The following is a 59,218-nucleotide window of genomic DNA, read 5'->3' as shown; positions in this document are numbered from 1 at the left end:
AGGGAAATTCAGTGCAGTGTCCATTAGGGAATTTGTAAGGAGGTAGAATTGCAAATCGCTTATGTTTCTATTTTTCAATTTTTTTATATTAATTCAAATATAACTGGTTTAATTCCATTTGTGTTGTTTTTATTTTTATTTATTTCTAGGTTTCATTACATCTTAGACAGTAATGTCTTCTGTAGCCTTTTCGCACTGAAACACATTAAGCGATTATTTTTTTACTACCTCATCATAAGCTTCTTTAAATGGAAAGGCACATGTCAGGCATTTGGATGTAATGGGGAGAAAAGATACTGAGGAAAAAAAGGGAAGCCCTCTAAGTGTCACTTCGATGGTGCAGGTGTCATGCTAGGCCATATCACAGGTGGATGAGGGGACATCATCACGTCCCCCCTCCAGCCCTGTGTCATCAGACCTCCTGCTCCTCACAGGCCAGGGGTGGGACTCGGGCTTTTCCTCCTGCACTCTGGAGCCAGTTATGCCAGTATATCATTGTTAAGCTGGATACAAATTCCAGCTTTGAGTTATTTTGAAATGCAGAATTGTGGCATATTATATCTCAATTTTGCACCTTATCCACAAAACACAACGAGAAAAATGGCTCAATTGCCAAATCTTCCTCTTGATACAATTTTAAGAATTTCTGTAATACCCTCATTTGTTCAGAAATTATACGTTATTTTTGTAAATTTATGTGTGGGAATAATTACCTTAAGATCTGCATTTTAGGCTAGAAGTTCAAAATACCAGGCCAGAAGAAACCATTAAACAGCAAGCAGCCCAAATTCACAATCTTCCGAGCAACTTAAGGACAAGTTTAGTCAGTCTCTTGATGTCTGTCCTACTGAAAAGGAATCCTTATTTCAATAGTTGTAGTACATAAGAATGTTTTCGATCATATGGAAAGTCTCACTGATCAAAATATTAGGTTGATCTTGTTCCTACTTGCTACTAGCGATAGAATTCTTCTATAGAGATGAAGTTGATTGAATTCATAATGATATTTATAGTGAGATTTTCATAAAAACATTGTGAGAGTCTAAAGAAAAGCAACATTTTATATATAGCACAGTGAGCGTTTGGTTTAGTCCACCTTTTGGCTACTGTTAATAATGCTGCTGGGAACGTTGGCATACAGATGTGTGAGTCCCTGCTAATATTTTTCAGCATGTTTCAAACTTTTTCATCTTGAATTCTGACTCTCTTGTAGTCTCAACCCTTCAGTGAGAGTTTAAGAATGGATTATGTTGATGATTAGTTGTAATTTGTAATTACAAGTTTGCAATTTATTGTCTTCATCAAGAATGACTAGCAGGTTGTTAACGCAAACGTCCTTCTCAAAGGAATGGACTTTTCTCTTTGTTGAATTTGTAAAGGAAAAGAAATGCCAGTGAAAAAGTAGAAATGGCTGCTCAGTCAGGGCCTTACCTAGTAACATAGTGCTCCTACCATTGCAAGTTCAGAAACTCATTTTCTTTTTCCACTCACTTAAGTTAATCAGCCTTTCAGAGATTTCACAATTCAATCTCAGAAAAGACTAATGTGCCATTCAAGATTCTAATTTATTGGTATGTAGTGAAACCCCAACTGTTTCCAAGCAGAACAGTTAATGTCATCCCACTCTCATCCTCCTTTGTAGGATTCACATTGTAAATCCTAACTGGGAGCAATGAGGTAAATACACTGACCAACCCGTTTCTGTCAGTCACACAAGCTATATAATATACATGCAAGTTTCATTAGACAGCTATACCTGTCAGGGGAATTGGAACATTCTGTTGACTGGTCCTTTTTGTGGCTGAAGAGACATTGAAAATTATATTCTTTTCTAGACCTCTTATAAATGAGTCACATTGTATTAGGGAACTTTTCATGCAAGTAACATGACACTCTGTTGATCAGTCTTCTATGAATGAGAGTGCGAGGCGTTGTCCTGCTACTGTGTCCTAAAGAAATCTTTAAGGTCTCAAAAACTAAAATTTGTAAGAATATCCAAAACTGATGAAGCCTAGTAAAGAATAATGAGGGATTTTCTGTAGATCCCTATAGAAGGGAATTAGGGTTATGGCATGAAATTAGCTGCCCCTTTAAGGTCTTCCCTGTGAAACAAAAACTTAGATAGCTTTCAGCCAACTCAGTCCATAGCTCTGACTTCTCTAGAAGGTCCTTATCTCCTGAGCCCCCAAACCAGAGGCTTCCTGGGCTGAGAAATTTTTTGGTGGGGTGGGGGCTTTATTCTTTTTGTTGTATCTTTAGTTTTTATTTTTTAAAATTTGCATCCAAATTAGCATTTAGTGAAGCAATGATTTCAGGAGTAGATTCCTTAATGCCCCTTACCCATTTAGCACATCCCCCCTCCCACAACCCCTCCAGCAACCCTCAGTTTGTTCTCCATATTTATGAGTCTCCTGTGTTTGTCCTCCTCCCTGTTTTTATATTATTTTTGTTTCCCTTCCTTTTTGTTCATCTGTTTTGTCTCTTAAAGTCCTCATACGAGGGAAATCATGATTTTTGTCTTTTTCCGACTAATTTCACTTAGCATGATACCCTCCAGTTCCATCCACATAGTTGCAAATGGCAAGATTTCGTTCTTTTTGATTGCCGAGTAATACTCCATGGAATATATATATATACCACATCTTTTTTTTAAAATTTTTTTTTAACGTTTTACTCATTTTTGAGACAGGGAGAGACAGAGCGTTAACAGGGAAGGGTCAGAGAGAGGGAGACACAGAATCTGAAACAGGCTCCAGACTCTGAGCTGTCAGCACAGAGCCTGACGCGGGGCTCAAACTCACGGACCGCGAGATCATGACGTGAGCCGAAGTCGGCTGCTTAACCGACTGAGCCACACAGGCGCCCCATACCACATCTTCTTTATCCATTCTTCCATCAGTGGACAGTTGGGCTTTTTGCATACTGTGGCTATTGTTGAGAGTGCTGCTATAAACATGGCGGTGCATGTGTCCCTTTGAAACAGCACACCTGTATGCCTTGCATAAATGCCTAGTAGTGCAATTGCTGGGTCGTAGGGTAGGTCTATTTTTAGTTTTTTGAGGAAACTCCATACTGTTTTCCAGAGTGGCTGCACCAGCTTGCATTGCCACCAACAATGGAAAAGAGATCCTCTTCTCTGCATCCTCGCCAACATCTGTTGTTGCCTGAGTTGTTAATGTGAGCCATTCTGACAGGTGCAAGGTGTTATCTCAGTGTGGTTTTGATTTGTATGGCCATCTGGATGTCTTCTTTGGAGCAGTGTCTATTCATGTCTTTTGCCCAGTACTTCACTGGATTACTTGTGTTCTGGGTGTTGAGTTTGAGAAGTTCTTTGTAGATTTTGGATACTAACCCTTTATCTGATATGTCATTTGCAAATACCTTCTCCCATTCTGTCGGTTGCCTTTTAGTTTTGCTGATTGTTTCCTTCCCTGTGCAGAACCTTTTTATTTTGATGAGGTCCCCCTAGTTCATTTTTGCCTTTGTTTCCCTTGCCTCTGGAGACGTTTTGAATAAGAACCTGCTGCAGGCAAGATAAAAGAGGGTTTTGCCTGCTTTCTCCTTGAGGAATTTTATGGCTTCCTGTCTTCCACTGAGGTCTTTCATCCATTTTGAGGTTATTTTTTGTGTAAAGAACAACTTTTTATGTGAACATGTTTTGATTTCTCTTGGGTATATACCTATAAATACAGTTGCTGGTTCATATGGTAACTCTGTTAAATAAACCTTTTGTGTTTGTTTTTGTTTTGTTTTTTCAACCTTTTGAAGAGGGGCAGGCACCTGGGTGGCTCAGCTGGTTGAGTAGCCAGCTCTTGATTTCAGCTCAGGTCATGATCTCAGGGTTGTGGAATCGAGCCCTACATTGGGCTCTGCTCTGAGCATGGCGCCTGCTTGGGATTCTCTCCCTCCCTCTCCTCTGTCCCTCTACCCCACTTGTGCACTCTCTCTCAAATAAGTTTAGAACAATTGTTTTTCTAGTTTAACCTTTTGAGGAACTGGCAAGTCTGGCAGTTTCCAAAGTGGCAGCAACATTACATTTTCATCAGCAGTTTGTGAGAGTTCCCATTTTCCTGATTCTTGCCAATGTTTGTCATTATCTGTTGCTTTTATGATAGCAATTCTAGTGGGTATGAAATGGCATCTTGTGGTTTTTGGTTTGCATTTTCTTATAACTAATGATGCTGAACGTGTCTCTTATTTTTGAGAGAGACAGTGTGAGCAGGGGAGGGGCAGAGAGAGGGAGACACAGAATCTGAAACAGGCTCCAGGCTCCCAGCTGTCAGCACAGAGCCCAATGCAGGGCTCGAACCCATGAACCGTGAGATCGTGACCTGAGCCCAAGTCAGAAGCTTAACTGACTGAGCCACCCAGGCACCCCAAACATCTCCCTTTGAACGTGAATATTATCCATTTCTGTATCGTCTTTAAAGAACTAATCCATTCTTTTGCCCATTTTTATATTGGATTGTCTTCTCATTATTGGAAGAGCTATTTAAATATCCTACATACAAATCCCTTAGCAGATATGGTATTTTCTCCTATTTAGTCACTTGCCTTTTCACTTTCTTGATGGTGATATTTGAAGCATAGTAGTTTTTAATTTTGATGAAGTAAACAATCTGCTTTTGGTGTCATGTCTAAGAAATCATTGCCAAATCCAGTCACAAACATATACACGTAAGCTTGTTTCTAAGAGTTTTATCATTTTAGCTCTTAGATTTTAAGTTAATTTTGTATATATGCTATGAGGTAGAGGTCTGATTTTATTACTTTGCATGTGGATGTCCATTTGTCCCAGTACCGTTTGTTACAAAGACTATTCTTATTCCATTTAATTGTCTGGCACCCTTGTGGTAAATCAGTTCACTATAATGTGAGAGTTTACTTTTAGATTCTCAATGTTAATACATTTATCTATATGTCTGTCCTTATGCCAGTACCATATCAAATTTTATGAAAACCTTTTCCTAGTTATCTTGCAAATTACCATTCACTTATGTAATAATAAAAGTCAATGTAGTAGAACTTAACTTTGCTCCTATAGAGATTTTTGCTTCCTGAAGGACCCTTTCGCCAGCCTATGCCTTGCTGACCCCATGACTCGATGTGAAGTCTGGCTCAAAAAGATAAAATGCTCTTTCTTTAGTGTGTTCAGACTTTATTTATTTTTTATTTTTTATATTTTTATTTTACTTATTTTATTTTTTTTAGAGCATACACAAGCAGGATGTGAGGGGGTGTGTGGGGGGGAGAGAGAGAAAAGAGAGAATTTTTAGCAGGCTTCACACTTAGTGTGGAGGCTGACAGGGGTCTTGATCCCATGACCCTGGGATTATGACCTGAGAGGTTGAGGCTCAACTGACTGAGCCACCCATGTTCCCTGCTTGTGCAAACTTTTAGTCTCTCAGTCAGTGCTGCCCACTTTCATTTCCATCAAATCTTGGCCATAGGATGTCTTGACTCAGTCTACCGTTTACTTCATTATATTTTATTCTCTCATAGACTCACCCATACTTTTCACCATCTAGGAAGGGAAAGATTAACTCTGGGGTATTCCTCTTTCCTGTTAAGCAATCTTGCTAATCCATCATCTTGCAATTCACAATGAGATCCTCTTCTGACCTGGTTCTTGTGTGTAACACTGGTGTTAATCCTGTTCTTGGCACAGATCCTACATTCTTGGAAAACACAGTAGCCTGTATCGCTTTCTTTCACTTAAATAGAAAGATATGCATAGCTATGCGTTATAGCTCAGCATATAATTAATGGAATAAACATTACATCATTCAAATAATACAGCTGTACAAAGTGAGGTAGTATAAAGTTGATTTATCAGAGACAAATAGTAGATTGGTAATTTGAATGACAAAAAATTTTTGAAGCCAACTTGTATGATATGGAGAAACATTGTGGGACAACACCAAGATGAAATGGTCTTACCTCCCCCCACAAACAAGGTTGGAGTAAGGTAAAGGAGAATGTGCAGTTAATTTAAGTAGTGCTAAAGGACAGTACATTTGTTGTGCTACTGAGAAGATGAAAAATGATTTCATAACATTCTCTTTATTTCCTCACTGAGGGAAGGAGAATAAAGATTGAGTATTCAATGGATTAAAAAATACTCAAAGCTGCCTATTTCCTTTAATTGAAATCAGATCAAAGGCCCAATTTTGGTTATCAGATTGACTCTGGTTTTTCAACTATTGTGCTTCAAATCATATGTCTCTGTGCTTCTACTTTAACTTGAGGGGAAATTCTAAAGAGGCATTCTTGCCTACTTGTAAGAATTGTTGTAATTGAAGGGAATCTTAGGAAACTATCTTAGACACAGGAAGATGGCAGAGGAGTAGGAAGACTCTAGGCTTGCCTCATCCCACGAATACAACTAGATAACAATCAGCTCACCCTAAATACCCCAGAAATCGACCTGAAGACGGAAAGAACAAACTCCACAACAAAAGGGAGAGAAGAGGCCACATCAAAGAAGGTCCTTGATGCAGAAATGTCGTCTAGAAGAGAAAGAGATCCTGGCTGCTGCAGAGGGGAGGGAGTCGAGGTTGTGGATAAGGGTGAGAGAGAGGAACGCACAGGGGAACACACAAAGAGAACATTTCCCCATACCCACTGGCTTGGAAAACAAGAGGGGCTGCATTGAGTGAGTTCTTGCAACCAGTAGTGCTTAAAGTCTGGAGTTTTAAAGGGCATCCGGTTTAGCTGGGTTACAGCCCTGAGGTACAGCACTACTCTTGGACAGAGGGCAGGCAAACAACGTGGGAGCATACAGCATGGATACAGTGATCTGAAGAGTGCCTGGGGCACACAGTGGGGAGATTATTTGTTCTTAGAACACGTCCCTCAGAGGCAAAGTTCAGAGAGACCTGTCTGTAGGAAAAAAGCTGCTGGCTGCCACCATCTCCTTCTCCTGCCCCTCACCACAAACATAAAGCCACCTGCAGGAAGCAGTGCATTGCTAACACTGGCTACCTAACTTGCTTACACCAAGCACCACCCCCTTGCACTCTGGTGGAACTACCCTTCTCAATCACTCTTGCTTGAGTTCCAGCACAGCAGACCCCTCCCCCAGAAGGCCAGGACAAACGCCTGCCCACAACACATCTCCCAACCAGAGAGTTTCCCTTGGCCTCAGTTCCAGTAGAGGTGGTGACAGGTCTCATTTCATAAGCAGACCGGAGCACACCTGGTTAAAACTCACTACATTCAGGCCAGGGACCAAACACTCACCAGACCAGGCAAGGAGAGCCTCTGCAGATGACTGGCCTGAAGGATACCATAGCCAGAACACAACAGCAGGACACATGCAGCACACACTGGTGACACTCCCTGAAGTGCTAGACCCTGGGCATTACATGAGGTCTTTTTCCTAAGTCCATTACTTTCGGGAGCAGGTGACATAACTGGTTCTCTAAGACACAGAAGCTGGCAGATACTTAGACAAAATGAAAAGAAAGAGGCATTTATCCCAAAGGAAAGAACAGGATAAGGCCATGGACAGAGACCAACATGGGACAGATGTAAATAACACGCCTAATGGAGAATTTAAAACCATGATCATAAGCATATTCAGTGGACTTGAGAAAAGAATGGAAGACATCAGTGAGACCCTTACCACAGACATAAAAGAGTTCAAGGATCAGAGATGAAGAGTGCAGTAAAATGAACAGCAAACTGGAAGAAGCAGAGGAACAAATTAATGACCTAGAAGACAAAGTAATGGAAAACAATGAAGCTGAAGAAGACAAGAATTATCCAATGCAATAGACTTAAGGAACTCGGTGACTCCATCAAATGTAAAAACATTCATATGATAAGAGTCCCAGAAGAAGAAGACAGAGAGAAGGGGACAGATAATTGATTTGAAGACACAATAACTGAAAAATTCCCTAATGTGGAGAAGAAAACAGACATCGAGATCCAGGAGACACAGAGAACTTCCATCAAAATCAACACCCAAGACATGTTGTAATTAAATTTGCAAAATATAATAACATCTTTTTTTTTTAGTGTTTTGTTCTTTTGTTTTGTTTTGTTTTTGATTTTGATTTTTCTGTGACAGAATGCAGACACAAGCAGGGGAGGGGCAGAGAGAGAGAGAGAGGATCCCAAGCGCTCTCTGTGCTGTCAGTGCAGAGCCCACTGGAGGCTTGAACCCACGAACTGCGAGGTCACGACCTGAGCTAAGATCAAGTCATGCTTAACCGACTGAGCCACGCAGGCACCCCACTACTACAAATCTTAAAAGCAACAAAACAAGCCATTAACTTCCAAGGGGAAACCCACAAATCTAGCAGGAGATTTTTCAACAGAAACTTTGCAAGGCATAAGGAAAAGGCATGATATATTCAAAGTGCTGAGTGAGAAAAATCTGCAGCCAAATATACTCTATCCAGTAAGGCTATCATTCATAATAGAAGGAGAGATAAAGAATTTCTCAAACAATAATGGAAGGAGTTTGTGACCACTAAATCGGCCTGTAAGAAATATCAGGGACTCTGAGTGGAAAGGAGAGATCAAAAGTGACAGTATAAAGGCAGGAAATGCAAAAGCAGTAAAATTGTATATTTCTGTAAAAAAATCAGTCAAGGAATGCCCCAAAACAGGATATACAATATAATAGCTTATCTAAACCATGGGGAGGAGAAAAAAATGAGTTCTAACTTCATTGACCATCAACTTAATATAGACTGCTACACGAAGAGGAGGTGATATACAACTAAATGCTTATCATATCCAAAACCCACTAATAAACATGCAAAGAATAAAGAGAAAGAAATCCAAATATATCACTAAAGCAAATTAGACATCAGAGAGAAAAACAATAAAGGATTTGAGAAAATCTCCAGAAACAACCGCAAAACAAGTAGTAAAATGACAATAAATACATACCTGTCAATAATTGCTTTGTATATAAATGGAATAAACACTCCAACCAAAAGACCTAGGGTGACAGGATGGATTAAAAAACACGACCCATCTGTATGCTGCCTATAAAAACCTCATTTTAGACATAAATTCACCTGCAGATTAAAATTGAGGGGATGCTCGCACTGTGGGTGGTAATGCAAACTGGTGCAGCCGCTCTGGAAAACAGTGCGGAGGTGCTTCAAAACAATTGAAAATAGAACTACCCTATGACCCCTTAATAGCACTACTGGGGATTTATGCAAAGGATACAGGAGTGCTGATTCATAGGGGCACATGTACTCCAATGTCTATAGCAGTGCTTTCAACAATAGCCAAATTGTGGAAAGAGCCTAAATGCCCATCAACTGATGAATGGATAAAGAGATGTGGTTTTTTTTTAAATTTTTTTTCAACATTTATTTATTTTTGGGACAGAGAGAGAGCATGAACGGGGAAGGGGCAGAGAGAGAGGGAGACACAGAATCGGAAACAGGCTCCAGGCTCCGAGCCATCAGCCCAGAGCCCAACGCGGGGCGCGAACTCGGGGACCGCAAGATCATGACCTGGCTGAAGTCGGATGCTTAACCGACTGCGCCACCCAGGCGCCCCAAGATATGGTTTATATATACACTGGAATACTACCTGGCAAGGAGAAAGAGTGAAATCGTGCTATCTGTTGCAATGCGGATGGAACTGGAAGGTATGCTACATGAAATAAGTCACAGAAAGACAGATATCATGTTTTCACTCATATGTGGAATTTGAGAAAATTAACAGAAGACCGTGGGGGAAGGGAAGGAGAAAACTAGTTACAAACAGAGAAAGAAGGAGAGGGGAAACCATAGGAGACTCTTGAATGCAGAGAACAAATAGAGGGTTGATGAGGGGGCGGTGGGTGAGAAGGGAAAGTGGGTGGTAGGCATTGAGGAGGGCACTTGTTGGGATGAGCCCTGGGTGTTGTCTATAAGCGATGAACCACAAGAATCTACCCCCAAAACCAAGAGCACACTGTACACGCTGTATGTTAGCCAAGTTGACAATAAATTCTATTAAAAAAAATGAAAATGAGGAGATGGAGAAAAATTTATCACGTTAAAAGAAAATGTAGCGATACTTTTGTTAGACAAAAGAGTCCTTAAAACAAACACTGTGGGGCACCTGGGTGCTTCAGTCATTTGAGCGACCGACTAGGTCTTGGCTCAGGTCATGATCTTATGGCTGGTGGCTTTGAGCCCCATGTTGGGCTCCAGGCTGACAGCATGGAGGCTGCTTGAAATTTTCTCACCCCCTTTCTATGTCCCTCCCCTACTCTGTCTCTCTCAATATAAATAAACTTAACCAAAAACAAACACTGTAGCAAGAGCCAAAGAATGCTACTATATCATAATAAAGGGTACAATCCATAGGAAGATCTAACAATTGTAAATATTTATGCACCCACCATGAGAACACTCAAGTACATAAAACAATAACCACCATAAAATAACTAATTGATAGCAATACAGTAATAGGGTAATTTAACACCCCATTTACATCAATAGATCTTAATAAAAAATCAAAAAATACATAACAGAAAATCACCTAAGAAACAGTGGCTTTGAGCCATACAGAGAAAGATACCATATGTGTTCACTCTTATGTGGATCCTGAGAAACTTAGCAGGAACCCATGGGGGAGAGGAAGGAAAAAAAAGGTTAGAGTGGGAGAGAGCCAAACCATAAGACACTCTTAAAAACTGAGAACAGAGGGCTAATGGGGGGTGGGAGGGAGCAGAGGGTGCGTGATGGGTATTGAGGAGGACACCTGTTGGGATGGGCACTGGGTGATGTATGGAAAGAAATGTGACAATAAATTTCATATATTAAAAAAAAATAAACAATGGCTTTGGCAGAGCAGACCAGATTGGATTTAAGAGATTTTTTCAGAACGTTCCATCCTAAAACAGAATCCACGTTGTTTTCAAGTGTACATGGAATATTATCAAGAATGGATCACAAACAAAAAACAGGCCTTAATTATTAAAAAACAATACATGCAGGTTAAATAACGTGCTACTACACTGGAATGGGTTAGGCAGGAAATACAAGAAGAAATTTTAAAAATACATGTATACAAATGGAAATGAGAAAACAATGGTCTGAAACCTTTGAGATGCTGCAAAAGTAGTCCTAAGAGGGAAGTACAAAGCAATATAAGCTTACTTCAAGAAGCAAGAAAAATTTCAAACAACCTAACCTTACACCTAAAGGAGCTAGAAAAAGAACAACAAATGAAACCTGAAGCCAGCAGAAGAAAGCAAGTAATGATCAGAGCAGGGGGCCCTTGGGTGGCTCTTGTTAAGTGTCTGACTCTCGATTTTGGCTCAGGTCATGATCTCACAGTAGTGAGATCGAGCCCCATGTTAGGGTCTCTGCTGGCAGCATGGAACCTGTCTGGGATTCTCTCTCTCTCTCTCTCTGCCCATCCCCCACTCCTGTGTGGTCTCTCTCAACATAAAATTTAAAAAAGAGATTAAAGCAGAAATGAATGATAGACAAACAAAAAACAGATAAAACTAGAACAGATCAATGAAACCTCGAGCTGGTTCTTTGTAAAAATTAATAAAACTGATAAGGCGTTAGCCAGAGTCATCAACAAGAAAATAGAAAAGACCGAAATAAATAAAACCACAAATGTGAGAGTAGAAATAAGAACCAACACCACAGAGACACAAACATTTATGAGAGAATATTGTGAAAAAATATATGCCAACAAATTGGACATCTTAGAAGAAATGAATAAATTCCTAGAAACATATAACTTACCAAAGAAGAAATAGAAAATTTGAAAAAAAATCAATAACCAGCAAGGAAACTGAATCAGGAATCAAAAAACTCTCAACAAACACAAGTCTAGGACCAGATGACTTCAGATGTAAATTTTAACATGTAAAGAAGAGCTAATACCAAAAAAAAAAGAAAGAAAAAAGGAAAAGTTTAACCTGTCCTTTTCAAATTGTTCCAGAAAAACATAAAAGGAAGGGAAATTTCCAAATTCATTCTATGCCAGCTTTACCCTGATACCAAAACCAGATAAAGACACCACAAAGAGAATTACAGGCCAGCATCTCTGATGAACATGCAAAAATCTTCAAGAAAATAAGCAAACTGAATCCAACAATACATTAAAAAATCATTCACCAGGGACAGGGGTAGCTGTGTGGCTTCGTCAGGTAAGCATCCAACTTCAGCTCAGGTTATGATCTCATGGTCCATCGGTTTGAGCCCAGTTTCAGGCTCTGTTGACAGCTGGGACCCTGGAGCCTATTTCAGATTCTGTGTTTCCATCTCTCTCTGTCCCTCCCCTGCTTGTGCTCTTTCTCAAAAATAAACATTAAAAAAAAACTCATTGACTATAAACAAATGGGATTTATCCCTGGTGTGCAGAGGTGGTTCAATATTTGCAAATCAATGAATGTGATACCTCATATTAATTTTCAAAAAGGCATTAAATCATATCATTGCAATGAATGCAGAAAAATAATTTGACAAACTATAACAAACTATAACATCCATTCATGATGGATTATTTTTCATTTTATTTATTTATTTATATTTTATTTAATTTTTTTCAATATATGAAATTCATTGTCAAAATGGTTTCCATACAACACCCAGTGCTCATCCCAAAAGGTGCCCTCCCCAATACCCATCACCCACCCTCCCCTCCCTCCCACGCCCCATCAACCCTGAGTTTGCTCTCAGTTTTTAAGAGTCTCTTATGATTTGGCTCTCTCCCCCTCTAACCTCTTTTTTTTTTCCCCCTTCCCCTCCCCCATGGGTTTCTGTCAAGTTTCTCAGGATCCACATAAGAGTGAAACCATATGGTATCTGTCTCTGTATGGCTTATTTCACTTAGCATCAAATTCTCCATTTCCATCCACGTTGCCACGAAGGACCATATTTCGTTCTTTCTCATTGCCCTGTAGTACTCCATTATGTATATAAACCAAAATTTCTTTATCCATTCATCAGTTGATGGACATTTAGGCTCTTTCCATACTTTGGCTATTGAGAGTGCTGCTATAAACATCGGGGTACGTGTGCCCCTATGCATCAGTACTCTTGTATCCCTTGGGTAAATTCCTAGCAGTGCTATTGCTGGGTCATAGGGAAGGTCTATTTTTAGTTTTCTGAGGAACCTCCACACTGTTTTCCAGAGTGGCTGCACCAATTTGCATTCCCACCAACAGTGCAAGAGGCTTCCCGTTTCTCCACATCCTCTCCAGCATCTATACTCTCCTGATTTGTTCATTTTGGCCACTCTGACTGGCGTGAGGTGATATCTGAGTGTGGTTTTGATTTGTATTTCCCTGATAAGGAGCGACGTTGAGCATCTTTTCATGTGCCTGTTGGCCATCCGGATGTCTTCTTTTTTTTTTTTTTTAATTTTTTTTTTCTACGTTTAGTTATTTTTGGGACAGAGAGAGACAGAGCATGAACGGGGGATGGGCAGAGAGAGAGGGAGACACAGAATCGGAAACAGGCTCCAGGCTCTGAGCCATCAGCCAAGAACCCGACGTGGGGCTCGAACTCCCAGACCGCAAGATCGTGACCTGGCGGAAGTCGGACGCTTAACCGACTGCGCCACCCAGGCGCCCCCGGATGTCTTCTTTAGAGAAGTGTCTATTCATGTTTTCTGCCCAATTCTTCACTGGGTTATTTGTTTTTCGGGTGTGGAGTTTGGTGAGCTATTTATAGATTTTGGATACTAGCCCTTTGTCGGATATGTCATTTGCAAATATCTTTTCCCATTCCGTTGGTTGCCTTTTAATTTTGTTTGTTGTTTCCTTTGCTGTGCAGAAGCTTTTTATCTTCATAAGGTCCCAGTAATTCATTTTTGCTTTTATTTCCCTTGCCTTTGGGGATGTGTCGAGTAAGAGATTGCTACGGCTGAGGTCAGAGAGGTCTTTTCCTGCTTTCTCCTCTAGGGTTTGGATGGTTTCCTGTCTCACATTCAGGTCCTTTATCCATTTTGAGTTTATTTTTGTGAATGGTGTGAGAAAGTGGTCTAGTTTCAATCTTCTGCATGTTGCCGTCCAGTTCTCCCAGCACCATTTGTTAAAGACTGTCTTTTTTCCATTGGATATTCTTTCCTGCTTTGTCAAAGATTAGTTGGCCATACGTTTGTGGGTCTAGTTCTGGGGTTTCTATTCTATTCCATTGGTCTATGTGTCTGTTTTTGTGCCAATACCATGCTGTCTTGATGACAGCTTTGTAGTAGAGGCTAAAGTCTGGGATTGTGATGCCTCCTGCTTTGGTCTTCTTCAAAATGACTTTGGCTATTCGGAGCCTTTTCTGGTTCCATATGAATTTTAGGATTGCTTGTTCTAGTTTCAAGAAGAATGCTGGTGCAATTTTGATTGGGATTGCATTGAATAGTGTAGATGGCTTTGGGTAGTATTGACATTCTGACAATATTCTTCCAATCCATGAGCAGGAATGTCTTTCAATTTCTTTATATCTTCTTCAATTACCTTCATAAGCTTGCTATAGTTTTCAGCATACAGATCTTTTACATCTTTGGTTAGATTTATCCCTAGGTATTTTGTGCCTCTTGGTGCAATTGTGAATGGGATCAGTTTCTTTATTTCTCTTTCTGTTGCTTCATTGTTAGTGTATAAGAATGCAACTGATTTCTGTAAATTGATTTTGTATCCTGCAACATTGCTAAATTCATGTATCAGAGTTTTGGTGGAGTCCATCGGATATTCCATGTATAATATGTCATCTGCAAAAAGTGAAAGCTTGACTTCGTCTTTGCCAATTTTGATGCCTTTGATTTCCTTTTGTTGTCTGCTGATGCTAGAACTTCCAACACTATGTTAATCAACAGCGGTGAGAGTGGGCATCCCTGTCGTGTTCTTGATCTCAGGGGAAAAGCTCTCATTTTTTTCCCCATTGAAGATGATGCTAGCTTTGGGCTTTTCATAAATGGCTTTTATGATCTTTAAGTATGTTCCCTCTATCCCGACTTTCTCAAGGTTTTTATTAAGAAAGGGTGATGAATTTTGTCAAAGACTTTTTCTGCATCGATTGACAGGATCATATGTTCATGATGGATGTTTTGAAGAGCAGCACACCTCAACAAAGTAGGCTTAGAGGAACCATATCTCGACATAATAAAGGCCATATATGGAAAATGAACAGCTAATATGATCCTAACTGGGGAAAAACTGAGAGAAAAACTTCTTAGATCTTGCTTCTAGTTATCTGCTTCTTCTCATTAGCACTGTTCGTTGTTAATAAATTAATCATTTATTACATCCTACTTTAATGGAGACCAACTTCTCCTATACAAGTTTATGTGTCATCTCTTTTTTTTCATCCACTATTCCATTTATCATTTTTGTTTCTTTCTTAACAAACTCCCCAAAGTTTAGATTTCTTTTGTTCACAAATCTGTTAGGAAAAGTGTGGCCAGGACAGCTAGTGTCTGCCCCGCTCAGCTTCTTTTGGGGCAACTGAAAGGTTTGGGGCTGGATCCACTTGAAGACTTGTTCCCTAACGTCTGATTGTTGATGCTGGCTGTTGCCTGGGACTTCAGTTCAGGAGACAGCAGAAACATTTAAACTGACACACCTAGACCCTCTTTGTGGCCTAGACTTCCTCACTAGATGGGGAGCTAGATTCCCAGTAAGCAGCCTGAGATACAGAGCAAGGCAGAATCTCTATCGCCTTTTGTCACCTAAGCTTGGAATACACACAGCATCATAGTCACATATTCTGTTCATTAGGAGCGAGTCACTAAGGTTGTTCCATGGTCTTTTTTTTATGGAATTAATATTTGAAACCTATGGACACCTTTAAAAAGCAGGTTAATTTACCCACTGGGCACAAATGTTTGTATTCCTCCCACCTGAACAATACATTCACTCCCCCCACCCCCACCCCATACCTCCTGCAAGTCTCAGTTATCATGACATCAGGTTCAGGACTTGAGTCCAAGATCTTACCATCTTAATCAGGTGCAGTGGGGATAAGCTGCCTGGGTTATGTTATCTAAAGTATAGCCCCTTGAGTGCAAGTGTTCTCAGTATGAGGACTTGAGAACAAAAGAGACAGTTATTTACCACTCACAAATGCAACATTCTAGTCAACTGCTGAAGACTCTCCCATTCAGAAAACGAAGATGGGAAGCACCTTAGTCCATAAGAGTTTTGAAATATAGCCTGATGCATGCTGTCAGTTCTTAATTTAGGACTTAGTCCTAACCACAGGAATACTTTCTCCATGTCTCTTCCCTCTCTTTTTGAGCTCTTGGTTCCTTCCTTTTCATAAGGAATGACCTGTATTTGCAGCTGTTTTTTCATCCTGCTTCCTCCCTGTGGGACTTCTAAGACGCAAAGGCCTCTTTTCATTTTGCATGATTTGGTCTCTTTTAGTCCAAGCTAGCAAATAGCATGTTTGCTACTATGAATCTCTTACCTTTTTTAGTTTTCTATAAATAGTACTGGATTTCATGCCGTGTTGTAGCAAAGCGACCCTCCCAAGTCCTTTTGAGATCAGCTTTTCGCTTCAGGTTTCCTGTGAAGCTCTTATATGACAATGCCTTTAAAATTCGTCTACTCTTGGGGCTCCTGGCTGGCTCAGTTGGTAGAGCATGTGACACTTGATCTCTGGGTGCTGAGTGTAAGCCCCATGTCGGGTGTGGAACCTACTTAAAAAAAAATCTTATAGTCTTAAGATCCCTAAAGAAATTGGAGGCATACCTTAAATCTTTCTGTTTTCCTGGTAGCACCTGGATTTTCTCGTAACCCAAAAGCCATTTCTTCATGTTGGCATTGACAGTTCCACATGTAGAGAGGTTGTAAATGAGAAACAGACACTTGAACCCAGTAAGTCCTGGTTCCTTTCAGTTGCATAGTCTTTCTTTAGTTTCTCTTTCCTATCCGTTTTACTTTCAGGTATTTTGTAGCATGACTTCCCTTTCCTCCAGTGTCATTTTCTTCACTTGCTTAGAAACCCTTGCTGTCAGCCTCTTCACAGGCCATCAGGCTTCCACTAAGAGTCTCATGGAGGCCCTTTTTGGGTCTCTTATGCTTTTCTACATCTTTCCAGGTTCCACCTATCTCCTGGTTTAAAGGAAGTTTAGTTTTAGGTTTTTTTCAATAGCAACACACCGTTTTTAGTATCAGTATCTGTGATAGTAATTTACTGCTGCATAATAAGCCACCTCAAAGCCTAGTAGTTCAAAACAGCATTTATCTTGTTCACCAATCTTTTGTTTAGGCAAAGCAGAGTAGGGCAACTCATTTCTTCTTCATTTGGCATCAGCTGGCATAACTGGAAGCTGGAGACTAGAATCATCTAAAGGCTTGTTCATGCACGTGTTTGGCTGTTGAGGCTGGCCTTTCGTTAGGACGTTGGCTAGTCTCAGCTGGAGTATCTACATGAAGACTCACTAGGTAGCCTGGGATTCCTCACAACGTGGTGGCTGGGTTCTGAGGGTGAGATTCCCTAAAGAAAGAAAGTCAGATGGAAGCTGTATCACATTTTCCAAGCTGGCCTTAAAAATCACAGAAGTTCTGCATATTCTGTTCACTAGAAACCAGTTACTGAAGCTAGCATATATTTAAGAGGAGGGATTTTCACAGAAGTATCAACAAATTTATAAAACGACCACATCCACTCACCTTGTCTTACCATTCATATATAATGGATGGAAGACCTTTCCAACTCAGCATCACTGAAACTCCAGCCGGTTTTGTTGTGGTTGTTGTTGTTTAGTATGATCTCTTATTTTCTAGAAAGTAAAGGATTACAAGATAAGAGTATTGAATTAATTCCAAACTATAGTGTTTTATTCATGCAGGCTGATGTCCTTACAACAGAACTGGAAACTACATCTTCAAAATGTCTACACCGGGATGCAAAAAATCAACTTCTTCAACAAGAGTTATCAATGAAAACTTTCGAAGAAGAAAGTGAAAAACTAGAGAGCAGTAACAAGAAGTTACAACAAGAAGTAGTAAAATTGAAACATTTTATGGAAATAAATATGGTAGAACGCGGTGAAGTGGAACGGTATAAAAGGGAGATTGAAGAAAGAGCACGACTGAACATATTACAAAAATTACACGAAGTCAACCTGTTTTTACAGGTTAATTGATCTGTAATGTGCTTTCATTCATTTCACTGCAAATTACATTTTGGATAGATGTATGTGTTTCCTCTACTTGCTTTATGGTAATTTGTAGATTTATGGAGGCATTTGTTCCTCCCTTTAAAGATTTCAGTTTTCATCATTGTTCCTACTAAATCGAGAGGATAAGAAAAAATGATGATTTAAACAACTACTCTCACTATGAAGAGGAAAAGAAAAATTATGATTTAAAAATTGCACTGTACTTGGATTATTCTTAAGTTTATTGTTGACTTTTAAATTTTTCAATGATTCTATTATTTGAATTATCAGATTGCGTGAATACTAATACAAGAATGATTGAACTTTAATTTTATAAATCCTATTTAATTCAGTTGACATTGATGATAAATATTTTACACTTGAGCTTTTTTTTCATTTAAAATTGCTCTCTGAATCATTGACTCAGAACTAAAGGAAACAGGTATAATTAATTATTCAGATTATAGCTATTTAAAAACTATCCTGTTAATTTGCTTTAGGCACAAGAAGCAGCTCCAGAAAACTTGGACCAGTTAAGAGAAAATGCTCATGCTTCAACGAGAAGTCAAATGGAACTTAGAATTAAAGATCTGGAATCTCAGGTCTCTACAGTGAAGACCTTTCAAGATTCTACTAAAACAGAGTTGGAAACCTACAGGCAACTCTACCTAGAAGAATTAAAAGTTAGAAAGTCCTTGAGAAATGAGCTGAACATTTAAGCCAAAACAGAATCATAGCCAAGAAATTTAGCTTATTCATTTGCCTCTAAAGCATAATTTCTGTGGAGCCAAGATCATGAGATGAGTAGGAAGTGAAAGCCAAGTAGATCGTGTAATTTTGGAAAATGATGTTTCTAAGTGAACTTACCTTTGAAATGTTAGTCCAGGACAGTTTGCATCCCTCCTCTTCTTTTTGGTTTTACAGGACCTCTTCTCCCACCCCACCCCACCCCCCCGCACCCCCCACCCTGTATATTTTCCATTGATCGGATCTGCTAGTCTTTAAGTGCATTGAAGCTTTCTCATTTAGAAGCATATTATTATAAAACTGCTTGTCAGAAGTACCCTAAATAGAAGTGTCTATGAGTTCATTTTTGGAAGGTGACATCTTTAACCTAAAAAGTCAAGTACTACTATTTCTCATCCTGGCAGCTTGGTACATTTATTCTCTTGATTGTGAACTTTGGTATTATTACTAGAGTGGGCCTTGAGACAAACTATCCTTTATGGTTTTTCTACTTTACATAATGGCATACATGTGAAATACAGAAAGACTCACACAGGGCTGAAGAGGAGTATAGTTCCCAAAGTAGCTAAAAAGAGCACTATGGTGAGAGGGTGGTATGTGGAAGACTGAAGACAGAAAGGGCAGATTCTGCCTCCAGTGCCTTGGTAACTGTTATAAGCTAATTGCCTCTGTAGCTGTTTTAGTTCTTTCTGTCACACGTCTGCCATCTACTCCCCTACAGATTGTTGGTCTCAGTGATTCTTCAGTGTCAAATGCTCAGTTTCTTTGAGATAGTAAGTGAAATGTACAAGAGTGGTGAAAGCAAACGCTTGAAAATGTCTTTGAGGGATGGTTTATTTTTAGATCTGTAAACAGGTTTACTAAATATAAATGTGTATATATACTGGCATCCTGAAGGATGTCAGTACAGCCATTCCAGAGACAGCATTATTCGTTAAGCCATGTACATCACTGATAGCCACTTCTCTCCCTTCCCTAATTTGAATTGTTAGTTAGGGATCCCCTTGGAAACATAAGTATTTCTTTAGAACAATTTTAAAAGTATAATTTTAGATAGTAGGTGTGCTCTGTCACATGTTCAGTGTTAAAACACTGTTCAATGGCAAATGCTATTGACTATTATGGAAACTTAAAAAGATGTAAGTCATTTAGGAATGATTTAGGGAAAAAGAAAATGTATTTGTGTTTTTTAATCTTCACAGGACTAATGAGAGACTGTCAGAGAGCAATACAAAACTTCTTGCGGAGAGACAGCAGCATCAAACTTCACTTAGGACTCTTACTATGAGCCCAAGCCTGGAAACACCTTATTGTGGACATTTTGAAAATAATTTAGTGCTCAATGGAAACCTTACTCCAAGAGGAAAATTAGTGATTCCTACCTAAACCCAGGGCCGTCATATGCCTACTGGGAGACTTCCTTGTGGAAGGTTAGTTATATTATCTGTTTTACTTTGGGTTTCAGATATCTGATATAATTGTTGCTTTTAATTTGGTGAATTTCTGAGTTGTTTAAGTAACTAATACATACGAAGTAAAAGTCATAATTATATGTGCTAAGAAAGAACTGGGGTAAATTTTATATATATATATTTAGTCCCTTGATCTCTCATTTCCAAGAGATACTTATTTTTATTTTATGTTAGAGAGAGAATGAGTGAGTGCATGCAGGGGAGGGGCAAAAAGAGAGGGAGAAAGAGAATCCCAAGCAGGTTTCATGCTCAGCACTGAGCCGAATGTGGGGCTCAGTCTCAAAACCATGAGATCATGACCTGAATCAAAATCAAGATTTGGACACTGAAAACAACTGAGCCACCCAGGTGCGCCACAAGAGACACCTAGTATTAACTGTATTCAATAAATATAACTAAACTGACCCATGTTAAATTTCTTGAAAAGCTTTCATTTAAATTTGATTTTAGAAAGTAAATGTTATTGCCTGTTGACCACAGGTACACTTAGATGCTTGGACTTATTTTCGGTTGGCAGTGGTTCATAAACATTTGAAGGTTTTGCTATCATCCAGTTTTTGCACCCCTGTATGTCAGTGAATGATCGTCCTCCAAACACTTAACGACATATGAATGATTACTATTTAAAAGAATCCAAGGGGGTGCCTGGGTGGCTCAGTCATTTCAGCGTCTCTTGATCTCAGCTCAGGTTTTGATCTCAGGGTCATGAGTTCAAGTCCTGCATTGGGCTCTACACTAAGCATGGAGGCTACTTTAAACAAAAAAAAGAATCCACGGTAATTCCTTTTTATGAATTAAATCAACTTTCAACTCTAAAAATGTTAATTTCTCTTTTAAGTTAAAATTTTGCTATTTTCTGGGGCGCCTGGGTGGCGCAGTCGGTTAAGCGTCCGACTTCAGCCAGGTCACGATCTCGCGGTCCGTGAGTTCGAGCCCCGCATCGGGCTCTGGGCTGATGGCTCAGAGCCTGGAGCCTGTTTCCGATTCTGTGTTTCCCTCTCTCTCTGCCCCTCCCCCGTTCATGCTCTGTCTCTCTCTGTCCCAAAAACGGATAAACGTTGAAAAAAAAAAAATTTTGCTATTTTCTTACATGAGAATACATCTTTAATTGCTTTCTTATCGCACTCTTTATTCTTTTTTTTTTTTTACTTATAGCACCTCTGTTTCAATTTTTATAAAATATCTTGCTGAGCGATTGTAGAGCATTTTATAAATAGCTAAATCAAGCAAATATGTGAATTTTTAAAATGAAGCTTTTATTTCTTCAAATGAGTTCTTTGCCCCTTTCTCTTTTCTTTTTCTGGAACCCCTTGAATGCAAGTATTACACTGGATGTTGTCCCACAGGTCCCTTAACCTAGTCTCATTTTTAAAGTTCTTTTTTCTTTTTGTTTTTCAGTTTGGATGATTTCTACTACCCTGTCGTGCAAATTGTTGATCTGTTCTTCTGCATCTTCTCTGCTGTTGATTCCCTCTAGTGTATTTGTCATTTCTGTTATTGTATCTTTCAGCTCTGATTGGTTCTTTTTTATATTTTCTATCTCTTTGTTGATGTTATCACTGGATCCATTCATATTCTTCCCAAGTTCACTGAGCATTTTATGACCTTTACCTTGAACTCATCACTTATCTGTTTTTTTTTCTTAGTTTTGTTAGTTTTTTTTTCCTTAGGTTTTGTCATGTTCTTTCATTTGGAAGGTATTCCTCGTGTGCTCAGTTTGTCTGACTTTCTATGTTTGTTTCTAAAATGGTTTCTTTCAACTTTTTCTCTGAGTGGGCATTGCTTTTGAACAATGTACATTAGTTATGAAGTCAAGGAAGAAGAGAGTGTTTCTGTAAGTGTTGTCTAGTCATTTTTCTTGGTGGAGCTGTGACAGGTGACACTGGGTAGGTGACAAGTATCACTGCTCTTCTCTTTCTAAATTCAGAACACAGGAGACAGGGATATGGAGAGAAATTTAGTAGCTTTATTACTAATACACACTAACAAATTGGAGGATATGATTTAGGTTATGTTAGCCACATTGGGCTTCCTCCCAAATTGGGCACTTCCCCACACAGTTGTCAATTGAGGAAACAAATGCTTGACACCCACTCCGGGGGCAGGGTGCTTACCACAGAGCTGAGAGCAGACCCAAATTCATGTTACTGTGGGCAGGCACATCTTTTCAAAGAGGAGACTCAGAAACACATAAACACTGCTTAGCTCCTTCTCCCAAATTCACCCGTTAGGTAAGTCTCCCTTCCTGTCGGGAGGGAGAGAGAGATAAGTCCAAATGTGAGAAGTGAAGGTTCACCAATTATTTCTGACTGGATTTCAATTATAAATAAAGTGAATTGTGTCTTTTGTGCATACCAAATGATGAGAGGTTAGACAGAAGCATGCTAGATGGGAAAGAGAAATCTGTTGGGTTTTTAATTTTGCTATAAATAACCACACCATGGGTTCACTCATTTGATTGATTTTGATAAACCAAATTTTCTTTGGAAGAAATAAATCATTCTTTCAGGAAGAATTTCCTCAGTTTCAGCTTGATTCACCTAAAGATTTTCTCTCTCAAGTTCTTTGTCCTGTGGTTTAAAAAAGTTGTGCTTAAAAATTGACTGCTACTAAAAGAAGTTAACATAATTTCTGTTCCTTTATTTTTATTTATGACTTTAAAATTTGTAGAGAGCTACTATTGTGTGCCTCATACCTAAACATTATTGAGCCACATGACAAAGTTTTATGTATTCATTTTCTCTGAGTTATACTTAAAATATACATCTTTTTCCTGACTATGAGGAAGTAACTGGCATAGAACTCTAGGCTTGGTAAGACCAGAAGTGTATTCCTGGTCTGCATCTAGTTGGTTTCATGACCTCAGGCAAAGTACACTGTCTCTGAGCCATTTTGGCTATTATGCAAAATTCGGGATTTTGACTAAATTAGTGACTTTTATACCTTCAACATAATTTTTTTCAAAGAATTCAATGTAATTTTTTTTTTGCATTAAACTGTATTGTGTAAAACAGAGAGAAGTAGAGCTGTCTAACTAAAGGAAGTTGGAGACTATGGCTGTGACTTCCTTGTCCTTCAATCCTGCAGTGTCCCCATCCTAATCTTAGATTTCTATGGGCCATATTTGAATGCTAACAGTAATGAGAAAATCCTTCTAATTAAAAATTCTTTAAAAATGTTCTTTGAATTAAAATTTGCTGATATATAGTTTTTCTGTGTATAATTTTCTCACCCTCTTATATTTCTGATAAATGGAAAGGTATACATAAAAGTACCCATGTGTCCTTTTTCATGGACTTGAAAGCTATTTTCACCATCGAAACAGTTTCTACCTAGAAATAAACATAAAGGTCACAGAGGTAAATATTTAGGAAAAGAGCTTTTGGGGAAAAGATGCAACATTACCTTGGTAGTTCTTTAAATCATGTCATGTAAAAAACGTGGTTTATATTTTATATCGTATATATTAGTGTTAATATAAAAATGTTTGAATAAAACCTCCCATCACCTGGGATTGAGTTATTAACTTTATAAGTCTGGTATGGTAATGTCCCATTCATTTTATAAGGCCTGAATTTTATAATGTCCCATTCATTTTATAAGGCCTGCAAAAAAGTGTTATGGTTCCTCAAAAACTTAAAAATAGATATTCATTAATTCCACTACTGCGTATTTACCCAAAGAAAATGAAAACACTAATTTGAAAAATTGTGTGCATCCCTATGTTTATTGAAACATTGTTTGCAATAACCAAAATATGGCAGCAACCTAAGTGTCCATCGATAGATGAATGGATAAAGATGTGTAATATGTATACAACGAAATCTACCTCAGCTATGAAAAAGAATGAGATCTTGCCATTTGTGACATTGATAGACCTAGAGGGTATTATACTAGGTGAAATAAATTGGAGAAAGACAAATAAATACCATCTGATTTCACTTACATGTGGAATATAAAAAAACAAACAAGTCAACAAACAGAATCATAACTACAGAGGACACATTGGTGGTTGGTAGAGGGGAGGTGGGTAGAGAGTAAGGACAAAATAGGTGAAGAGGAGGAAGAGGTACAAATTCCAGTTATAAAATAGGTAAGTCACAGGAATGAAGAACACAGCATATGAAATATCAATAATATTGTATTAATGTTGTATGGTGACAGAAGGTAACTACATGTACGGTAATGCGCATAGCATAGTGTCTACAATTGTCCAATCTGAATTTTATACTGAAATGAGTGTAACATTGTCTGTCAACTCTACTTCAATTAAAAAAAGGTATTAGGGAAAACAGTCTCTGAAAATATTGGGAAACATGTCAGCCAAAACATTTGTCCTCACACCTACATTTGTAAAGACATTGGAATCCTTATCACCAGTGTTGATTATGTTCAGTACGCTATTTTGGAGCCCATTTGGGGCACTCAGGGAGAGGCTACTTTGTATAAGAAAGATCTAAATAAGAACATTCTAGATAGGAACAGTTGTAATATACAGTTGACCCTTGACCAACATGGTGTCGAACTGTGCGGGTCTACTTTACTTACACATGGATTATTTTTGGATACTGTATAGTACTGTAAGTGTATTTCCTCTTCCTTCTGTTTTTCTCAATGTCATTTTTTTGCCCTGGCTTATTCTACTGTACAAAACATGTACGAATCAACTGTTTTATGTTACCGGTAACGCTTCCGGGCAAAGTAGGCTATTAGTAATTAAGTTTTGGGGGGATGAAAAATTATATGCAGGTTTTTGACTGCACCCCAACCCCTGTGTTATTCAAGGGTCACCTGTAGTTGGAAATATTCATACACATTTCATAAATAGATAACCATAACTTTAATAAGTCAAGTGTTTCCAAACTTGGTCCTAATTTGTACAAAGGAAACAAAGTTACAATTGAAAATTGTATATTGTTTTCCTTATCTCTAATTGAGAAAGTTATAAATCAGAAGCTAAGTTTGAAAACTGTTGTAACCCTTTATTCTTCCTTTCTTCAAAGAGATTTTCTGAAATCTTTGTGTGCATATGAAAAGTAGTGTTTTAGTCATAATACAGATAACAAAATATTACTCAAATTTTTGCCAGTAGAATTTCCACATGACCGTATGACAGTGCCACTTTCTTCATTTTATATGTATTTAAGAGTCAGTCCTGAAAAATTAATAGCAAAAACATTCCTTCATATTTTGTTTTTCTAAAAGTGAAAGAATGGAAAGCCCAATTTAAGGAACAATTCATTAAGGTAAAAAACTGATTAAACTTTCATAAATGGCAGGTTTTCTAATCATTTCCAAGTAATAATTCAGTATACAATATGATTCTTGTTTAAACTTTTTTGTACCAGTAAGATCAAACATCACCTTTCAGAGATTATACACATTCAATAGATCAATATTAATTGTGCTTTTTATCAGATTCACTTAAATGGCATTATATATAATATACACATATTATATATATGTATGTATATATACACACACACATATACACATATATATACGTGTGTGTCTATGTATATCTAAAACTAACAAAAAATAGGTAAGAATTTAATTCATATGATTGTCTTTCTATGTAAGCAATCCCTAACTTTGGTTTAATGTCTACAAGTATTGTTTCAAGACCACATGTCTTAAGCTATATGTAATTTCTACAATGTCTTTTGTTTACCTTACACATTCTAAATAATATTTGACTTATTTCAGATGCAGTGGGAGTTGGATAAAGGAGTACCAGAGCACCAGAAGAAGGTATGTTGCCAAAACTGTATGAAGTTAGATATTGATTTCTGAAATAAACTATAAATAGTAAATGGCATCCCTTTCCATTGTTTGGATAATGGATACTGCATTTACATTTTTTTGGTAAATATCTAATAAAAAATGTAAAAGCATGAGCATAATGAAGAACACTCTTCTTCCTCATTTAGTCCTCATGTTTCATAGCTCTTTTAAAATCTCCCAAAAGTCTAGGGGCACCCAGGTGGCTCAGTCAGTTGGGCGACTGATTTCAGCTCAGGTGGGTTCAGACCCTACAGAGGGCTCTGTGCTGAAAGCTCGGAGCCTGGAGCCTGCTTCAGATTCTGGGTCTCCCTCTCTCTGTGCCCCTGCCTGCTTGTGGTTTGTTTCTCTCTCAAAAATAAATAAATGTTAAAGAAGTTTTTTCAATCTCCTTAAGTCTATATATCTGTTATTATTTCTGGCGATAATCTTCCTTCACTGGTGCCATCCCTGTGGAACTGTCAACCTGCACAAGTCTCAGAAAAGGTGTGCTTTATCAAATTGTTTCTGCTAGTGATAGAAGACCCAAAAAGCCAAAGTCGTCTTGGTAATGCTTGGTTAAGTAATTAGAGGTCATATAGCTGTCACTTGACAGGTAACGGGTTTCAATCTTCACACATTGACTTTGTCATTGCTTTTGCCCTTGGGTAAAACTTCAAATTCCTTAGCATGGAATGAAAACACCCAAATCAGTTTGCTTCTTGCCAGATTATTCAGCCTTGTCTCACTATTTGCCCTACTCTGCTCCTTTGCTCTGGCACCTTCTCAAACTAAACTACTCATAATTGAACAAGTGTTCTTCCTCACATCTAGCTCTTTGTATGTGCTTCTTCCCTCTACCTAGCATACTATTTCCTTGTCCAGGTGTCAGCTTACATATCATCTTCACCAAAAAGCAGACAATATTGACGCAAAACTGGGATGTCCCTTCTATATGTTCCAGTAGTGCTGTGTCTTATAGCTGTCACTTACATCTGTATATCAAGTAAGATCCTGTTCAGAAATGTTTGGAAGTGCTTGTTTGATTTTTAAGTTTATAGTTTATGATTGTTCAGGGTGGTCTATGTCCTCATCTTGTAATTTCACTTTGTAATGAAAAAAACAGAAACTCTGATATTTATCCACAATAGCAATTAATTCAGTGTGCAACCCTGAGCAAAATATATTTAATACTAATCTTGGGTTTCATATTGCAGTTATACGTAGTTATTTTTCAATTTTCTTGACACCTTTTCATAAAGGCCCCAACTTTTTTTCTTTTTCTTTTCTTTTCTTTCTTTTTTTAAGGAATTTTAATGAAAAGTATTTTAGAGAAAGAAGATAATTCTTTCTTTTCCTTTTCAGCTGCTACCGAATTTGAACGAGGATCCTATAGAACTCCTTTAGTATCTACGGATGATTCAATTCTAAATCAAGATACAGTATGGGAAGCATCACGAGAATATGTACAGATTTTGAACAAAAATTATCTGATTTGAAAATTAAATAGAAAAAATTTACTGGGTGCTTACAAAACATTGTCATTGTTTCCCAATTGAACACACTGGAAAAATCTTGATTATAGGAAAATGTTTTTGTGTCCTATGTGTGTAATGAAAATATGTATATTTTAAACTATGTTTCTTGGCATCTCATTAACTTTTAAGCACATTTTGTACGTGGAAACCAGCACTAGAGGGTTTGACATACATCAGACTGTTCCACTGCCTGCTGTTTGAACAGCACCCAAAAAACAAAGTTGTCATGAATACTTCAGTAGTGTCCATGGACACTACATTTGTATTTTCCAATTTTTATCACTATATGTGGGCCTAAGGATTTAGATGTTAGTTTGATGTATTCCTGCTATGGCCAATGTTTGTACATATTAAAATTTTTTATAGTGCCATAAAACCTATTTATAATTTTAATTGTAAAAACTGATTCATAACTCTTTCCACATGGAGAAATAAGATTTGCCTAAGGCTTTTCACCTTTTCTATTTATTTTTTTAGTTAGTTATTTTTGATTTGCTTTTTGGAAACAAATTTAGAGAAAAGAAAAAAATAGAGAAACAAAAAAAAAACTCCCCCCCCCTCCCCAGAGCCATTTGCAAGTAAATTGCTAAAGGGATGCCTGATTCCTGTGGCATTTAAATCCTACAAGTCAGTACATTCCACATAACTACCCTACAACCTTCACAATCACAACACTAACTCTAATACACTTGTCACTCGAACAATGGGGTTAAAGGCTCTGACCCCTGCCCCCCACAGTCAAAAAGCCATGAACAACTTTTGACCCTCAAACCACTGCTACTACCATAGATATTTTTGTATATGATATGTATCGTACTATATTCTTAAAATAAAGTAAGCTACAGAAAAAAATATCATGAAGAAAATTTTAAAAGAAAATATCTTTCCAGTACTGAAAAAAAAATCTTTGTGTAGTCAGTGCACCCATTAAAACTCTTTTGTTCAGGGGCGCCTGGGTGGCGCAGTCAGTTAAGCGTCCGACTTCAGCCAGGTCACGATCTCGCGGTCCGGGAGTTCGAGCCCCGCGTCAGGCTCTGGGCTGATGGCTCGGAGCCTGGAGTCTGTTTCCAATTCTGTGTCTCCCTCTCTCTCTGCCCCTCCCCTGTTCATGCTCTGTCTCTCTCTGTCCCCAAAATAAATAAACGTTGAGAAAAAAAATTAAAAAAGATAAAATAAATAAAAAATAAAACTCTTTTGTTCAAGGGTTCAGTATAATTCTATCATTTATTCCTCATAATTCTTTTTAAGTTTGGTCACTTATCTGTAGTATACGTAATACCAAGGAAGGTCATGATCAGAGCCATGTATTGAATTCAATTGTGTGTCTTAGTCTCTTTCACTCTAGAACAGTTCCTTTGTATTTCCTTGACTTTCATGACTTTTAACCTTTTGACAAGTAAATTCCAGTAATGTGGAATGTCTTTCAATGTGGATTTTTCTTGTTTCCTTACGATAAAATTCAGGTCATAGATATTTAGCAAGAGTATCACTCCAACCTACTCTTTTCATTGCATCCTATCATGTGACCTACAATTCTGATTTTCCCAATACTGGTGATGTTAATGTTGGCCACCGGAGGTAGTATCTGCCAGGTTTCTCGCCTGGAATGTTAACTTTCGACTTTCCAATTATTTAGTATTTTGTGGGGAAGTACTTTGAGACATGTACGTATCTCCTTTCTCAGACACCCTGTGCCAGGCCACCTCTTCTGCAGATGGTTTGCTCACCTGCAGGTTCTGAAAACCCACGATGGGCTATTCTTCCCCTGTGCAGATGCCTCCCCACCCTGTTCAGTCTGTGATACTTCATTATTCTAGATCATTCACTTTTCAGGGATGCTCTCACTTGAGCTCCAACACTGTGCAGGGTGACACTCCCACATGTAATGCCTTCCCCATTCTGTCTAAGCTCCAGCACCTCACTCTGGACCCCCACAACTCCATGCTGTTTCTAGGACTGGGAACTAAACTGTTGGGGATGAGAAAGAAGAAAGGAAGGAAGGGCTCCATAGGTCTTATTTAATCAACTTGGCAAGCTCTCCAAAGCCGATTCTCATTGGAATTGCATTGAATCTGCCAATAGCTTGTAAGGAAAGACATTTCTTATACTGATTTTTCCAAACTAGTATTTTAATTGTCTAAGCTTATTCCCCACAATATATTGTTTCTTACTCGAGTGTTTTATCTGCAGATTCCTTTGGATTTGGGGCATGCAGCAACATATAATTTATAAATAGTGGTATTTTCGTTTCTTTCCAATTCCTAGAACTTTCATTTTTTTCCTTTCCTACTACAAGAATGACGTTGAGTAAATGCGAGGATATTGAGTGTTCATGTCTTCTTGAAATTGCAACATGTAAAACTAGTTTTCTAGAACTATGTAGATAGTGGGTTTTTTTAAAGTGTATATCTTTTATCAGTATCTTAGTTTGCTCTTGCCGTTTACAACAGAGCACCATCAACACAGTGTCTTACAGCCACACATGTATCTCACATTTTATGGGTCAGAAGTTGAGCAATGGGTCCTTTGTTCAGGTTCTCACAAGGCTGTACCCAAGGTGTCCGCTAGACTGCGCATCCCCATTTGGGTGCTTCGATGGGGAAGAATCTGCTTCCAAGACCATTGCATTTGTTTTATTTTTTCAACGTTTTTTATTTATTTTTGGGGCAGAGACAGAGCATGAAAGGGGAGGGGCAGAAATGGAGACACAGAATCTGAAACAGGCTCCAGGCTCCAAGCCTTCAGCCCAGAGCCTGACGCGGGGCTCGAACTCACGGACAGCGAGATCATGACCTGGCTGAAGTCGGACGCTTAACCGGCTGCGCCACCCAGGGGCCCCGTGCATTTGTTTTTAAGAGAATTTCCTTGTGACTGTGTGACTGGACTCATTTCCACAGCTCTTTGCTAGTTGGAGGCTAGTTGGAGGCTTAGATCTGAAGCGTTCCCTGACACTTTTCCTAGTCCTTTTGGGCTGCTCTAACAAAATACCATAGGCTTATTAAAAAAATTTTATTTTTCACAGTTCTGGAGGCTGGGGAGTCCCAAATGAAGGCACAGGCAGATTCAGTGTCCAGCGACCGCCTGCTTCCTCGTTCATGGACGCTGGTCTTCCTGCTTGGCGCAGGGCCAAGGGAGCTCTCCCAGCCCTCCTTTATAAGGGCACAAATCCCATTCATGAGGGCTCCACCTTCATGACTTAATCACTTCCCAAATCCCCCACTTCTAAATAGTATCACGTTGAAAATTAAGATTTAACACATGAGTTTCGGTGAGTTGGGACACAATTATTCAGCCTAGAGCAAGGCTGTTCCTTGTTCGTGGCCACGTAGACTTCCTCGATATGGCCGTTTAGTTTAGGAGGCCAGCAAGGAGAATGTCACTTCAGAGAAGGCTCAGTCCTCCTTGAAGGGTGTTCACGTGATCAGATCAGGTTTGCCTAGCATAAGCCTCCTTATGGTTGACTCTGAATTAACTGAATTAATTATGTCTGCAACATTCCTTTACATTTGCCATATTCTAATAGCTAGAGTCAAGTCACAGATCTTAAGAGAAAAGAATTATAAAGAAAAGGTGACAACACTAAAGGGCAGATATTATGGAGTCACTTAGGGTCTTTCTGCCACAAGTATATTGAGGAAGTCCCCTTGTAATACTAGTTTTCTAAGTTCTGTCATGAATGAATATTGAATGTTAAGAGATGTTTATTTCACATCTGAGATAAGTTTTCTGTTTATTTTTGAGAGAGCTCAAGCAAGCCAGCAGGGGAGGGGCAGAGAGAGAGGGAGACAGGATCTGAAGCAAGCTCTGCGCTGACAGTGGCGAGCCCAATGCGAACCCCACGTGGGGCTGAAACTCACATACTGTGAGATCATGGCATGAGCCTAAGTTGGATGCTTAACCGTGGGAACTACCCAGGCACCCTGAAATAAGTTTTTAAAATATTTGTGAATGGGGGGAGGGGCCAAGATGTAGGAACAGCATGGAAGTTTTGTGTTTCCCATCCATGAAATACAGGCAGCCCAACACGAAACCATCCTACACACCTAGAACACTGATTGGAGGACTAACACAACTATCTGCACAACCTGAACCACAGATTTCAGCAAGAATTTACCCCAAAAGAAAGAGCATGAAGAAACAACAGCCAGGGATTTGAGCAACACAGATAGAAGGAAGATGTCTGACCCAGAATTTAGAATCACGATAAGAATATTAGCTGGGGTCCAAAATAGATTAGAACCCCTCTCTGCAGAGATAAAAGAAGTAAAAAATAGCCAGAATGAAATTAAAAATACTATAACTGAGCTGCAATCACGCATGGATGCAGTGGCGGCAAGGATGGACAAGGCAGAACAGAGAATCCGCGATATAGAGGAAAAACTTACAGAGAACAACAAAGCAGGAAAAAAGAGGGAGATTAAGGCAAAAGAGCATGATTTAAGCATTAGAGAAACCAGTGACTCATTAAAAAGAAACAATATCAGAATCATAGGGGTCCCAGAAGCGGAAGAGAAAGAAATAGGGGTATTAGGGTAATGTGAGCAAATCTTTGCAGAAAACATGTACAAAAGCTGGAGAAAGGCACAGACGTCAAAATCCAGGAAGCACAGAGAACCCCCATTAGATTCAACAAAAACCGACCATCAACAGGTATAACATAGTCAAATTCACAAAATACTCAGGCAAGGAGAGAATCATGAAAGCAGCAAGGGGAAAAAAAATATTCCCTAACCTAAAAGGGAGACAGATAAGGTTTGCAGCAGACCTACCCACAAGAACTTGGCAGGCCAGAAAGCAGTGGCGGGATATATTCAGTGTCCTGAATCAGAAAAATTTGCAGGGGCGCCTGGGTGGCTCAGTTGGTTAGGCATCCGATTTCGGCTCTGGTTGTGATCTCGCAGTCTGTGAGTTTGAGCCCCCCCTCGGGCTCTGTGCTGACAGCTCAGAGCCTGGATCCTGCTTCGGTTCTGTGTCTCCCTCTCTCTCTGCCCCTCTTCTGCTCATGCTCTGTCTCTCCTTCTCTCTGTGTCTGTCAAAAATAAACATTAAAAAATAAAATAAAAAATAAATGCTGCCAAGAATTCTTTATCCAGCAAGGCTGTCACTCAAAATAGGAGAGAGAAAAAGTTTCCCAAACAAAAATTAAAGGAATTTGTGACCACTAAACCAGCCCTGCAAGAAATTTTAAGGGGGACATTCTGAGGGAAAAAAAGATGAAAAAAATTACATATACATACATACATACATATACATATACATATATACATATACATATAAATGTATGCATATATATCTATATCTATCTATCTATATATACCAAAAGCAACAAAGATTAGAAAGGACGAAAGAACACCACCAGAAACTCCACGTCTACAAGCATCAAAATGGCAATAAATTCATATCTTTCAGTACTCACTCTAAATGTCAATAGTCTCAATGCTCCAAACAAAAGGCATAGGGTAGGGGCGCCTGGGTGGCGCAGTTAAGCGTCCGACTTCAGCCAGGTCACGATCTCGCGGTCCGGGAGTTCGAGCCCCGCGTCAGGCTCTGGGCTGATGGCTCAGAGCCTGGAGCCTGTTTCCAATTCTGTGTCTCCCTCTCTCTCTGCCCCTCCCCCGTTCATGCTTTGTCTCTGTCCCAAAAATAAATAAACGTTGAAAAAAAAAAGGCATAGGCTAACAGAATGGAAAGAAAACAAGGTCCATCTATAAGCTGTTTAGAGGAGACCCAGTTTAGACCTGAAGTCACCTTTAGATTGAAAATAAGGGGATGGAGAACCATCTATCATGCTAATTGTCAACAAAAGAAGCTAGAGTAGCCATACTTATATCAGACAATCTAGACTTTAAAATAAAGACTGTATCAAGAGATGCAGAAGGGCATTATGGCATAATCAAGGGGTCTATCCACCAAGAAGACCTAACAATTGTAAACATTTATGCGCCAAATGTGACAGCACCCAAATATGTAAATCCATTAATCACAATCATAAAGAAACTCATCGATAGTAATACCATAATAGTAGGAGACTTCAACACCCCACTCACAGCAATGGACCGATCATCTAATCAAAACAATCAACAAGGAAACAATGGCTTTGAGTGACACACTGGACCAGATGGACTTAACAGATATATTCAGAACATTTCATCCTAACCCAGCAGAATATACATCCTTCTCCAGTGCGCACGGAACGTTCTCCAGAATAGACCAAATACTGGGACATAAATCAGCCCTAAGTGAGTACAAAAAGATCGAGATAATCCCGTGCGTATTTTCAGACCGCAACACTATGAAACTCGAAATCAACCACAAGAAACAATTGGGAAAGGTAACACATACTTGGAGACTGAAGAACATCCTACTAAAGAATGAATGGGCCAACCAAGCAGTGAAAGAGGAAATTGAAAAGTATATGGAAGTCAATGAAAGGGATAATACCACAACCCAAAACCTCTGGGACGCAGCAAAGGTGGTAAATCCAGGCCTTCCTAAAGAAGGAAGAGAGATCTCAGATACACAACCTAACCTTATGCCTTAAGGAGCTGGAAAAAGAACAGCAAATAAAACCCCAAATCAGCAGAAGAGAGGAAATAATAAGGATTACAGCAGAAATTAATGCTATCGAAACAAACAAGTACCAAACAAAAAACCCTACAAAAATACCAGTTGAACAGATCAATCAAGCCAGAATCTGGTGCCTTGAAAGAATGAAAAAAATTGATAAACCACTAGCCAGTCTGGTAAAAATGAAAAAAAGGAAAAGACCAAAATAAATAAAATCAAGAATGAGAGAGGGGAGATCACAACCAACACAGCAGAAATAAAAACAATAATAAGAGAAGAGTATGAGCAATTCTATGCCAATCAAATGGGTAATCTGAAAGAAATGGACAAATTCCTAGAAACCTACACTACCAACACCGAAACAGGAAGAAATAGAACATTTGAACAGACACATAACCAGTCAGGAAATCGACTTAGTAATCAAAACTCTGCCAAAAAACAAGAGTCCAGGACCAGATGGCTTTCCAGGGGGATTCTCCCAAACATTTCAGGAAGAAATGTTCCAAAACATAGAAATGGAAGGAAAGCTTGCAAACTCTTTCCATGAAGCCAGCATTACCTTGATTCCAAAACCAGTCAGAGACCCCCACTAAAAAGGAGAACTATAGACCACTTTCCCTGAGGAACATGGATGCAAAAATTCTCAACAAGATATTAGCCAACCGGATCCAACAATACATGAAAAGTATTACTCACCACGACCAAGCGGGATTTATACCTGGGATGCGGGGCTGGCTCAATATCTGCAAAACAATTAAAGTGATTCATCACATCAAGAAAAGAAAGGGCAAGAACCATAGGACCCTCTCAATAGACGCAGAGAAAGCATTTGACAAAACACAGCATCCTTTCTTGATAAAACCCTCAAGAAAGTAGGCAGAGAAGGAGCATACCTCGAGATCCTAAAAGCCATATATGAACAACCCGACGCTAATATCATCCTCAGTGGGGACAAATGGGAGAGTTTCCCCCCTGAGGTCAGGAACAAGACAGGGATGTCCACTCTCGCCACTGTTACTCAACATAGTATTGGAAGTCTTAGCCTCTGCAATCACACAACACAAAGAAATAAAAGGCATCCACATCGGCCAGGAGGAAGTCAAACTTTCCCTCTTCACAGATGACACGACACTCTATACAGAAAACCCCAAAGATGCCACCACAAAACGGCTAGAATGGACTCATGAATTCGGCAAAGTTACAGGATATAAAATCGATGCGCAGAAATCGGTTGCATTACTATAAACCAACAATGAAGCAACAGAAAAAGAAATCAAGGAATCGATCCCATTTACAGTTGCACAAAAGCCACAAAATACGTAGGAATAAATCTAACCAAAGGGGTGTAAAATGTATATACTGAAAACTATAGAAAGCCTATGAAAAAACGGTAGAAGACACAAAACAATGGAAAAAGAGTCCATGCTCCTGGATAGGAAGAACAAATATTGTTGAAAGGTCGATACTACCCAAAGCAATCTACATGTTCAATGCAATCCCTATTAAAGTAACACCAGCATTCTTCACAGAGCTAGAACCTATACTCCTAAAATGTGTATGGAACCCGAAAAGGACCCAAAGAGCCAACGCAATTTTGAAAAAGAAAATCAAAGCAGGAGGCATCACAATCCCAGACTTCAAGCTATACTACAAGCTGTAATCATTAAGACGGTATGGTACTGGCACTAGAAAAGACAGATCAATGGAACAGAATACAGAACCCAGACATGGACCCACAAACCTATGGCCAACTGATCTTTCACAGAGCAGGAAAGACTATCCAGTGGTGTAAAGACAGTCTCTCCAGCAAGCGGTGCTGGGAAAACTGGACAGCGACATGCAGAAGAATGAACCTGGACCACGTTCTTACACCATACACAAAAATAAACTCAAAATGGATGGAAGACCTCAATGCAAGACAGGAAGCCATCAAAATCCTCGAGTTGAAAGCAGGCAAAACCCTCTTTCATCTTGGCCGCAGCAACTTATTCAACACGTCTCTGGAGGCAGGGGAAACAAAAGCAAAAATGAACTACTGGGACCTCATCAGACTAAAAGGCTTCTGCACAGCAAAGGAAACAATCGGCAAAATGAAAAGGCAACTGACAGAAGGGGAGAAGGTATTTGCAAATGACATATCAGATAAAGGGTTACTACCCAAAATCTACAAAGAACGTCTCACACTCAACACCCAAACAACAAATAATCCAGTGAAGAAATGGGCAAAAGCCATGAGTAAACACTTCTCCAAAGAAGACATCCAGATGGCCAACCGACACATGAAAAAATGCTCCACATCACTCATCATCAGGGAAATACAAATCAAAACCACACTGAGCTACCACCTTACGCCTGTCAGAATGGCTCACATTAACAACTCAGGCAAAAACAGATGTTGGCGAGGATGTGGAGAAGGAGGATCTCTTTTGCATTGTTGGTGGCAAAGCAAGCTGGTGCAGCCACTCTGGAAAACAATATGGAGTTTCCTCAAAATACGAAAAATAGAACTACCCAACGACCAAGCAATTGCACTACTAGGCATTTATCCACGAGATACAGGTGTGCTGTTTCGAAGGGACCCATTCACCCCATGTCTATAGCAGCACTATCAACAATAGCCAAAGTATGCAAAGGAGCCCAAATGTCCATCGATGGATGAAAGGATACAGAAAATGTGGTATCTAGATACAATGGAGTATTCCTCGGCAATCAAAAAGAATGAAATCTTGCCATATGCAACTACATGGATGGAACTGGAGGGTATTATGCTAAGTATAATTAGTCAGAGAAAGACAAAAATCATATGACTTCACTCGTATGAGGACTGTAAGAGACAAAACAGATGCACATAAGGGAAGGGAAACAAACATAATATAAAAACAGGGAGGGGGACAAAACAGAAGAGACCAACATGGAGAACAAACTGAGGGTTGCTGGAGGGGTAGGGAGAGGGGGGATGGGCAAAATGGGCAAGGGGCACTAAGGAATCTACTCCTAAAATCATTTTTTCACTCTATGCTAACTAATTTGCATGTAAATTCTAAAAAATAAAAAAGTAAAAAAGTAAAAATAAAAAAAACAAAAGTATTTGTTACTGTGGGGAATTACACTATTTGCTAATATTACACCAATTTTGCATTTCTCAGACTAACTGAATATAGTGATTTCATTCGGTTTTTATCATTATTTTATTTTATTTTTTTATGTTTATTTTTGAGAGAGAGACTGAGCATGAGCAGGGGAGGGGCAGAGAGAGAGGGAAATGCAGACTCTGAAGCAGGCTCCAGGCTCTGAGCTGTCAGCACAGAGCCCGACGCAGAGCTCAAACTCACGAACTTCAATATGACCTGAGCAGAAGTGGTCAGCCAAGTGAGCCACCCAGGTGCCCCTATTTTATTTTATTTGGGAGAGAGAGAGAGAGCACACAAGAGTGGGGGAGGGGGGCAGAGGGGGAGAGAGAGAGAGATTCTTAAGCAAGCTCCAGGCTCGATGCGGAGCCAGACACAGGAATCAATCCCTTAACCCTGGACTCCTGACCTGAGCAGAAATCAAGAGTCGCATGCTTAACCCATTGAGACACCCAGGCGCCCCTCGGGGCCTACATTTTCATTTGGCACTGGGCCCCACAAATTCTGTCACTGCAAAGTCCCCACCAGGCCACGTCCCCCCTCCCCTCGATCCCACCCACACACTAGTCTCCCTCAGAATGAAATGCAAACTCCTCTCTGGGCCCACAGACCCCGCCAAGCTGGTCCTCGAATCTTTGCTGCCCTCGCAGCCCTCGTCCACTGGGCTCCAGTCACAGTCCCCACCTTTCAGTCGCAGGGTGCTCCCAATGGCTACTGCTTGGCCTGGAATGTGGCTGCCTGCTCAGAGGGGCCTTCCTGGGCCTCCAGCTACAGTGGCTGTCCCCTGCCCGGGTCTTCTGCTCCCCAGCACTCACAGCGGAAGCTAGCCGCATCCTTGTTTACCTCTTCCTGGTCTGTCTCCCCCACCCACACCCTGGCGCTCAGAATGTCAACAGGAGAGCAGGGTCATCTTAAGCCTGTAAGCCTCACTCACACGTCACTGGTCCAGGTGGCTCCCTACCCCCTAGGACAAAGCCTGGCCGGGAGCAGTGCTCCCTAAACAACTGTTGTGTGACAACACAATTTGCCTGAGAAGTGATGACAGACTCTGAATGACAAGTACCTTCTAGTGTGGGGCGGCAGGCCCAGCCAGTGCGAGCCCAACCTGGCAGGGTGTTCTCCCCTGATCCCAAGCCCAGAGAACCCACCTCAGTGCCACTGAGATCAGCAAAGGGTGTTGGGCAGTGCCAGCCCCTCCCACCAGGCTCCCCCCTCCCCCAGGGGGACAATGTACAAAGGGCCACTTCAGCAAGGAGCTTCAGCTCCATCGCTAGCCCACAGGCCTGAGGTGGGGGACGGGGGGAGGGTGTGCCCCAGCCATCCTCTGTCCTCAGGGAGCCTGCTCTAGCACAGGGCCAGGAGGGTGAGAGATTCAAGCTGTAGTGCGGAGAGGCTTTGTTCCAGGACCTGCGCGCCTTGAGGAGTTGGGGGGGGGGGGGGAATGCCCTTGCACAGTGAGGGGATGAGACACATCAAAGCACAGGGTCGGCCTGCCTGGGCAGAGGGCGGTTCCCATGGACCCAGGCAGCAGGAGTGGAGTGGCGCTCCCCCATGTGGACAGGACACAGTTGCGAGGTGCAGCCCTGGCACTCAAGAGGCTAAAGTGCCTGTAGGGTTAAGGGAGAGAGAGGAGCAGACCTGGCAGGGTCTGGGCCAAGCTGGAGGGCAGAGGCCTGGGCACAGAGTCGGCTCCCATCCTGCCTGGTACCCTCCACCGCAAAACCAGCCACAAAGAACTCGCTCAAATAGTGCTTCCTGAAACCTGAGCTGATAACCTGAGATGTGACCATCCACCCAGCCTCCCAGTCCAGGACCCCGGCAGTCATCCTGAATCTGGCTTCTCGCTGACCTCGCACTCCCCATCGCCAGGCACGTCTCTTCCATGCCCAGGTACTTGTCCAACCCGGCCCTCTGTGCCACTGTCCCACACTGCCTGCGCCACCAGCCACGCTCACCTGAACAACAGCAGCAGCCTTGCCAGGGAAGGGGCTCCTGGCTTGAGCCCCACGAGCCAAGCAAAAGCCATATCTGATGCTGCCCCTCTCAGCATGGAACACCTGCTCCCAGGATAAAGTCCAAATCCTCTAGGAGGCTCCAAGTTTCTATGTCATCTTTCACTCCCTGCCCAGGGAGGCTCAGCTGAACTGCACTTCCCCCAGGCTGAGGAAGGACTGAGCTGCCTCACCCCACACTGGGCGGTGCTGCCCAACTCTCCTGGGGCCTCAGCACAGAGCCTGATGCAAAGGAGGCGCTGACCTTGGCCTGTTGAATGAAAAACGACACCCCCCCCCCCTCCGCTCCCAAATCCACACACCTGCACCTGCAGTCAGTGCTGCTGGGCTCTCAGAACTGGTCTGGGGTTCGAAAAAGTCTAGTCCTGCCTGGGCAAGGCACACCCCGATGAGGTGGTTCATGTACAGGAACTCGACGGGTCCCCCACAATGGGAGGGAAGTGGTGGAGAGCGGAGACACGGGGAAGGACTCCAGCCTTCCAAGCGCTCTGAGCAGGATGGCTGATGGTCCGGAGGAGACCCGGCAAGGAAGGAGGGGAAACGGGAAGGGATCTCGGTTCCCCCCTGGGTGTTCAGTGCCTGGCACCATGCCCGGCTGGTGCTGCCTCAAAGGATGGGCTGGAACCCTGGCTCCAACGCCCCCCGCCCCCAACTCTAGAATCCTGCTCTCTTGGAGGCAGAAAAGCGGGGGCTGGTAACGCCACTTCACAGGGATCTAGGGAAGTGACCAGGCTGCTCCTGGCCCAGCTCCTACAGCTCCAGCTCTCTGGGAGCCCGAGCAAGGTCGTCCACCTCCTTCAGGAGAGGTGGCCTGGAGCAGGTGCACCTAGGGAGCCTCCATGGAGCTGGAACAATGAGCCCTTTCTCCTTTCCCTTCCCAATCCACCTCTGCCCACCCCTGCCTTCGAGGGACCACGGCGCCGTCGGCTCAGGACCCGACCGTCTCCACCGGGGGACACTCAAGAAGCCTTCACCAAATGGCACAGGGCACCATGCAGGGCTGTAGGCACCGGGCCCCTGCTCCTTCATATGGAGCCGCCAGTCTGTTCTTGCTCCTCTGATTAGTCTTTTCCCTCTGCTAGATCCCGAGAGCATTCCAGAAAAGGGCCGCAAGTGCCCAAATGTCCCACTGAGTGTGAGAAAGAAGAGAAAGGAACAGCAGTGACCAGACCATCACCACAAGGGGACAGAGTCATTCAGGAGTCAGGTGGCCAGGGTCGAGGCCTTAGCCATGCCACTAGCTTGCCGGGAGAGCCTGAGCACCAGGTGAGGTGCTCCATCTTGTCCCACCGTCACGTGACCATTTCACAGAGGGGGAAACTGAGGCTTGGAGAGGGGACAGGACTCGCCCGATGTCAGGCAGCAGCGAGCTGTGGGGAGGTCCTGGCTCAGCAGAGACCACGTGTGTGCCACTGCAGCTCACCAATGCTCAAGGCCTCCCCGTTCCTGCTGGACTTCAGTTTCCCCCACTGACCACCAGGGGCACAGACTGGATCTTCCAGCTTCCGGCCGACTTGAGTGTTCCAGGTTCTAGAAGGCCCACATTCTAGGTCTGCTGCTCCATCTTCCTCCTCTAAGTTCCGTGATCCCACTTCTCTGGTCTGGATCACGGGGTTCTACTTTCCAGGTGCTGTGTTCTGGTGCTTGGTCCCCAAGTTCGCCTCTCAGAAAGGTCTGCAGCCCAGGCAGGTCCTCCAGCCAACATGCTTCATTTTCATTCCCTGTATTCTCTCCCAGCCCCCAGCAGTCGGGGCCCACGGGTCACCACCTGGAGCTCCGGTTCCGTCGGCCCTCAGGGCTGCTTTAGGGCATGAAAATGGCTGGGGAGGCCTGTCCCAGGCCTCAGATCACTGGGCTGAAGGGGATACTGGAGATCATCCTCACCGCTGGGCAGGAACACCCTTCCCCACTCTTCCCCGTGTCTCCAGGACCGCGTTTCTGACCACCCCCAGCCCTGCCGGCCTCTGCCCCCACCAGTCCGCACTGCGACAGCCCCCAAGACGGCACTTCTCGAGGACAGAGACCTTGGGTCATGTTTCTTTGGTGTCAGAGCCTGGTACTTCCTTAGTGGGTGTCTGTTAAACACTTACAGAATGAATCAACCAGGTGTGCCCAGAGTCCCAGCAGGATTACACACTGTCACAGCCTCAAAGACCACATATAACAGAGATGCTTGTGCTGTGTGTGCGTGCAGGTGATGCGCACAAAACACGTGCTCAAAAACACAGACACGTCACACCCTCAAGTCAGCAGATCTGTGCCCCTGGCACCTAGCCTGGGCCCTGGCACTTGGCTGAATAACAGCTGACCGAATGAATTGGTTCTCTGGGCTAGGTATATGGGGGAGACGGAAATCGGATCCTCACCCAGGATCAAGGCTCAGCTGTGATTCCAAAGACCATTTGCACGAGGTCGAACTTGACTACATTGTAGGAGGACTCCCTGGAAAGGCACTTCGGGGCCGGAGTCGGAGACGGTAAGGAAGGCAGTCAACAGTGCTACGCACCCACCTGGGCACCCGGATGGAGGTGAAGCAAATAGCCCTAGGGCCACCTCTGGCTGGGAGGGGCAGAGGGCAGCCTGGGGTGGGGTGGGGTGGCTTTCCAAGTGGAGGTGGGAAAGTGAAGGCCCTGAGGCCTAACCCACACGACAGGAAGGACAGCAGAGGTTTGAATGGCATTCTGGGTGTGCTACATCCCAGTAGCCACAGGTCTGGACTCTCGCTGACCCAAATTCCGAGAAAGAGAGACACACAGGCTAAGCTGTCTGCCCCAGGCGCGCCTGTTCTGGGGGATGGGCCCGGGGCCAGGGTCCCTCTGGAAGCCACTCACACATGGTGACCCCAGAGTCTCATGAATGGGGAGCTGGCTGTTTTCCTTAGACCTCTCTCCTTTCCATGGTAACTTCATTTTTCTGGCATAACGGTTTCACCTACAACCTAGGAAATGTGAAAATCAAAGCGGAAGAAGGCTAATATCGCCCACCATCCCCGGGGCTAACATTTAGGCCTAAGTTCTCACAGGTTTTTTTCCCCCTGTGCACCTTCTTGCTGGAATGAGCTATCGATGTGCATTTCCTGCCAGCTTTAGGAGAGCAAGCATTTTCTCTAAGGAGCTTTGTCCTCCACATGGGAAGACAGAGTGCAGACCTGAGCCCTGGGGACTTTGCTCACCTGGGCTTCTTCCCATCTCCCCCAGACCTGACCTGGATCCTGCAGACAAATGCTCCAGCTGGGGACCGGAGTGGGGGAGGGGTATGGCCACATAGCCCTGGGCTCTCCTTTTACAAGCCACAAAGGGACTACCACCCACTCCTCAGGGTGCTCTAGGTCAGTCCCAAGCACCTCGGGCCTTCAACATTCCCTCTGTGAAATGGGCATGTTTGGCTAGCTATCTGGCCTCAAGTCTCCCCAACTGGTCTCCTCTCTGGGCTGCAGGGAGGGTCGCCTGAACTGGGCTGCACCTTACAGCTGCTTTCCCTGCCCACTCCACTGGCATCTCAGACCAGGCCCTCAAGTTTCTCAGCCTGGGAAGTCATCCATTATGGGTCTCGGTCAACCAGAATCCTGGAGACTGCCTCTGGCCACCCTCCTTCGTTCAGACTCCCATCTGGGCTGCTGCTTCTGGGAAGTTCTCAGCCTGCTAGGAGAGGGCAACTAGAGGGCAGACCCTGACGAGGCCCCAGTGTCAGCACAGAATCTGGCCTCCTGCCTTGGCCTTCACCCTGCCCCTCCCAGGGGATTCCTCCTTCAGCAGGAGCCAAAGTCTAGAGCCAAACCGGCTCTAAATTCAGAAAGCAACGGAGTAATTAGGGTGTGTGAATGATTATTTCCAACTTTATTTCTTTAGATAAAACGAAAGTAAGTGGGCCAACAGGGGAATTTCTACTTGGGGCGGTGCAAGAAAAAGTATTTTGGGACCCCGTTAACTTCCTGGGTTACAGGCAGGGCTGTGGGCCCATGTCAGCCCCACTCTAGACCACAGGAGGGTGGTCCACAGCCCTTCTGCCATGCCTGCTTTCAGCCCCGCCCAAAGCCTCACTTCCCCTTCCCTTCTGGCAGGTGTGGCTAAGCAGGGTGCCTGTGACCAGCCCTCCATGGTGTGAGGCTGCCCTCTGGAGAGTCGGTCTCTTCCCACAGGGATAGAAAGGAAGGAGGAATGGGTAAAAGAACAGGGATGCTCCCTGGGGCTGAAAGTCAGTCACTCATTCATTTTCATTCATTCATTCATTCGAGCTCCTATAGGATAGGGAACTCAAGGCCTAGTGGAACACGCCACAGCAAACACACTGAATAAAGAGAAGTGGTGCTCTGCCCAGCCCACAGCAAGGAGCCTCCCTGCACAACGAACGGATGCTCAAGCCGAGAGGCAAAGGATGGGTGATTGTTAACAAGACAGAGCCTCCATTCCCCCATCTACAAAAGGCATTATCACGGTACCTCTATCACAGGTTGCTGTACAGATGCAATGTTAGCTACTAATATTTTTACGGGCAGGCAGGGTGCACACTAGAGGGGCTGTAAGGCCAGAGAAACAGCAGAAGGGGAGAAGGGTCTGTGGGATTTGGGGTGGAGGAAGCTTTTGAAGGGTGACAGAGTTTCAGGGCACATAGGAAGAGGTGGGTGGAACAGACATTCAGGCAGAGCGGACAGCATAAACAAGGGAATAGAATCTTATGTTTGAGACCCATCTGGACCATTTCTCAGAGCTCTGTCAGGTTAATGCTTGGGATCCAGCTAGGTCATTCTGTGCAGACAGCCCAAACCAGGCCAAGGTCAAGAGGATCCAGAGCAGAAGTGACGCAGGGTCAGAGGTGCAGAGGTTCCCAGGAAGGGAGGACACCAGTCCTCCTTCCCCTCTGCCCTCCATCTCACCACGAGTTACTTATTCAGAGTGGTCTCGTCCTGGCCTCAGCCTGTCTGATGCCTCCCTCTCTCAGCTACAGTATGGCCTGGCAACTCTCCAAGTCTTTGGAGCCTTCTCTCCTTATTCAACCATCATTTATTAAGCACCTGCTGAATGCCTGGGTGCTAAAGCTGGCATGGACCAGCTCCCACTGCGAGATGGTGAAGCTGTTGGTAGCCTCAAATGGGCCTTGCCGGAAGATTTACACCATGGAAACGTGCCAACGCTGTTGATCAGGCACCTTTTCCTCCCAGAGGGCCTGTTGCCAGCACACCATTGCCCCCTGCCCAAGCAACGGACACAGAAAGGCAGGCCCCCACCTATAGGGACTCACACACACAAAAAAGACGATAGCCTACTGGAACAGGCTGTGTAGTCTTCCAGGAGGCAGGAGTGAACTGGGAGACCCATTCTGGAAAATGGGGCGTAAATGCCCACTAGAAACTGAACCGAGCTGTTCAAATAACACTAGTGTGCTTCGTTCCCATTTTAGAGGCAAGGAAACAGAGGCACAGAGAGGCAGAGTCACCAGTCCACGTTCACACAGTAAGAAGTGGCAGAGTTGAGATTTAAACCTGGGCCATTGGATCTGGAGTCCTTGCTTTTCACTTCTGCCCTTGACTGTCCCATGGTGCAATTATTGCAACTCCCAACCCCCCACCTCCCCACCCCTGCCCCCCCCCCCACCCCTAAGCAGCCAGCACAGTGCTGCGCAAGACCATGGAGACCCGACTGGCTTTGCTACCCAACTACATTCTATTCTCCTGGGGCTAAGGTCTGTGTCTTCTCCACCCGGCTGCCCATGACAGTGCCCCTCACAAGAAGATATTGTGTTTGTTGGTCTCAGTGTCTGAAGACCCTTCTGGAAAGGAGCCCTGGTCCCCCATGTGCAGGGCTAGGGCTAAGAGGGAGGGGTGCATCGTGCAGCATGGAGAACAAAGAGGCTTTGGCCTTGGGGAACACAGCAGGGTCCGTTGAATGCCATGGCTAACGTGCCCATAGGGGCACAAGGAGGACCTCCCCGCCCCGGCCACCGCCCACTGCTTCTCTCTTCTTCCAGAATAGCATGATCACACGGACTTGCAGTGCCCCCAGCCCCTGGCTTCCCCGGGTCACATCCAGCCCTCACAAGATCCTCATCGCCACCAGGTAAAGTGAGCCTGGCTCACCAGCTGACATCAACGCCCCCGTTTTCCAGGTACACAAACCTGGTGTCAGGAGGTTGTCTCCCGACAATGCTGTTTCACCGAGGTGAGTATGCGGCACGTTCGGTGTAAGCCACCATGGTTTTCAAACACCTCTTAATAAAGCAAGAGATTGGAAGATGGAGTCCCCACAGCAGTGTTGACTATATGGTACTTTCCGCATAGGTCCCTCATAGTTTTCAAACATTTTACCTTAGTGAAACCAGATATTAGTTGAAAGATGGTTTCACCACACCTTTGTTTCACACAGTTAGTCGAGTGTGTGGCACTTAGCGCTCAGGTTTCTCTTAGGTTTCAAACACTTCTAATGTAGGTAGTTGAAAGACAGCTTCCACACAGGGTGGTTTCACAGAGGTGAGAATATGGCACTATCCTCATAGACCCAGCCAGCATGGCTTTTCAAACACTTGTAACTTGGTAAGTCCAGATGTTAGTTGAAGGACAGTTTCCCCACCATGTTGTTTCACAGAGTTGAGTGTGTGACACATTCTCATCGCCCTAACCACACAGGTTTGCAACCACTTCTAGTGAAACCAGATGTTAGGAGAAAGAAGGTTTTTCTCCCACTGTCTTGTTTCACAGAGCTTAGTATATGGCACTTTTGGTGTAGACTCCGCATCATTTTCAAGCGCACCTAATTTAGTGAACTAAGATGTTAGTTGAAGGACGGTGTCCCCAAAGTGTTGGTTGACACATTTGAGTGTAAACTTTCCGTGTAGGTTCCGCATAGGTTTTCAAATACGTCTAAAAGTGATGCCGGATGTTATTTGAAAGATGGGTTCACCACACTGGTGTTTTACAGAGTGGAGCAGAGGGCACTTTCTGGGTAGAACCGAATAAGTTTTCAAACACATCTAACACATCTAAGTGGCACTTTCGATGCAGGCTTTGCATGGGTTTTCAAACACACTTTGACTTTGTGAAACAAGATGTTAGTTGGACGGTAGTTTCATCACACTGATATTCACACTTTTGCGTTTATGACTCTTCAGGGTTAGGCCTCTCAAAGGATTTCAAACACTTCTACAAAAACCAGATGGTAGTTGAAAAATGATTTCCCCAACTGGGTAGTTTCACAGAGTTGAGTGTATGCCACTATTCCCATAGGCCCCGCATGTGTTTTCAAACACTTGAAACTTAGTGAAACCAGATATTAGTTGAAAGATCCTTTCACCACACTGATATTCACAGTCTTGAGGCTGTGGCACTTCAGGGTTAAGCCTCTCATAGGATTTCAACACTTTTAACTCCAGGAAACCAGATGGTAGTTGAAGGACAGTTTCCTCACTGTGTTTTTTCACAGAGTTGAGTACATGGCCCTTTGGGGGGGTCAGCCCTGCATAGTGTTCAAACACCTTTAGGGAAACAGGATGTTAGTTGGAAGGTGGTTTCTCCACAGTATTCCCTCCCAATGTCGAGTATATGTCAGTTTCCCCGTGGTTCCCCGCAAAGTTTTCAAGCGATTCTCTGTTAGTGATGCAAAATGGTAGCTTCAAAGATGGTTTCCGCAACACCCAGGTTGACAGAGTTGAGTATATTATATATGGCACTTGCCTCCTGGGTCCCGCATGGTTTTTCAAACGTTTCCACCTTAGGGAAATGAGATGTTGGTTGAAAGACCATTTCAACCACAGTTGTTTCACAGAGTCGAGTATACGACACTTTCTGCAGAAGGCCCAATAAGTTTTCCAACACTTCTAACAGTGAAACAAGATGTTAGTTCAAAGATGGATTCTCCACGGTGTTGTTGGACAGAGTTGAGCATATGGCACCTTCTGCATAGGCCCTGTGTTGGTTTTCCAACAACTCTAACTGAAAGGTGATTTTGGTTGAAAGATGGTTTCCCCACAATGTTATTTCCCAGAGCTGAGTGTACAGCACTTTCGGCGTAGGCCCCTCATTGGTTTTCAAATAATTGTAACCTAGTGAAACTTGATGTTAAGTGAAGGATCGTTGCCCTAAAGAGCTGCTTGATAAAGTTGAGTATACGGAACTCTCCACCTGGGCTCCGCAAAGGTTTTCAAACACTTCTAACAGGGAAATGAGATGTTAGTTCAAAGATGTGTTTTCCCCACACTGCTTCACAGAACTGAGTACATGGCACTTTCCGCATATGCAGAAAAGGGTTTTCAAACACTTCTAACTTCGTGAAACCTTATGTTAGTTGAAAGATGTTTCTCCACCCTGTTGTTTCACAAAGTTGAGTAGATGGCAACCCTTTCATAGTTCCCCGCATGGCTTTTCAAGCACTTCTAAGTGAAACAAGATGTTAGTTGAAAGATGGATTCCCCGAAGTGTTGTCTGACAGAGTTGATTATATGGCACGATCTGTGTAGGCCCTGCATTGGTTATCACATACTTCTAACCTAGTAAACAGAGTTGAGTACATGGTATTTTCTGTGTGGACCCCGCATGGGTTTTCTAACAATTCTCATTTATTGAAACCAGATATTTGCTGAAAGACTTGTTTCACCACAGTCTTTTCTCACAGAGTTGAGTGTATGCATTTCCACATAAGCCCCGCAGAGGTTTTCAAACACTTCACGTTTACTGAAATAAGATGTTAGTTGACGGGTGGGTTCCCCACAGTGTTTCATACACTTCAGAATATGGCACTTTCGGTTTAGTCCCCACGTGGGTTTTCAACTCTATCTTAGTGTAACATGATGTTGGTAGAAGGCACCACCACACTGGTGTTTCACAGGCAGTTTCGGTGTGGGCCCCACGAGCGTTTTCAAACACTTCCAACTTCGTTGAACCAGGTGTCATTTTGAAAATTGGTTTGTCTGCAATGATGTTTCACAAAGTGAGTAAAGGCCGCTTTCGTTATACTTCTATGTCTAGGATCTCAACGCTTGCGTCTAACTTGAACATGTTGTTCATTGAAAGATGTTTCTGCACAGTCATTTGGTACAACGTTGGGCGTGTGGCACTTTCCATAAAAACGCCATTTTTCAAGACGCATCTTGTTCCACTGAGATGTGTTTGAAAACCTATGAGGGAAACTATGAGGAAATGGCATATACTCGACACTGACTTTCAACTCACATACACATCTTCACTAAGATGAAACTGTTTGAAAACCTATGCAGAGCTTACGCTGACCATGCCATACATCAACTCTGGGAAACAGTTTACTGAACCATCATTCAGCTAACCTCTCGTTTCACAATGTTGAGAGAGTTTGAAAACCCACGCGGGACCTACAGGGAAAGTGGTGTATACTCAACTGTATGAAACAACACTGTGGGGGGAATTGATCTTTCACCCACCATCTGGTTTCACTAAGAGTTGTTTGAAAAGCAAGTCGGGAACTATGCAGAAAGTGCCTTATACTCAAATCAGTGAAACAACAATGTGGGGAACCATCTTTCAACAAACCTTCGGTTTCACCAACTTAGAAGTGGTGGGAAACTTACGCGGGGTACTCCGAGAGACGTACCATACACAACTCGGTGAAACCACGCTGTGGTGACATCGTCTTTCAACTACCATCTGACCCCACTAATTTAGGAATGTTTGAAAACCCATGCTGACAACTATGCGGAAAGTGCCATTACACAACTCTGTGAAACAACATTGTGGGATAACTATCTCTCAATTAGCAACTTGTTTCCCTAAGTTAGAAGAGTTTCAAACATGTGCTGGGAACTATGTGGAAAGCGACATGGACTGGACTCAGTGAAAAAATACTGTAAGAGAAACCATCTTGCAAGTTACATAAGGTTTCACTCTGTTAGAAGTGTTTGAAAACCTATGCGAGGCTTATGCATAAAGTGTCATATATCCAACTCGGGCAAATAACACTGTGGGGCAACAACCATCTTTCAACCATCATCTTGTTTCACCACGTTAAAGTGTCTAAAAACTCACGCAGGGGCACTTTTGTGCTCACTTTTGTGTCCAGGAAAGAGTTGTCTGATGGAAACATCTATCAACTACCATCTGGTTTCCGTAAATTAGTGTGTTTGAAAACCGCAGCGGGGCCCACATCAAATGTGCCATATACACGACTGTATGAAACATTGTGGGGAAACCATCTTTCAGCTAACAGCTCGTTTCACTACGGGACAAGTGTTTGAAAACCCATGCAGGGCCTAGGTGGAAGAAGCCGTATACTCAACTCTGAAACAACACTGTGAGGTAACCATCTTACAATTAACACCTTGTTTCCCCAAGGGAGAAGAGTTTGGAAACATGCACGCGTCCTACACGGAAAGAGCCATATACTCATACTCATAAACACTGTGGGGGAAACCATCTTTCAAGTATCGCCTTGTTTCATTAAGTTACAGGAGTTTGAAGACCCCTGTGGGGCCCAAGGGAAAAGTGCCTTATACCTAACTTTGCAAAACAAGACTGAAGGGAAACACCTTTCAACTAGTATCTCTTTGTCACAAAGTCAGAGGTCACAAACCCATGCCCGGCCGATGCGGATGGCTCTATATAGTCTGTGAAACAACCCTTTGTGAAACCTCTTTCAATTCACATCTTTTTTCACTGTTACAGTGTTGTAAAACCCATGCAGTGTTTATGCGGAAATTGCCATAAACGTAACAGTGAAAAAACAATGTGGTGAAAACTTCTTTAACTACCATCTCATTTCACAAAGTTGCAAGTGTTTGAAAACTTATGCAGGGCCTAGCAGGGAAAGTGCCATAAACTCAACTCAGTGAAACACTAGGGAAAACAATCTTTCATTTAACATCTGGTTTCACAAAATTACAAGTGTTTGAAAATACACGTGGGGCCTATAGGGATTGTGCCGTACACTCAACTCTGTGAAACGACCCTCTGGGGAAACCGTCGTTCCACTACCCCTGGCTGTCACTAAGGTAAAAGTGTTTGAAAACGTACGCGGGGCCTAGGCACGAAGTGCCATATACTCAACTCTGTGAAACATTACAGTGGTGAAACCATCTCTCAACTAACCTCAGGCTTCACTTAGAAGTGTTTGAAATCCCAGGCGGGGCATATAAGGGAAAGTGCCATTATACTCAACCCAGTGAAATAACACTTGGGGAAAACAATCTTTCACTCAACATCGGGTATCACTAAATTGCAAGTGTTGGAAAACGCCTGTGGGGCCTTGGGGGATAGCGCCATATGCTCAACTCTGTGAAAAAACACGGTGGCAAAACCAATTTTTGTTACACGAAGTCAGAATTGTTTGAGAACCCATGCGGGACTACACCAACACTGCCACGTACTCAACCGTGTGAAACAACAGTGTGGTGATTCTATCTTTAAACATACGTCTGGTTTCACTAAGGTAGCACTGTTTGAAAACGCTTGTAGGGGCTACAAAGAAATTGGCGTATATTCAACTCCATGTAACAAACACTATGGGGAAACAGTCTTTCAACTAAAATCTTGTTTCACTAAGGTAGAATTTTGAAAAAAAAACTTGCGGGGTTTATGCATTGACATTTTGTTCAATTCTCTCAAAAAGCACTTTTCAGAAACCATCTTTCAACTAACATCTCATTTCACTGTGAGAAGGGTTGGAAAACCTACGCGGGGCCTATAAGGAAAGGGCCATTGACTCCGTCAAACGACTCTGTGGTGACACCGACTTTCAAAAAACATCTAGTTTCATTAAGTTAGAAGTGTTGGAAACCCATACAGGGCTTCCACGGAGCGTGACATATACTCAGCTCTATAAAACACTGTGAGGAAACCATTTTCCAAGTAACATCTTCTTTCACTAAGTTAGAAGTGTTTGAAACACTTTGTGGGTCTTATGCATAAAGTGCCATAACCTCAACTCTGCCAAGTAGCCTTCTGGGGATACCGTCTTTCGACTAACATCTTGTTTTACCAAATTAGAATTGTTCAAAAATCTTTGTGGGGAATGATGCAGAAAGTGACCTTATACTTGACTGGAAAAATTCTCTTGAGAAACCGTCTTTCAACTCATATCTGGTTTCATTAATTTAGAAGTGTTTTAAAACACTGTATAGGGTCTATGGAGAAAGTGCCATATCCTCACCTCTGTCAAGCAACCCTGTGGTGAAACCATCATTCAACTAACATATGGTTCCACTAAGGTAAAATTTTTGAAACTATTTGCGAGAAATTATGAAGTGCCATATACTCAGTTGTGTTTGACAATACTGTGGAGAAACCATCTTTCAAATAATTTCTTTTTTCACGAAGTAAACCTATGCGGAAAACATAAGGGAATGGCACAGACACAGCACTGTGAAATAACATTGTGGGGGAACGTTCTTTCAACTAATCTCTTGTTTCACTAAGCGACTAGTGTCTGAAAACCCACGCGGGCAACTCTGACGCAAGTGCCATACACTCAACTCTGTGAAAACAGACTGTGGACAAACGGTCTTTCAACATCTTTCTTGAAGTAGGAAGTGACTGAAATTCTAGGCCTGAACGTATACTGACATTGCCACACACTCACCTCCTTGAAGGAACACCATGGAGAAACCATCTTTCAGCTAACGTCTCTTATTGAGTGGTGTGTGAAATCTTTTATAGGGAACCGAAATGACTTATACTTAATTCTGGAAAACACTATCACGAAAGATTCTTTCAGCCAAATTTTTGCTTTCACTGTTTCCACATGTGGAAAACTAATTGCTTTCACGAAGTTAGAAGTGTTCGAAAATCTAGACCTAAATATATAATGACAGCGACATCCTCTGAACTCTGAAATTAAACAATGGAGAATCTTGTTTCAACTAACGTCTGGTTTCTAATGAAGAGGTGTTGGAAGCCCTTTCTAGAGAACTATAAGGATCTTATATTTAATTCTGAAAAAAAAAAGTCTATCGAGAAACGGTCTTTCAACCAACTTTTCGTCTCACGTCTAAACGTGTTGAAAAACCTATCCTGAAAAATTATAAAGTGCCTTATAATCAACCCTGTGAGGTCACCTTCTGGAAGAATCATCTTTCAACTAATCCTTTGTTTCCTTCAGAAGTGCTTGATATCCTATGAGGACAGTGACATGTACTCGACTCTGTGAAAAAAACAGAGTGGAGAAACGTCCTTTAAATAACATCTCGGTTCACTCACTTAGAAGTGTTTGAAAATCTAGGCCTCAATGTCAAATGAGAGTGCTATAGGCTCAACTCGAATTAAAATCTTGTCGAGAAACTTTTGTCCTTTAACGTCTTGCTTCAAAGATAGAAGTGTTTGAAAACTTTTGCAGGGAACTCTAGGGAAAGGGTCACAATCTTAACTCTGTGAAAAAACACAACTAACTTCTTGTTCCACTTCCGTGAAATATTGTGGGAGAAACACTTTTCAACCAATTCCTTGTTGCACTAGGCAAAATGGTCTGAAAACTTATCCTGGCAACTAGGAGGAAAGTGTAGATACTCCAGTCTGTGAAAACGCCGTGAAGAAACGACCGAAGACAAATGCCATAGATGCAACAGTGTGAAGAAATCATTTTTACACTAACACCGTGTTTCATTGAGTTAGGAATGTTTGAAAACCTATGCAGGAAACATTGAGAAAAGTTCATTTACTCAACTTTATGAAAAAAAAAGCACTGTGGACAAACCAACTCTCAACTAACGTCGTTTTTCACGTAGTTGGAAGCGACTAAAAATCTAGGGCTAAATATATGACAGTGCCATACACTGAACTCCTTGAAGGAAAACCATGGAGAAAACATCTTTCAAATAAAGTCTGGGTTCAAATTGAGTGGTGTTTGAAACCCTTTACAGGGAACTCTAAGGAACGGACCTCGTGCTTAATTCGGAAAACACACTATGGAGAAAGTTTCTTCCAACCAACGTCTTTCACGAAGTTAGACGTGTTGGCAAAACTCTCCCAGCAACTATAAAGTGCCATCTACTCAATTCGATGAAAGACCATGGTGGAAAGGACCATCCTTCAACTAATTCCTTGTTTAACTAAGAAGTGTCTGAAAACCTAGGCGGGGAACTATGAAGACAGTGACCTAACCTCAACTCTGAAAAAACGTGGCGGGGAAGCCACCTTTCAACTAACTTCTTGTTTCGCTGAGTTAGAAGTCTTTGTGATGTAAGCGGCAAAATCTGAGGCCAGGGCCATATAATCAACTCTGTTTTACACACAACATTGTGCAGAAACCATTTTTAAACTAACATCGTGTTTCATTGAGAAGTGTTTGAAAACCTAAGCAGGGAACATTAGGAAAAGTTTCCTGTACTCAACTATGGAGGCGGTAGGAGGGGCAGGGGAACCCTTTGGAAAACACCATTTGTCAACTTCTTGTTCTAGTGAACAAGTGTGAAGTGTTAGAAAAACTATGCGGGAAGTGATATAGAAAGGGTCATAAACTCAACTCTGTGAAAGAACTCTGTTGGGAAGGCTTCCTTCACCAAACATCTTTCACGAAGTTAGGAAAGTTTGAAAATTAGGACTAGATGTATAATGTGAGTGCTATATGCTCAACTCTGAAACTAAACCGTCTTTCAGCTAAAGCTTTGTTTCAGAGTTAGAAATTTCTCAAAACCTTTACAGGGATCTATAAGGAAAGGACAATAAACTGAACTCTGAAAAAACACTGTGGAGAAAGCATCTTTCAACTAACCTCTTCTTTCCCCAACTGAGAAATGTTTGAAATCTAAGCCTAAAGGTATAATGACATTTACCATACTCTCAGCTCCATGGAAAAAACGTCTTTCGATTAAAATCTTGTTTCACTGCCTTAGAAGTGTTTGAAAACCTATGTGAGGAACTCTAAGAAGAAAGTGCCATATCCTCAACCCTGTGAAACAATGTTGAGAAACTGCCTCTCAACTAACATACCAAACTATCTTGTTTCACATACAACGCACTATAACCAATATTTAGCCAACACTCACCAAGGTCTTCTCACCAAGCACACTCCACACACATACCTCTTAACACACCACAAACACCCCACTTCAACCTCCCACAGTGCCTAGGAAACACATAAACACCAAACATCACACACAGATAAAACGTACCACAACATACCGCGAGTACCACACACATTCAAACCTCCCTTGTACAACACTTTTATACTGCTTAAAACTCGGACGGGACACACACTTCATATGTAAACGACACACACAGTTTCCATGTAACATACCCAATCCACTACAACACACGCTCAGAATATCCATCACACAGTGCAAATACCTCACAAACATCACACTACCTATTTAGCACACGTATTCCACAAACACACTTCACATACACCATGCACAAAAATTCACACCCCACACATACACCAGACACATGCTGCTTATAAACCACATGCGCACGCCCTTTCCATACACCACACGCGTAGCAAACACAACACCTCAATGCTCCGCATATAGCCTGCTACATTTCTTCTGCCCCTACCTGCCAATGGGATGGCAGGAAAGACATCAAAAGCCAGGGCTTTCCCTCTCTATTTGAGGGAAGAATAGAGGCCTCGTGATAGTGCTTTGGGTGTGGCCTGGACAGAAGGCCATGGCTGTTTACCAAAGGCCATGGCTGTTTCTAACTCTTGAGACAGTCAACTTGCTTAAAGATTGTATCAGTCACTTCACTCTCACCGGTCTCCCATTCCCATCTCTGTTGAAGACCTCTAGCACGCCAACTATCATTTTGAACCCCCTTTGCTCTACTTCCAAATGAATTTCTCTCTGGGCTCCATTCCAAGTGAGTCTCTCAGAGGAACAGCCTCTGCTTTCAAGTGGAGTGTGGTGAAGTCCTTGGGAGTGTGCAATGGCTTTTGTAAGAGGACCGCCCCTTCATCTGGCTTCAGAAGTATATGGACATCAAGAGGCCCGACTCATTGAAGATGCCCATTGGCGAATGTTGGTATGAATCCTGGGCCAGAGGTTGCAAGAGAGAGCTGGCCTCTTTTGTGGGTTGAGAGGAAATGAAGCGAGGCATCTCCTTTCAAGATTAATCCAATTCCCATTTGGAATGTCGAGCTTTGGTCCACTTCCTAGTCATTTTCTTCCTATGGCTGTCCTTCGAAATAAACTTTTGCTCACACATAGGGGCCACAGAACTCTCCTTCACTCAGCTGGCACCCTGGGGTAAGCCAGAAACTCCCACTCTGGCCCTGTGCCCAGTGAGGGCTTTTCGACTCTGCTATACCAAGGGATCAACGGCCTCTGACTGGAGGGTGCTTGGCCTGGTCTGGTAGACAAGGTGAAGGGGAGCTGTCTGGCTCCGCTCACCGGATTGAGTGGATTTCATTTTGAGCAGCAGCCAGCTTATACATGGGCAGTATGAACCAGGTGTGGGTCAGGATAAGAGCCCTTTCCTGAATAAGGAATAAAGTCTTTGTTCCGGACACCTGAGCAAGAGCCAGCAGCACCCAATAGCCACACCTCAAACACTGCTGCCTCCAAAAACCGAACGACAGAGATCCCGGAAGGGACAGACAAAGCTAGCAATCTCCAGCTCCTGAAGAAAGACTACGGGCGTCTTGATGGCAAGGTTCCTGTGTGTGGTCTTTCAGAGGGCTCCCTTTGCCTAAGCTGAGAGGCATCTCTTATTCCTGATACAACCAGGTTGATGGGGGACCGTCAGTCATTTCTGTCTCAACATTCTCCAAATGTCACCTCCGAGGAAGAACAAAGGTACACTGGGTCTCCTTGGACACAACTTGGCTCTCTGAGAAGAAATTAAGGTTTTATTTTCATCCAGTGTCTGAGATATACTGTAATCCTTCAAGATGGAGTCCGCCAGTGTCCACTTTATCGTGATGTAGGATTTGCTTTGGCCCCTGTCAATGTGTTATCAGAAATATGTGGCCAACCAAAACCCTAGTGTATGTGAAGGTGCCCAGGACAATGCTTGTGGGGAAGCCAATCCACCAGTTAGGGGCCTATCACACGTCCTTTGTGAGATGAGATAAAGAGAAGGCCGAAACCTCTTTCCTAGATTTCCACCAGGGCCCTTTGTTAATGCAGGACCACGATTGACTTCATAGGGATTCTGATCCAACTGCTGTTTTTCTAACTTGTTCTCACGTCACACACCAAGATCAAGGGGCTCTCCCTACCAAACAACGTCCAAAGATGGGAGTTGAGTTTCCAGGCCTTTCCTGAGTCAATGCAGAACTCTCAGAGTGGGGCACCTGACAGGACAGCTAGCACGAATGTCTCTGAGCCCTCGGTGCATAGCAGGCCTCTGTATCATGGGAATGGGTAGGCACATGAACCCTTGACCTTACTTCACTGAAATACCCTCATTTGGAAGAAAAGACAGACTGTGAATGTTCAGCTTGCTTCAGGCACTGACCAGCACACAAAAAGCCTTTTGAATACAAGATGCACCATAGCTTCGTTCAAACCTACCGATCATCACAGGGAAGCCATAGTCCTCATGACTGAGAATGCTACCCCTCTCTCTGGACACGATGTGAAGAATGCCAACAGAAGCCAAACTTCCCACTATTTCTTAAGGGATAATGTGGGCTTCTTGGTACAGGGCTGCAAGGGGCAATTTTTGAGGTACTCCTTGAGCCAAGCTGACAAAGGGTTCTTCTGATACCTGAGCAAGCCAGCGTGCTATCTTGTGCTGGGCAGATTATTCTAAGCTTTACCCAAATCTCAGCCTTGAGGAAGAACTTTGGCCCTCGGTTCATCACGTTTCATGACACTGCTTTAATTCTCCACCACGGTTCGTCTTGTGATTCCTTACAGATCCAGTCGCTCAGAGTCATAGCACCGACTTGTGACTTGTGACATAGGTTGAGCCAAAGGGGCCCTGGCATTTTGGTTTCAGGACTGCATGGGCTTCCGGGGTCCTAGGCCTTTAGAAGGGGTCCAGCCAAGAACTGTGTATGGGTGGTCGGCCAGATGCAATAGTGGGGGAGATGGCCTCCATGCCCAGGGAAAACCAAGTGTAACATGTCCCACCCAAACCGATCACATTCTCATTGGATGGAAATTTTGAACCCATATTGGTCCAGGTTAGAGCCTTTCTCTCTCCGTTATTGCTCTTCTGCCTGAGTCTTTGTCCAACCTTAGGAGCCACGGAGCAGGCACTCACTCGGCGGGCACCAAGGGGTGGGCTTCGGGTTGCCAATCAGTGACAGCCATGAGCATCGGCTATCCCAAAGGAGGAGCTCCTATCGCTGAGCTTGGTGAATGGCGGTTTGTAACAAGAGGTGAAGAAGTGAGCAAACTTGCTTCATTGCTCTGCCTGATGGAGGGGCCTTCCGCCTGAAAAGCAGACAGTTCACACAGGAGCAGGAGGTTCCAGAAGCTGGTCAGCACAGAAAGCGCCCTTTACAGGGAGAGGGCCCCAGTGCCCCTTTCCACACCGTCGGGGGAAGACCTGGGGGGCACCTGACTACACCAACTGTCACTGCTCACTCCATTCAGTGATGGGAAAAGGAAGGAAAGCAACGCCCAGGGCTCTCTACGCTCTTCTGAAGGAAGAAGGAAGCTTTTTTGCTGACACAGCTCCCAGGTGTGGACGCTACAGGCACTGTTGCTTAAGGCTTCTGGTGTGTCCTCTTCTTTCCTTAACCAGGTTGCCAGGAGCTGCTTCTGGACCCTTCTTTCTCCACATAATTCCCCTTACAAACTCTGAAGAGTTCTGACCCTCTTTCTCCACCTTTACACATCTTTGTTTTCTTGAAGAAGAAAAATTCTTCCCATCCGTTCAGTTGTCTCACGGTGATATCTTCTGCTTTTCACAAGGGAGTCTGATTCAGTCCTGGAAACTGTGGGAACGATTTTGGCCACAGAGTTCATTCCTCATCAATTCCTTGGGTTCCAGAAGTATGTGGTCACTCAGAGACCCAGGCTAATGGAAGGGTCCCCTCAGAGGGTGTTTTTTGTCAGTTGAGCAAGAGATTTGGGTACAGAGCTGGCCTTCTGGGCCAAAGAAGTAAGACAATTCCTTTCCAATTGGTTCCCAACTCCTGCTGTGTATGCCAAGCTTTGAACCCCCTTCTGCCCATTGCCTTCACCTTGCTGCATTTCCAAACTCTTTTTTCTTCCTTAGGAGCTATGGAGCTATCAGAAGCTCAGGTAGCTCAGTCGAGTATGCATCAAACTCCCACTCTGCTCCTGTGCTCAATGAGAGCCTTCAGACTCTGAACTAACAAAGGAAAAATGGTCTTTTATTCCCTGGAAGATTGGTGACTGGCCTGCTCTGGTATGGAGAGGGAAAGGGAGCCAGCTTGCTTCATTATCCTGGATGACTGTGTTGTGTTCCTTGTGAGAAGCAAACGCTTTGCCCATGAACAGTCCAGACAAGGCGAGGGTCAGCCCAGGGGAAGCCCTTTCCAAAAACAGGACACAATTTCCTTGTTTCACACTCCTAAGAGCCAGCAGAACTAAATACTTAGAGCTCAGAACTGTGGCCTCGATCAACTGATAGAACAGACATAGCCAGAAATCTCTGTCTCCTACAATCAGAATAGAGGGCACCCAGGTGTATTCCTTCAGAGGGCTCCCATTGCCTACTTCACAAGCACTGCTTATTTTGGCTACAACCAGGTTGGTAAGAGACTGTGCTGGGTACTTATTCTCAAAATTCTCCACATCCCATATGTGAGGAAGCACTCTGGCAGTCTGTGTCTCAAGCTCCACCACTTACCGTTGTCTTCAACAGTGGTGCTGCATGGTGTTTATCAGAGCCAGTACCTTTGAATATCTTCTTTCAGCTTCGGTGTCCAGTGTAGTCCCTGTGGTTATGATCTAGGTATTGCAATGGGCCCTCTCGTTTTGGTTTCAGAATTATGTGACCATCTCCAAACCTAGGCTGTGTGAAGGTTCCCAGGCGGAAAACCTGTGCTCGTGGTTAGTCTCAGCCAGAAGTTAGCGGTAGATGCTGCCTCATGTGTGCTTAC

At 42.7% G+C, this 59,218-nt stretch overlaps 1 long non-coding RNA gene across 1 annotated transcript; it reads right to left on the bottom strand.

Moving 5' to 3' along the window:
• Positions 1 to 16,517: 16,517 nt before the first annotated feature.
• LOC125149655 (uncharacterized) lies at positions 16,518 to 39,458 on the bottom strand. Its single transcript, XR_007145996.1, has 4 exons — positions 39,255 to 39,458; positions 22,421 to 22,551; positions 17,597 to 17,706; positions 16,518 to 17,420 (listed from the first exon to the last, which is right to left on the bottom strand). It is a non-coding gene; the product is annotated as an uncharacterized LOC125149655 (long non-coding RNA).
• Positions 39,459 to 59,218: the final 19,760 nt, after the last annotated feature.

Source organism: Prionailurus viverrinus, chromosome D3 (genome assembly GCF_022837055.1).
Source record: "Prionailurus viverrinus isolate Anna chromosome D3, UM_Priviv_1.0, whole genome shotgun sequence".
Classification (NCBI taxonomy): Eukaryota; Metazoa; Chordata; class Mammalia; order Carnivora; family Felidae; genus Prionailurus; species Prionailurus viverrinus.
Note: the sequence above shows the minus strand (reverse complement) of the source record. Positions and strands in the feature narration are given on the sequence as shown.